Source organism: Quercus lobata, chromosome 2 (genome assembly GCF_001633185.2).
Source record: "Quercus lobata isolate SW786 chromosome 2, ValleyOak3.0 Primary Assembly, whole genome shotgun sequence".
NCBI lineage: Eukaryota > Viridiplantae > Streptophyta > Magnoliopsida > Fagales > Fagaceae > Quercus > Quercus lobata.
Genome location: NC_044905.1, coordinates 92475328 through 92532668, shown reverse-complemented (window position 1 = coordinate 92532668; position 57341 = coordinate 92475328). Strand labels below are relative to the sequence as shown.

General features: G+C 33.1%; 5 protein-coding genes across 8 annotated transcripts; 3 read left to right on the top strand and 2 right to left on the bottom strand.

Annotated features, from left to right (window-relative positions):
• Nucleotides 1-5619: 5619 nt before the first annotated feature.
• LOC115977222 (VAMP-like protein YKT61) lies at nt 5620-11355 on the top strand. The gene is made up of 6 exons (XM_031098951.1): nt 5620-5979; nt 6330-6427; nt 7239-7343; nt 7519-7584; nt 8656-8742; nt 10999-11355. Exons 1-6 carry the CDS (start codon nt 5787-5789, stop codon nt 11047-11049), a joined length of 600 nt encoding a protein of 199 aa, XP_030954811.1. The 5' UTR covers nt 5620-5786; the 3' UTR covers nt 11050-11355.
• A 2026-nt stretch (nt 11356-13381) lies between these two features.
• Nucleotides 13382-15305, bottom strand: LOC115977221 (temperature-induced lipocalin-1). The gene is made up of 2 exons (XM_031098950.1): nt 14678-15305; nt 13382-13953 (listed from the first exon to the last, which is right to left on the bottom strand). The coding sequence occupies exons 1-2, from the start codon at nt 15047-15049 to the stop codon at nt 13768-13770; spliced, it is 558 nt and encodes a 185-aa protein (XP_030954810.1). The 5' UTR covers nt 15050-15305; the 3' UTR covers nt 13382-13767.
• Nucleotides 15306-21345: 6040 nt separating this feature from the next.
• On the top strand, nt 21346-26684 carry LOC115977220. Its single transcript, XM_031098948.1, has 3 exons — nt 21346-21812; nt 25048-25071; nt 25958-26684. The coding sequence occupies exons 1-3, from the start codon at nt 21617-21619 to the stop codon at nt 26257-26259; spliced, it is 522 nt and encodes a 173-aa protein (XP_030954808.1). The 5' UTR covers nt 21346-21616; the 3' UTR covers nt 26260-26684.
• A 916-nt stretch (nt 26685-27600) lies between these two features.
• On the top strand, nt 27601-33662 carry LOC115977219 (calmodulin-binding protein 60 E-like). 3 transcript variants are annotated; one of them, XM_031098945.1, is made up of 7 exons: nt 27601-27946; nt 28690-28765; nt 29263-29321; nt 30298-30791; nt 31419-31579; nt 31700-31903; nt 32551-33662. In XM_031098945.1, exons 1-7 carry the CDS (start codon nt 27834-27836, stop codon nt 33259-33261), a joined length of 1818 nt encoding a protein of 605 aa, XP_030954805.1. In that variant the 5' UTR covers nt 27601-27833; the 3' UTR covers nt 33262-33662. The 3 variants fall into 3 exon arrangements, with proteins under 3 accessions (XP_030954805.1, XP_030954806.1, XP_030954807.1); XM_031098946.1 differs by having other exon boundaries at nt 27864-27946; nt 28674-28765; XM_031098947.1 differs by lacking the exon at nt 27601-27946 and having other exon boundaries at nt 28708-28791.
• A 1915-nt stretch (nt 33663-35577) lies between these two features.
• On the bottom strand, nt 35578-41278 carry LOC115977218 (two-component response regulator ARR12-like). 2 transcript variants are annotated; one of them, XM_031098943.1, is made up of 6 exons: nt 40585-41278; nt 39821-39973; nt 39181-39585; nt 39023-39099; nt 37089-38354; nt 35578-35834 (listed from the first exon to the last, which is right to left on the bottom strand). In XM_031098943.1, exons 1-6 carry the CDS (start codon nt 40733-40735, stop codon nt 35775-35777), a joined length of 2112 nt encoding a protein of 703 aa, XP_030954803.1. In that variant the 5' UTR covers nt 40736-41278; the 3' UTR covers nt 35578-35774. The 2 variants fall into 2 exon arrangements, with proteins under 2 accessions (XP_030954803.1, XP_030954802.1); XM_031098942.1 differs by having other exon boundaries at nt 35578-35846; nt 40585-41277.
• Between the last annotated feature and the right edge of the window lie 16063 nt (nt 41279-57341).

Below are 57341 nucleotides of genomic sequence, written 5' to 3'. Positions count from 1 at the left end.
GTCTAAATGAGTCTAATGTGTGGTAACTGGTTAGGGCCTTTGCCGCAATTTCCTCATGGTTAAATGTGGATTTGTTTCTGCTAGTTTTTGAGTAACCAAGTGAAAGATATATTCGATAAATGCTATAAATGTATGACAACAAACCTTAAGTAACAGGTTTTTGCTTGCTATTATTGGTGGGACAAAATATAAGTTTAGTAGTGGGTTCAAATTAAAACCAATAACAATTTATCTCCTAGGATTTGTTATGAAATGTCGAGTAACAAATCTATATTTTTGCAACAAATCCTAAGTAACAAATTGTTACTAATTGTTATTAGTGAGCGAAAAAGTAATTTAAATTATGGGTTCAAATCAAAACTATTAACAACTTACCACTAAAGATTTGATACTACTTTGTGAGGTTGATGTTCAGAGTTCAATTTTGTCCTAGTGATAGCTTGTCTATTTTTTTATAATAGATTAATTCCATGATTGTAAAAACAACTCCACAAAGAATAAAAAAAGGGAAGAGTTTTCAGGTTGATATAATTAAATAGAATAAATACATTGTTTTACATTTTATCTTGGGATGTCCTAACTCCTTAAATTTTTTACAAAGATCCTTAGAAGAAATTTATAAAACTTACCTCTTATTGATTATCATGTAAATTCTAAACGTGGGACATTTGTGATTTGTTAAAGACAATCTTAATATCGTTTTATTTTTTAAATATGGTGCTGGTTGTTTTGTGATAAAGATTTTATAAGTCGTACATTATAAAAAGGAAAGAGGATGTTGGACTACCTCCTCTTTGAATGTTAGACTCACTCCTTCAAGAATGTCAAGCATGAATGTACGGGTTAGCTTGTATATGTGCCTACCATTCTTTAGTTCAATATTGTATTTTGTGTTTGACTATTTATTTAGTTATTTATTTTAATGTTAGGCTAAGTGTACAAGTCTAAATCTATCATCACAACCTCTCACAAATCACATAAAAGGGCATGGCTTGTGTTTAGCGCATTAATGCACTAGATACGTTGAGATATGAATATATGTCTACATCTTAATGTGTCCAATGCAATTGATACACTAAACACAATCTCAACTCACATAAAAGTGAAAGCTTTGTAAGTTTGTACATTGGGTCTTATTTTTTATTTTTAAATTATGTTTAGGCTAGCTTTTGTGTGGGGCTACCATTTTTTTTTTTAAAAAAAAATTGGGTTTGGTCTTGGATAAGTTTATAAAAATTAGTAATTAAAAGTGGGCTAACTCCGGAATTAGAATTGGTTTTGGTGATTGAAATTGAATTGTCAGTTTGATCTATTTTGACTTAATTTAACTTCTTCTTCTTCTTCCTTCTTCTTTTTTTTTTTTTTTTTTTTTTTTTTTTTTTTTTTTTCCTAATGTGGGCTAGACTTGACTAGGTCTCAGTTTTGAATTAGCCAAACCGGTCGATCTAGTCAATTTGAACCCCTTAGTTTTTTAGGACGATCCTTGAGTCACAATTTACAAAACATGCACTACCTAAATCCAAATATGCCTTACTACACTCAGAAGAATACCGATCAAAAAAGCGAACTCTAGCTACCCTTAAAAAGTATAAAGCTGTCTCACAGATTTTCTCTACAAAAAAAAAGGGGGGGATTAAACTCTTCTTTTGTGCTTCTCATTTTTGTTTGTTTGTTTTTGTTTTCTCTTTTTCTAGTGATTTGTAAAATGTTTATTATTTTTAAATATGTGAATAAGCTAGGGTTTTCTTCTTAATTTTACTAGACTTTAGATTGAAAATGACCATGTGACAATAATAAAAATGATCTTTGGATCAAACAATGTGAGTGTCTAATACATTCTCTATCCTTATATCTCATCTCCAAACTTTTTCCAAAAAAATAAAAAAGAACCTCCGAACTTAGAAATGTTGGACTTTGACTTAGAAGTCAAAAGCCAATTATTGGATTGTAAAACCAAGTGGCGACTCTAATTTCTTTACTTTAGTCCATGAGACATGTAGCGTACTTTCAAGCTCACTTTTATATGGGGTTTACACATGTATTCAAAGTGCCACTTGCTTTACTTGGTAGTACCCGAATGGGTTAGAACACTCACATATATCAATGTGATTTATTATCCCAGAGAGAGAGAATATCAAATCATGGCAAAAAATCTGATAGTCTTAGAAATCCATAATACTATCATAAATTGGAAAGAATACGAGAGTGCTAAATTCCGATTGAGTTAGATGTTTTGACAACTCAAGTAGAATCTGATTCTTTGGAGATTGATAAAAGATGATTCATATTCCATAAATCAAAGGAGCATTTGAAATGAACGGAAAGGAGAGGAGTAGAAGGAAAGAAGACTCAAATATACTAAATTACTAATTCAGTTACCTTTCCCTCTACTCCCACTTCATCCAAATATGGGATAAGGAAAGATGAATATTTCACTTTGATTTGTGCCCATTTAATGAATTAAGCAGCCCCTACTCTTTGAAAAGTAAGAATATAAGTCCTAGAAGACGATGAAACTAGACTAAAACTTTAAGTTCCTCAACTTTTTAAGGGCAGTTTCATTTTGAAATTAAAGTTGTTTTGTGTTAATTAGCCTTATTCTTTATAAATAAATTTTAATGTGAATGGACATTTGAATCTTAAATGTTTCCATTGAAAACATCAAAAGATACCAATTGAACTACAAAACGATTTTTTCTTTTTTAATAAAACCTACAAGCCTCTTGGTGGCTAACAAATTGGTTACGTGTTACTTAATAACAATAACAATATTTAACGGTGTTAATAAAGGCACATAGCAGCTTAAGTGGCATTTTTGTTTTGTTTTATATTTTTTTTTCCTCTTTCTTCCACTTTTCCTTCCAATTTTTATTTTATGGGATTCCTTCCAAATTCTTGATAACTAAACAAAGAATTAAAAACACAAAACAAATTTCAAAGCCTACAATCAAATGGCAATCAATCTTCAAACTCAATCAAATGGCATAAACATCTTATATCTCACCGAATCGCTTAAAGCCCATCAAGCCAGCCAGTTATAACCGAATTGCCTCCCTCATTCAAATGGAAACGCACCTAACTCTTCAACTAGAGTGCTATACTAATAGCCTTTTGAGTGACTCTTTTTCTTTTTCTTTTTTAATAATTGTCTTTTGAGTGACACGTAAGTTATTTGTTCCTATTCACTAACATCAGCATTTTATATCAGTAATTTGAGCTAGATGACAGTAAGATTCACATTGAAATGTGTTTAAAAAGATTATGGACAAAAATGAAATGATTTTTTTTTTTTAGAGAACCAAAATGAAATTGCCATAACTTACAAACCAAAAGCATATATAAGCTGATATTTTTTTTCTAGGGGTCTTTTGTTTTTCAATTGATAGCTTTTAATTATGACACCTAAACAATCATCATAAAGAGGAATATTATAAGTAGAAATTATATCATATTTATCGGAAAAAAAATTATGACACCTATATTTGGAACACCAGCCAAATTGCTTGCCCAAAACGAGAGAGAGAGAATTAAAAATAAAGAAAATTTTCCTTTTGATAAGTTGTCTTTCTTTAAAAATGTTTTTTATTAAAAAAATACGTAGAATTTCAACCTATAGCATTCGCTTTATGATAATTGTTTTTTATCACCAAGCAAAGACACCAATTGGTTTTTGGTGTATGTAAAGTTTATACTTCAAATATATTATTCAATAATAAGAGACTTTACCAATTAAGGTAACTAAAACCATCCTTTAAAAATTTTTGTTTGAAGCTAAAAAATAGAACACTAATGTTAAAACTATGGTCGAAATCTATACTGTTTAGTGGGCTTTAATCAGTTCTAATTTAATTTTCTGAATACTTTGTTTGTTTTTTCTAAAAATATTTTTAATATGAAATTTTTAAAAACAAATTTTTTATTTTTATTTTTATGTGTTTCATTGTGACTCATGAATTAATGAAAAATTTTATATCATTTGGCTTGCACTGAAAATTATAAATATTTTATGTAGTTGCAATAATGGTGGCCCTAGACAAAGTGATGTGGTGATGAGGGTGGTGGCAAATGTGATGGCAATGGTGTTAGCGGTGTGCTAATGGTGCTCTATATTAGTTAGGGCACGTTTCGTAGATTGTAATAGACACTGTAATGTAATAGTTATTCTTATAGTTTAGCTATTCAATAGTTTGGTTATGTTTTTATTACTGGGAATAGTCATTCTTTATGAATAGTTATTCTTTAAAATGAGGAATAACTATAACTCTTTAAAAGAGTTGTAATAGCTATTCCTAGTAAATGTAATAATTTTTAACATTAATATATTTTCAAATAAATAAATTTTCCATATCCACCTAACAATTATGGAAATAAAAAATCATCAAAAAATAACTCATCTCTCTAAAATTTAAAATATATTATTTTCTAGGAAATATATTTGTATGAATGAGATATTTCCTAAAATAGATCATAAATTTTATTCTAATGTTACAACTCACAACCAAACTAATGAATAAGTTTAGTTATTCTATTACAACATCTTTTATTCCTGGTAATAAAGATTACCATTCCTATTATAATCCATATTTAGTGTACCAAACGTACCCTTAATTTTGTAGTGAGCTAATACAGAGCAAATCATCTTAAAGTAAAGTAAATTGCAGGAAATATAATCAATTCAACCCTTATTGATTACTCTGACACTAAATTGATTAAAAGCAGGAAAACTAACTGCTAAATATTGCATCAAATTTGATAAATTCTTGCTTGGAATAAGATCACAAGTACAAAAGAAATAAACTTACAAGCATAAAGTCTTCTACAAAACCTAAGGACCACTTGAGTGCCTAAGAATTACTAGATCTTCTAAGAATCTAAAGTACAATTGATCTCATAATTGCTCTATTTTCTTCTTATTTGTGTGTGGTGTCCTTTTCTTTTAGAATTATCCTTTATATATACTTGAGGCTTTGATATTTGTGTATGGTTCCTCTTGTCATATATTTGGCTTTAATCCCTAATTAAATTACTTATGACTTGGCAATTACACTAAAGCTCCCTGCATCACTTTCCCTTACTTTGCCAAGTGTCTTGTAAATAAATAAATTGGCCCAATAACCCAAAAATATAGTAATAATATACATAAAAATTGTCAAGATTAAAAAAAAAAAAAAAAAAAAAAGAAGAGTAAAATTAAGTATTAATTAAAGTTAAGCTCCCTTATTCCAGAAGCTGTCCTTCCAGAGTAACCTCACATTGTTTCCCTAAAATTGCCCCTTTTCCACTTTTTTTAGCGATGGGGAATATGGAATAATATTTCATTGGTTAAAATTTGAATATTTCATTACAATTAATTGGTTTCTCTTGGAGAGTGACACAACATTCACTTAAAATGTACTGTATTTATTTATTTATTTAGTTTTATTACTATCCAATGCAATGAATCAACTAAAATACATGCGCACAAATCACCATTGAGCACCCTTCCCCTAAAAAAAATGTTTTTTTTTTTGGGAGAAATTAAAAAATAAAAAGTTAAAACGAGGGGATGATGAGGGTGGGTGATGTCGGTAAGGCATATAGTAGATGGTATATAGTCTGAGTCGCAGCAGATCTAAACTTTAATAAAACTATTATTCTCCTTCCTTCCCACTTCGCTTTCTTTTTCCTCACCTTTTCCACTTTCAGCGATCCCATTCCCATTATCATTCTCAACCAGAGAGATATAGAGAGAGAAAGAGACTGTTACAAACAACTATACGCAATCACACAGAGAGAGAGAGAGAAAGATGAAGATCACGGCGCTATTGGTATTGAAGTGTAACCCGGAGGGCACAGATCCGGTGATATTAGCAAACGCCTTGGACGTCAGCCACTTCGGCTATTTCCAGAGGTCCAGCGTCAAAGAATTCATCCTCTTCGTCGCTCGCACCGTCGCCAGCCGTACCCCTCCCTCCCAACGCCAATCCGTCCAGCACGAAGGTCTCCCGATCTCCTCATTTCCTTTCTATTAGGTTTTTTCTTGGAATTGGAATTCCCGTGGGATTTTATATGATTACGATTTCGGATTTATTGGCATGCGGTGAAATTGGATTTCCAAGAATACCTTTCGATTTCCAATTTCTATTATACCAAACACACACACACACACACACCAGAAACCTGGTTCTTTTGAAATTGAATTATGGAAATGTTCTTATGCTTTGCGTGTTAGAAAGTAGCATGCATAAATTATCTTCATTTGTTTATCAAGATTTTTTGGGACATTACATTCCTTCTTGGTTTTTTGTATTGTTAATGACCATTTTTCTTTGTTTTTCTGTATTTAATAGAGTACAAGGTGCATGCTTACAACAGGAATGGCATTTGTTCTTTGGGTTTTATGGATGATCACTACCCGGTTCGGAGCGCCTTTTCTCTGCTCAACCAGGTACACACTATCTCATTTTTTCTTGTGTGTGTGTGTGTGTGTTTTTTTCTTCAGGAGCTAAAAATTTGGACCTTATAAGTTTTAGATGTTGATTTTTCGTTTGGGCTTTACATTTGTATGCATTTTGTAAGCCCTTTTTTACTTATAAAAAAAAGTGTATCAATGTGTTAGATAATTGTTCGCCATGCTAAAGTTTGTTTTTTGTTTTTTGTTTTTTGTTTTGGTATTAGTTTACAGACTGGTTGAATTTTAGAGCTTCGCTGCTAATTTGATTTAATGTTCTATGGGATACAAATATATTGGCTTAAATATTAAAATTATTTAATTGGGAACTTCAATCTTGTTTTAATTTTTTTGTAATGTGAAGAACTCATTAGTATTTCAGAACTCAATAAGTAGTTCAAGTAGGTTCAGTTTCGATTCTTACCGTTACAAACACTATCTATGTACGTGAACGTTGTAGAAGACTAGGTAGTACATTTGCTGTCAAATTTTTAGAAGTTTCATGGTTGTTTAAAGTGGTAACATTTTATGCTATGCTTTAATATTGTCCTTAAGGTGGAAGGGAAAAGATTTGGAGATGGTCAGAGAAGTAAAAAAACAGGCATACTAGGATCATTATTCTTGTTGCCCTTGATGGCCACCTTCATAACCATGGTTATTCTGAAGTGTCTGTTTGGATGTAAAGGCTTGACGATGTGTGTGCATGTGCCTGTGTGAGAGGGAGAGAGATTCATGTAGGGCTGGTGAAATATTGATACTTGATTTCTGCTTGAGTTAACAAATAGATGATGATTACAATGTTTTCCAGGTGCTAGATGAGTATCAGAAAAATTTTGGTGATACGTGGAAGACTGTGCAGGCAGATAGTACCCAACCATGGCCCTATCTGAATGAAGCTTTAATGAAATTCCAGGTATTATTATTTTCCATTTTTCCTTATTGTATAAGATTGGGCCATTAGGCAGAAAATAGATTGGGTTTTTCTTTTCTTTTTCATTTCTATTTTTGTTAATTGTTGAAGCTTCAAAAGTAATTAGTTACAACTAAAAGAACTTTTTTTTTCCACCAATTCTTATTCAACTCTTCAGGACCCTGCAGAGGCTGATAAGTTGTTGAAAATTCAGAGGGAGTTGGATGAAACTAAAATTATACTCGTAAGTATAGAGTTATTGCTACAGTTGTTAGTTTACAGCTATATCTATGAACAATTGAATTATGTTCCTTTTATCTTCATGATTGTTGATTTTGATAATCATTTTCTAGTTCGATATATCATTTTTTTTTGGCAACCTTTAATGTTATCTTTTTATTAGCTTGCTAATTCTTGGTTCAGTGGTTTATGCTTAAGTTTTGGCAGACATATGGTGGTTTTAAAATTTAACAGGGTTTGATTCAATGATTTCTTCTCCTTATGTATTTTATTCAAAGAAAAGTTGAGTTGTAGGAAGTGCTGATCGAATACAGACAGAAGCATGTCATTTAGTAAAAGAAGAATATATCAGACAAATTGTTGACTTATGGACCCATCCATGTTTGGTAGAAAAGTGGGTGGTTAGCTTGCCCATGTTTATCAACTTCTACACAGGAGATATCTGTTTAACTCTCCCCTTCCCCCTTTTTTTTTCCTTCGCATGGGTCATTTTCCTTTTATTGTAAAATTTTTAATAGGTATGGTTATGGGCCAGGGCAGGGCAGGTCGAATCAGGGGGATCCCATCCCTGCCCTGTCCCCGCTTGGGTGGGGAAAACCTGCTCAGGGTGGGTTGGAAGGATTTTGTCATCCCTAATAAGGTGGATTTGACATCAACGAGGTAGAGATGAAAAAGAAAGGAGAGAGGCAATTGTGATTGTATTAAAAAGAGAAAAAATAAGTATTTTGGGGTAGGGTAATAGATTATGTTAAAAAAAAAAAAAAACTATGTATTAAATGAAAACGTATATCAATAGACATTTGGGGCAGGGTGAGCGAAAATCGTCCTTGCCTTGTCACCACTTTGGGGAGGGGAAAGCCTGTGCAGGGCAGGGTGGGTCAAGCGGGGTGGGAATTTTTTTTATCCCGAACTTTCTGTTCATTTTTTTGCTACAAAGTTTCAACCAGAATATTTAGTGAAATTTTGAAGGAATATATCTTGTTTGACTTGGTTTTGGATTTCTAATAACATGTTTGCTATGTCAGAATCCTCTCTCTCTCTCTCTCTCTCACAAGTGCCTCTTTCTTTCATACAGCACAAGACTATTGACAGTGTACTTGCACGAGGTGAGAAACTGGACAGTTTAGTTGAGAAGAGTTCAGATCTCAGTGCAGCATCGCAGGTATGTAGAGAAGATTTATGTTACCATTATGCATTTGCCACGATACGTAAACACCCATGCGCTGACACTTTTGTACTTAGCCAATTAGTTTAACTATATCTGTTGCTTATACTTCTAATCACCTGGCTATCGAATGCTTTGTGGGAGTTTTGACCTCTTTTTTTGGTGGTATTTTTGGCTTACTTATACTGTTGCTAGTATTTAGTTTATCATCTAAGCCAAAGACTTAGCTTGTATGTTGAATGTCTGTGTTTGGACAAGAGCATTCTTAATTCTTACCTATGGAGGATTTTTGAAACAAAGCTTGAGTTGGCATTGTAGAAAAATAATGGAAGACTCATGCTTGTGTGCACAAGCAGGTCTGGAAGTCCTGAGGAGTTTATCTATGGTAATATAAAGGGATTTGGGTTGTAGGGGGGGTCTGTCAGGCTTCTTGGCTCTAGCATACACAAGGTAGTCAAAGGTGATAGGTGACCTTAAGGCGCCAAGGCCCTGTATCACCCAATTTGTGAGGCTACAAAAAGGGCTAGCCTGATCAAAGCAAGACACCAAATTCTAAATATAGCTACCATTCATATAGAACTTAAATAATATGTATCTAGTGTAGTGAAATATTATAATCAAGTGTGTTGCGTGAAGTATTAGGTCTATTAATTGATTTCAAAATTGGTTGAATACAATTTAGGATTTATTAATTGTTTTAACAAATTTTTTTACAGCAAGTTTATATAAATTAATTAATCTAAAGCGTCTAAAAAAAACAGAGAGAGGACTATCAAAGCCAAAGACTATATGATTGAAATTAATATATATATATATATATATATATATTTATATAAACAAAGAGGTGATATAGAGAAAGGAGAGGGGAGGTGGGGGTGGGGAAAAGATGAAATAGAGCTACCTGAGAGGTCAGAGGTATAGAGAGAATAGGGAAAAAAATTGTGGCTCTCGCCTTTGCACCTTCAACATGGTTTAAGGCACTTACATTGCTCGTCTAGCCTCTAAGGCAAGCGCCTCACTAAAGGCACCTAGGCAAGCACCCGGCTTGCCTTTGACCATCATTAACATACCATTTTCCTTTCTGTTTGCTCTTCTATTTATTTTGACCTATGAAGTATTAGAGTTTTTTCATTATGGAATCACAAATTATTATCATTTTAATCAGTGAGTTATATATGCACCTGATGAGTCTTGAATTCATGACCTCACCCTTCACATGGTGTTCATAATCATAAGGGAGGAGGTGCCAGATCATTGGTTATTGGGGAAACACAAATTATCCAATTGGAAAATCATATGACAACTGTATTAGAAGTCCATGTGCTTTTAATGGTCAATTCTATATATCTGAGTCATGAAAGTGGTTGTATTCTTTATCCTCCTTTCCTTCTTCCTTCCCTTTCAAGCAAGATGCTTTTCATTAAATGTACCCATGCATCTATTTGGCAGTGGAATTGGTTGTATATGATGGCAATGATGATATGGTGACTTCACATCTTAGTGATACACATTTCATCAAAGAGCATAATAAACTCTCTCTCTCTCTCTCTCTCTTATTACTATAGCTCTAATTTGGTTACATCTAATTCATCTTCCAACATGTATCAATATTTTGATCTTAATTGAGTTTGACAATTATTGGAAACTTAATATGATAATAAATTTATTATTATTATTATTTTAAGGCTTGAAGCCAAAATCTTTATAGCTCAACTAGTACCTTTTGGTATTTCTGATGGAGACATCCAAAGTTCAAATCTCCTCTCCCTCATTTTAACTATTGAATTATCAAAAAATTGTTTTAAAGCTTGAAATTAAGTCTTCGGTTTGTTTCTAGTGTTTATGCCCCTATTCCCTTCCAGGACTTGGTTTTTGGGTTTTCCTTAAAAGCATCTATATCATGATCTACTTTGAATATGGTTTATTTGGAAGTTTGGAACTGCATCATGGACTTCCTTTTTCCTCTCGTTCAATGGTTAATGGATGATCTACTCATCTTTTGTCTGTTTTAGTTTTGATATTTTAAACAAATTGGTTCTGTGAGACCCAAACATTGTTCCAACAATATTTAAATGTTTGTATGCATGTTAATAAATTATAAATCATGGCATAATTTGATTAAGGTCCTATTTACTTGCACAAACCAGTATGTTTTGTTAAGAGTTCAAAAGAGATCCATTTTATCCTTTTGAAATTAACCATGGACTTAAACTTGTTGCTAATATGAGAACCTGTTGATGACGGTTGAAACAGATGTTTTACAAGCAAGCAAAAAAGACAAATCAGTGTTGTACCATACTCTAAAGCTTCTGAGGCAAGTGGCTATCCTGTAATGGGCTTGACATTTTCAAATGTCGGAAGCTGATGAATGGCAAAATGGTGATTGTAATATGTTTATATCGTTCATCAATTGTTTGCTTGGCAAAACTCTCTGGATTTTTCTCCATATTTTCTAGACGGAAGAAAGAAAGGAAATTGTGGATTGGCAGCAGATCTTTCTATTATAGTATTAATATGCCTATTGACATGCTTAATTCATATGTTGTATTATGATTTATCCATTGTGATTACATATTTATATATACACGTTGGTTTGTTCCTTGAAAGCAATTCCATTCTCTGAAATTGGAGGTATATTCATACTATAACGCGCGGTATTGAATTATTGATATGCTTGGACTTGGAGAATGGGTGTTTTTACAAGTTAAGCATAGTATCATAGTGTAGCAGTGAACCCTCTTTCGTTTCTTCCTGAGTGTGTTTTGGCCATAAAATAAAAAGTCTCTTCTGAGTTGCTATTTTAGGAACAGATGCCATATTGAATTCCCACAATTTTCGCAAAAAAAAAAAGGGTACTTACTGCGTTCAAACACAAATGAATTGCAGATTCGCGTATCAATAAAACGGATTTACCGAAATTCTGTGTTGAGAAGTGCACAAGATAAAGGAGGACCTACGATTTTATTTTTGGGTAGTGCTATTTAATAGCATTAAAAGCACTAGAATATTCCTACATGTTCTCAAATTTATCGTATCTTAAAAAAGAAAAAGAATGTTCTAAAATTAATTGAAGACTGTTGAAGGCTTTGAGAAACTGGACCTTGTCATTAATACAGGAATGGTAGAAGTGTCTGGTTAGAGCTAAAATTATGTAATCTCTACTCTCCTAGTAAAATATCTCAACTCATGAGATGAGAGACAAAAAGGGTCCAACAGTAACAGAGAAATCACAATCAATTGAAAACGCCACCTACCGGATAAGTTCCAAGGATTCCAATGGTCAAACGCCTCGGATTCTCTCGTAGGAAGTATCTTTATAATAGTTCAAAATATGAGTTATAAATATAGTGACTCTAGCGGCACATAAAATTTTGACAAGTTGAGGGGTTAGTTATAAATCAAAATAAAATAAGATTATGTTGTGACTCATCATTTTTTTTTAATAATTTGATAGTTGATAGATGGGAGACTTGAACTTTTAAAATTCTTGACAAAATGTATCACAATTTAGAACAAGGATGTTGAAAAAATGTTATAAGATTTTAGGTTAAAATGTAAATTTGCCTTCTAAGATTTACTATTTTTTATTTCAGTCTTATAAGTTGGGGTTTTGTCATTTCAATCTTCTGAGTTTCATTCCTTTCCAATTAAGTCCCGTTAATATGTTGTTAGTTTCTTTACTATTAACTTTATTTATTTTTATTTAATTTTTAATTTTAGAAAAAATGTAGTAACCATGAAGAACCACAATTACTCTGCACTAGAAATGATTGGTTCTACTGTCAAAAAAAAAAAAGAAATGATTGGTTCTGAGGCTGCGTTCCAACCGATTCCTCTTTTTTCTTTTTCTTTTTTAAATTTCAATTAACGTTTTTTATAAAATTAAGAAATAAAAAATAAAAAAAATAAAAGTTAACGGTAAAAACTAACAACAGATTAACGAAAAACTTAATTGAAAATAAATGAAACTTAAAGGACTGAAATGACAAAACCTAAACTTATAGAACTAAAATGAAAAATGGTGAAACTTAGAAAGTGAGTTTTAAATTTTAGCCAATATTTTATTATACTCAATAGATTAGTTATAATTGACCACATTTATTGGTTTTCTTATTAGTTTACTTTTTCTATTATTACTTTTTGTTTAAATTTGAATACAACTAATAATTTTAGAGTTTAACTTATTTTTAGTCCTTTTTTAGAAGGATAAATCCTTTTGTTTTAAATATACAATAACAAATGATAGTAAGTTTTAATTTTTATATTTATTTTATTTAGTTAGTGAATATGTGACAATTTTTCTTTAAAATAAAAAGATATTCCGATTAAAAAAAAAAAAGTACCGAAAGAAAACCAAATCCATAATTTTGAACATCTTTATTGAATATAAAATTTCCTCCTCAAATAAATCTCTCTACTAATCATAACCTGCTGCATATCTATTTTGTTTTCCTTAATCAAAGTCTAAATAAAAGATTTCTATATTATTTTATTCTTTTCCTTTTCTTCTTTATTACCTTTGCTCATATTTCTATAAGTCACAGCGTGTCTAGTGACAATAACTTTGCAATCCCTACCAAAAAATAAAATAAAATAAAAAAATAAAATTGAGACAGTAAAAAATTAAAATGTAAGCTGTAAAAAGTAGTGGAATCATCATTGAAAATTTTTATCGAACTTTCACATTAAAGCAAACTCAAAACGGCCCCAGTGAAATATAAGGACATTTTTCAGAACTTCAACTTCATAGTTTAGGCTTAACAGTACCACTAAAAAAAATAAAATAAAATAAAATTCAAAGTCTAGGGCCTAGGCACCCAACATATTACATATACCTGTTTAGCAACAAAAAAAAAAATATTACATATACCCATTCTTGCTTTACAAAAACTAAAATAGCCAGCAAAAAATAACACAAATATATCCCTAATCTGGATGCTGCAATCCGGGGTGGTTTTGATCTTTATTTATGTATATATTGGACACAGTCAAACCACGGTATATAAACAACCACTATTCTCCCTATTTTCCAAAAAGGGATTTAAAATACCAAAAGCCTTTGGTGTCCTTAGGGCCTTCCTCTCCCGAAGGTGGAGGATCACTCTGTGGTGTCTTGTGGAGCTTGCTAACATCATAGCCCTCATCTGTGGCCTTCTGAAGTAGCTGATTGTAAATCTCTTCATCTAGGTGGGTTTGCCTGCATAATATCTAAGGAAAAACCACCAAAAAGAGAAATAGAATTAATTGATTCTGATTTGTGATACCATTTATGCCTAGAAAATATCTGAAGAAAACACAAAATTTTAGAATATTTATGGAAAATTTTGACAATTGGGTATCTTTTAAACTTGAGAAAATTTTCATATGCAAGGATAAACTTGTAAGTTACAACAAGCCAACTATTGTAAGGAAAGATATATAAGCCATTATTTTATTATCAAGGAATCATCCAACTAAGTTATTAACTCTTTCTCCAAAAAAAAAAAAAAAAGTTTACTAACCCTGAACTCCCCTTATAAACAAGCATTCTTTTTCCTTTTTATGAATAAAATAATTAACAATGAAGAGAGAACGGAATTCATAGGCCTAATAGTAAGCCAACCTCAAAAAACAAATACACAAAAATTAGAAACAAATACCGAACAAATTTCACTACTAGCGAATTATGATTAGTGTAACATCATTTTCGCATTGAACCATGACCTAACTCATTTTTATTATACCACCTCCACATATAGTTTGTAATCGTAAAATATGTTGTGAAATTTATTGTAGCATCATACTATCAAGGAACAAGTAATTGAAATTGTGCAAAACCAAATAAAACCAAGCATATAAAAAAAAAATAAAAAATCAAGAACAATATCAATAATGAATCTAAAAGATCACAAATTGACATTAAAAAAATAGATGAAAAGGTTGAAAGGCATACCCAAAGAGACTTCCTGGTAGGCTGGCCAATCAAGGCATACTGATAATCATCATCAAGGTACAAAACCCAATAGTCCCCAACCACAGGGATGATGGGCAGGAATGGAGGGACATAGAATCTAACTTTGAGCTTAGCCTCATCACTTTTGGGATCAGCCTTGTATGCACTGCCCTCTATGTACCCTCTTTTCCCATCAGTCCAGGTCTCATTCAGCACATTCACAGTCCCATCCTCTCTCAGAGTGTATGTAGCCCTTGTGTTCACACCATTCTTGGGCTGAAACCTTGATGGGAATGAAGCTATCTCATACCACCGTCCCATGTACCTGTTTAGGTCCACACCCTTCACCACTTCCATCTCTTTGTTGGCCATAATTGCTTGTGTTGCGTGTCACAGTTGTTGCAGAAGAGAGACACAAAGAGAGTTTTAATTTGAGCTCTTTTGCTTTCTGGGATTTTGAGGGTTTGTCCTGGTGTAGGCTGGTCACCTTTTGATAAGGTCGAAGTGATCGATACGTGGAGGCCTATGAACCTTACGTCTGTGGCGTATACTAATATGGGAGTTTCTAGTACATTTAGGGTCTTTTTCTTTCTTTCTTTCTTTTTTCTTTTTTTTGGGTAATTTGAGAGAGTCCTAACGTGGTGAGTAAGCTTTTGTTTGGCTAAGAAACAACAAACGAAAGACTTGGTGATGAAGAAAAAAACATGGGGCCGAATGTGTCAATATCCAGATCAAGAGTTTGAAGGTATTGAGTAAACTTGGGATTGGGCGTATAAAGGTCCCACAGGGAACAGAACGGGAAAAGAGCGAAAATTTTGATAGTAACTTATTTTTTTGTTTTGAGAATTTGATAGTAACTTATTAAATGAGATTTTTGATCCTATAAAAAGAGGATGATTAATATTTTCCTATTCTAGACTATTCTTTGAGCATTAATCAGGTTTGTCGGCAATAATAAATATGATGTCTATTATTAATATCACTTTTTTCATTTATCAATAATCATTCACTACATTAGTACTTTATAAATTTTTTTGTAAAATCATTTGTATCACTAGCATTATTCGATGAAAACCAATAAAAAATTAGTTACATCAATATCTATAAAAATGTTGTAAAATAGTTTATGATCATAACATTACTCAACCAATGCAAGGAGATTATGGTTACCCGTTTAATTTGCATTAACGTCAAGTTCTTTATTTCGGAAAATTATTGTGTACTCCCGAAATACCATAAATGTATACTTCCTCTTCTCACATGAATTGTGAGTTCCACTAATTAAATTCATGAGGGGACCCACCATTTATGTGATGTGAGAGGAAAAAATACACATTTATGATACTATGGGAGTACCTAATAATTTTCCCTTTATTTCTTTCTTTTTGCCCAAGTTTCATTAAAATAACCAGACCACATCCCTATCCCCAAACATAAAATATCATAACCTTATCCACCATATTGAGGGATAAGATTTACACACACAACAAATTCGGTGGACCTTGTAACTAGCAAGGTGCCAACTACTAGACAAAACATGCACAATAGATGAAGATGTTCACTAATTATTGACTGTTGTAGATAGCCATGAAATTATAAATAAACATGTACTATAAGGACACTTTTTTTTTTTTATATATATATATATAAGAGACGTCATTCTTTGTAAAGAAGATCTACTTTTTTTTTTTCAAAGAAAATAAGAAATACTTACCCCCATTGTTTTTTAGTTTTATGCTTAAAGCCTTAATCAACTCTTTTTATTAAAGGGAAAACATAATGCATTTCTTTTATAAAAAAAACTCTTTTTTATTTATATGGACTATGTTCATGCCCCATTCAAATTCTAAGCCTTGCATCGTTGGGCTTAGCAATGAATAATGCCTAGTCAACTTATGTTTTTGTTGATGCTTAGGCCCAAATAAATTGATTATATGGTTTTTTTTTTCCAAGGCCTACTATTATTTAAGCCCAATTTTTTTTTTTTTTTTTAAATTTCATTTTCCCTTGGTATTTCCACTTATTGAAGCCCATTTATCATGTTTGCTCCCTTCCCTCATATGGACTTTGACCCTAGTTTCATTATTTTTAAGCTTAGTTCATTTACATAGCCCTCATCCTGCTCACTTGTGACAGGCTTAAGAAAAAAGGTTTTTGGACTCAAAATTTTTCTTTACATATTTATTTACTTCATTGGGCTTCCTTAGTGGGCTTGCCCATATTCTTGGGAGTGTTAGGATTTCAAAAGTTCCTGAAGGTATGGGTAAGGTTTATTTTCACATACCTATATCATATACTCATGGTTTGACCCTTCCTTTAAAAGAGATTTTGGATATGCCTGAACTTATAGCATGACATGAACTTGTCGTTTGGTTTCTTATTGTCTTTTGCTTCTTGTTTGTTTGTTTTTTCCCTTTATATTATGTTTACATCTATCATATGCATGATAAACTTGTAAAACAAGTGATACACAATATGGGCTTTTCTACAGCTCCTATGTAAGTGTAGTACTGATAGTCCTATCAGCACTCAGCAGTTAAATACCAGACAGCTGCTAGCTGAGCGTAGCAGTAGGCGATGCAAGAATTTCCATAATAAAGCAGAGAGAGAGAGAGAGAGAGAGAGAGAGAGAGATGTAATTTGCAATCGAACCAATACAAATGCTCCTTCGTCTCGGATTGGATACAACCATGAACCGCAACTTTTTATCTTATCGTGGTGTGCTTTATTCTGGCATTTTCTGGCATTGCTTCGCCTACTACTACTTTCAGCTGGCAACCCATAACCATTATGGTACAAAAGTTCTGAACTATATGACTATATCACAAGTCTAAAAGATGAGCAACGCAATGGCAATCTCTCCTTTCAGAAAGAGGAGAGATCGAGAAAGAGCAGAAACTAGAAAGTGGAAAAAAAGAAAAAAGAAAAAAAAAAGCTGCTACTCTTTCTCTTCTATTTTTTCCACTCTTCACCATACTTGTAACATCAACAAGTTCAATGCATACTTTCTTCCCAAGGGCAGCGTATCATTTTACTTCACTAAGCCAAGCCAATTCCCCAAAGCCAAAGATCTCGTACAAGACCCAATACTTCCCTCAGCTACTAGCTAGAACACTTCACCTTCCAAGTTCCAACCAAATAGCTACAAAATCTTCTATTAAACGTACCTCGATCATCAACAACCACTACTGGCAACATGGAGCTCCCATCGTTTTGCCTATACTGGCTGGAACATTGCCCCCAAATTCCAAGCTCTCAGTTTTCATCGAAGTACTGTTTCTAAAAACACAAAAAGAACTTTCTGGGTGATTCTCACATATAATCTGGTTGTCAAATACGCGATCTTGGTTTTCTTTAAAGCAGAAATTAAACAACAGTCCTAGTACTTCTTAGTAATTAAAAAAACATGAAATTATTAGTGTTAATAATGAAATACAAAAAGCACTCTTCTAGGTGTTACTCAAATTAAGCACAAGATCACTATCTGGGTGTTCATCAAAATACCAAAAAAAAAATCTTAAAATTGTGATGTTATGATTCTAGCTGTAATGAGTTTGTTTCAATGTATTTTTTTAACATAGATATTATATATGAGAATCAATGCCATTAATTTGGAAAGGACTCTTACAAGTCTGCAGAGACATTGGGGTACTACTTAAATTCACAAGCAGCATTGGCTGATTTTGCAATTTTGATTAGGAGCTTGAAGCAAAATCTACCATATGAAGCATCCCCAATTGTGGGCTTTGGTGGGCCTTATATATATATGGAGGAAGTAATAAGTTCAAACTTCCCCAGTTAGCAACCAAAAAAAAAGTTCAGACTTCCCCACTTGGCTTTGGATGATTTTGTTTATAACTAATTTTATTTTAATCAAAGTGAAATGATGTGAAGTAGTGGGAGTTGCTTTCTTGATTTTGAAACATAGTATTCAGGAACATAGTATTTTAATCAAAGTGAAAAAAAAATTATATATATAATAATTTAAATTTTTTTATTTGTTTACCCTTAAAAAAAATTAGGAACACCCTTAAGCAAAATCAGGAACACCCTCAAATGAAAAAAAAAAATTATATATATATATATATTATTTGTTCTACTTTCAAGCAAAAAAAAATTTTGAACTAAAATCTGGAAAAAGAAAAAATGTAACAGAGCAAGCCCACTGCCCACCCAGGGAAAAAAAACCCAACATCAATCCTAAACAACAAATGGAAAAGCAAACCCAATCTAAAGAAAAAAAAAACAACATATGGCAAACCCAACAGATGGTAGCAAACCCACGAATTCTCCAAAAAAAAACAAACAAACCAAAACCCAATATACGTGTCCGCCAATTGGGATATTTGAATTAGGGGAAGTAAAGGCATGAGAGGCAATTAGCCTAACTTACCAATAAAAGACAAAATTAAATTATGTTAGGACTTAGGCACTAGGTAGGCAGTGGGTTGGCTGTGGATAATGCATATGGGGTGTGTGCTAGTGCACAGTGGAGTGTGTGCTAATAGTTAGCAAAGAAAAATAATGAAGCAATTAATAAATAATAATTAATAATTTAATTAACCAATACATTATAAAAGACAAACAAATGAAATTATGTTACGCTAAATAACAATTAATAATTTTATAATTAATAAAACACCTTGAGAAATTATGCTTATTAAGGAATACTTTAAGAAAAATTCTTTGAGTCACATCACTGTTTGAGAACTCTGTAAAGAGTTTGCTTTGAACTTAGTGATGGTGAAAGAAAAAGCGCTAGTGTGCAACATGAACTGTCGAGGAGATCGATTGACAATGGTAAGAAAAATAATGCGGCTTTGAGGCATGTTGAAAACATATTTAACATGAGCTGCACTGCTACTGCTAGTCCTATAATTTGATTCATATAAAAGTATTTGGACCTCTTTCATTCAATCTCATGCATCATTTTGGTCATGGAGCTACAAAAGTTAAGAGAAGAGAACGCAAAACTTGAATAACTTTGTTTTTCTGAAGGAGTAGTCATTTTCTGTCAGGAACGCTATGTCATTTACAACCCCGGCGTATTTCGGATCCAGCAACGGTTGTGGGGAGTAAGGATTTGTTGGCATAGTTGTTTACCTAAGCTAGTTTCTACTTGTGGGAATTTTTTTTATGTGTGTTATGTTGCAATTTCTCACGCTTACTTGATTTCATTTTCACTCGATATACTCAGCTTGGGACTAGTTACTGTCAGCTTTCATTTATACGGCCATGGTGAATTACCCAACGGAAGCCAATTTTCTGAGGCCACTACCTAACGATCCTGGGACTAGTATGCATACAACTCAAATTTCAAAATTTTAAAATTCAAGGATCTATCTATTGATGATTTTATTTTCCTTTCTTTTTTCTTTTGGCCATGAAGATGAGCAATATTCCTGTGCCTTGGTCAAAAGCATTAGCCCAATAATATATATAACTAGCATGTAGATACACATGATCTAGTGTTTTGACAAAAAAAAATTATGATGAAAAAATGAAAAATATTAAAATAATGATACATAGTCTTTTATTAAATTAGGAATTTTTTTAAATCTTTGTGAATGGGTTGAAGTCTTGAAGGAATCATTGAATTATTGAAAGGTTTTTTTATTTTTTGTTTTTGAAAGGCTAAAAAAATGGCATTTTTATTAATTATTTTTTTGTGGTTCAACTTAATCTTGTTGGTGTTTAGAATATTTTTACTATTATTTGGACAAATTTTTGTTGTTGTTATTTGAGGTTTTTACTTTTATTTAAAGGGTTAGAGATTATCTATGAGGGCCAAGCGGGCATCTTAAGTCAAGAAGTGTTCAATATTTTATATGAGGATATATGAGGGCCAAGATGTGTTCAATATTTTATTTGAGGATATATAAGTGGGCATCTTAAGTCAAGAAGTGTTCAATATATGAGGGCCAAACAGTTTAAAAAGAATTATTTATACTGTATTTTAAGAAATCGTTCAATGTTATGAACACCCCAGCAAACAAGCAGTGGCATTGCCACTAATTTAGGTCCCACTTTGGTTTCGGGAAAGTTTTCCATCATTAACAGTAAAAAAATAATAATAATAATAATAATAATAATAATAATTTGAATAAACATAATTAAAAAAAGTGTCCATAATCAAATAAACTAGAAAAAATAAAAAAAAATTATATCAAACTAAAACATAATCTTATTTTTTCTTAAAACTAAAAAAAAAAAATGTTATTTTTACAACATTTTTACACTAAATTTTAGTTGTAAGTTGTTACTTACAGTTATTAGTAGACTAAAAGGTAATTTCAATAACAAATCCAAATTAGAATCATTAATAACTTGTTATTTATAATTTATTGTAAAATTATTATAAAATAAATTTTGTGAATAACCGAATATTGCTTAAATTTTTTTTTTTTTTAAATTGTCAAACACATAGCTCAAATCTCTTACCCAAGAAGCTTCTCAACAAAAACGAAGGGTAAGTCCAATGGTCAAAAAGAATACACAGAAAAATTAACAAATATTTTAAGGAAATTTTTTATGTGAAAATAAAAAATAAAAAAAATTTATAAAAATAGTATAAAAACTTTCTTAAAATAGTATATAAACAAAAACTTAAATAACTGTTACATGTACCCAAGAATATATATATTGGAATCCGTTGACGTAAATAAATTGGGATCCAACAAATAACCCAATAGCGAAATCTACTTCACATTTTAGATCAGAATATCAGCAGAAAAACTGGTATGCTAAAATTTTACAGCTTCTCGATGTGAAGACACCGACTTCTTCAAATTTCAAGAAAAAAAAAGAGTACATATTAAAAACATGAAAACGAGTATGCATTCATAGAACTTAAACAGTACTTCATTGGATCTCACTTTCTCACAAACACACAGACACACAGAGACAGAGACAGAGACACACAAGTCACACAGGAGAGAAATGTCAAGGCGATCTACCACGTGCTTGCGGTGTTGTCTGGTTGTGTTTGCAGTAGTATCAGCTTTAGCAGTGTGTGGTCCGGCTCTGTATTGGAGATTGAAGGAGAGTTTAAAGCTTGGTGGCTCTTCCAAACCTTCTTGTCCTCTTTGCACGTGTGAATGCCCTCCTCCTCTCTCCCTTCTCAAGATTGCTCCTGGTATAACACCCTTCTCTTCTCTTTCTATCTGGGTTTTCTTTTTTGATTGATTTGGGTGCTTGGATGCTGTAAATTTCTGATTTTGATTGATTGTATGTTGATTCGAGTGAAATTAAGCAATACCCAGATCATAAATTTGTGTTTTTGATTCGATGTGGTGGCTGATTTAGTGAATTACTTTGAGAAACTGAAACCCAATTCAGGTTTGGATTTGTTTTACTACTCTGTTTTGATTATGAGCTGAATTGTATGAGATTAAGGGGGTGCCCAATTCGTCGATTTGGAATCTGATCTTTCCTGCTTGGCCTTTTAGAACAGTTAAATTTCAGTTCAGGCTTAGATTTATAGTGAAACTAAGAGTTACTTTATATTTGCCATTTCGAGATTTTTTATTTGGAGTAATTTCTAGTTTTGGATTCTAATTTGTGAACTTTTTATTTCTATTTGGGTTTAACTAACTTATTGAAATAAAAGGAAACCCATTTCAGTTTCTGGGTGTTATATGTATATTGAATGGAACTAAACGGAGCCCACTTTGTGTTTGAGAGATCTCCACTTGATGGTTTTAAATTTCTTCTTTGATCCCATAGATGTTCCCATGCATCTGTAGGAAAGTCATGAAGATCTGACCTTGTATTATTTTACATCCTCTATTCACATGACAGACCTTTTTCCCCCCTTGATTTTTTCCATAAAACTACTGCTATTTAGCATATCTTAAGAGGAACTGCAAGTCTGCAACCAAGCTTTATTTGGGCTCTATGAAGTCCTTTCTAGATCTGAGTTCACACATGATCATGCACTCAGTTTTGTGGCAGAAAGATTTATTATTGCCTTTATTAAGAAGCCTCTGGCCTTTAACTAGTGGTGACTTAAATAACCATCTTTTTAACTCCATGGGTGCTCAGAAATGTCTGAATATGGAATAGTTAATTGACCAACCATGAGATGGCTAGTCAAACACCATACCAATATTGATGTTCACCCACCCCCAAGCCTAGAAAAGAGAAAAGAGAAAAGAGAAAAGGTAAATGGAAATCTGCATGAAACTGTTTCTCTTAAACAATCCAAGTAGAATTTTGATGCAGGACAAGACCAAAACTGATGCAACACCACAATTGAAGAATAGAAAATAAAATAATGTTGGAATCAACACGTAGGCTTGAATGGAATCGGCACCAAGTAAGAGAGAAAAAAACCTAGGAATCTGCACCTAGGGTTGCTTGGAATCAGTACCAAGCTATTGAAGGAAAAACTCCAACAATAACTTTCATTACTCAAGCAAACTGTAAAACAATACCTAACCCTGTTCTTTAAAATATAGTAAGAAAATGAATTAAATTCCTAAACCAAGTTAGAAAATTAACTAATTCTACGAACATATTTTAAGAAAAGGAATTAAATTCTTAAACCAAGTAAGAAAAGAAAATACTTTAAATTCCCAAACCAAGTACTTAGAAAGATAGAATTTCACCGCATGAACATAAGTTATGAATGTAACTCCTGTGCTCCTATGAACAACAGTTCTCTGCCTTACTATATTTAGAATTGTGGTTGATAAAATAAATACTAGAAATTAATTGATTAGGCCCTAGGCCCAACTGAAAGCAAGCTCCATCCTTAAGGCCACTGGTTAGGCTATCTTCTTCCTACGTCTACATCTATAATTTTGAGTGATTGGAGACTTGTACCTTGCATCCACCCCAGAAGTTTTGCAAGTTGCATTATTTCGTTATATTTGTTTACACTGGTAGTATGAATATGATACCTTCACAGATATTTGTCACGCTGTACTTAAGTATGGTGGTAAGTTGGTGTCATTAATGAGGTACAGATTTCTATAGACTTGTCGTTTGACATGGTGATTCAACCACTGTTGCAATTGATCCTAAAAACTCAGAATGAATTTGAGAACGTAGGAAGCATTTCAAGTTAGAATGAAAATAGAACAGAGATCTTATGTGTTTGTTATATCAGTTAGCAAAACTCTTATTTTATCATGAATAATTTGGGACTTGGTCAAATTAGGGCACATATGTGGCTTCACAATACTTGACAAATCTCGTTCTGGAGATCTACAATAAGTTGAGAAATGCTGTCCAGTGCTGTTGTACCAATGATCTTTCCTTTTGTTTGGTTCAAATTATGGCACCACAGCTGGAGTATACAAGAACACCATTATAATGAGAGAGGAACCCAAAAACCCCATTCATGCTATACATATGAACCCTACTTTTCCACTGATATGGCTGCCATGCCCATCCTGTGACCTTGACCTTAATGGTTGTGAGTCAGGGGGATACATTTTTTATATAAGGATTTACTGTACATATGTGTTTTGAAAAGTTTTGTTGACTGATTTGTTTCAACCAGTTTTTTTTTGAACTATTTATATCATTCAGTAATAAAAACAATGTCAATGGTTATTTGGTTTGATTCAGACTGTCCCATCCTTTCCTTCAAATTTTGGTATTTTCATGCTTTCATTTGTAAATAGTGGAATAGGGTTATTACCCAGATCTGGTCCCACCTAAGTGGATCCTATCTAGGTGCTTTCATAGTGAATAAATATAAAATTGGAAATGATCTGCCCGAAATACTTCTTGTTTCAGCTGAGCCCATATGTGATCTCATGATTTTGATGTCTCTTTTGACACATGACTGTGACTTGTAGTTAGGCCTCTTTGTGCTTGGTGATGCTTCTTCATTGTTGTCAATCTCTGATGTTAAACTTAAAAAGAATTAACTGGCTATTTTTCTGGATGTTAAGGAAATGTCATTGGCCAATCTGTCTATTACCATCCAGCTATTATGATGATGAAAGCACAAGGGTGGGCTGAAAGAATAAAATAAAATCCAAATGTTTGCTATTAGAAGATATGAAGATAACCATTTGTTTACCTACTTATCAAAAAAGATTTGTGGTTTACCTATAGTTTATCTGGAAGGTTTTCTACATGCTTCTATATGCCTTCTCGTACATCTGTTTTCATGCATTATTTTGGATTTATTCGTATGCAGCCTTTTTATTCCTGGTTTTGCACAAATGAATTTGGCTATTGAAATTATATGTAGATTTGGAATGTCCATTATTGATATCCTAATCTTTTCTACTTTATTTCTTGTTACACAGACTCTTTTGAATTTCAAAATTCCAATTTTGCTCTAATCTGAAATAAATTATTGTATATATACTAATATTGGCCATCTCTGGGCTTTTTCAATTCTCTTGCAGGGCTAGCCAATCTCTCTGTCACAGGTTAGAGTTCATCCTCCTGACTTAATTTGGTGAAGAAATTACCATGTTAACATAATTTACATTCATCTATGTTCTGTTAATTTAGTAAAGAAATTCCTATGCTACTCAATATTCATCACATTCATCTTTATTCTGTTGAAAATGAAGAATTTATACTGAAGAATCAAAGTCCATCTTTTATATTTCTTTCTGTGCTTCTTTCCTTTAAAAGGAATTGTGGCTTGTCAATTTTCTATGGTTTTATAAACTTTTTGTGCATATGTTTGGACCACGCATACTATGTCTTTTCCAGTGTCCATCCACAGATTAGATTGAATTTTTATTTTCTAGGTTGAAAATGTGGATATAACATAAGAACCATTTTCTTTCTAAGTTTTGTCAACAATGAGTTGGCTTGTATTGATAAAAGATTTTAACTAATATGTTCTTGTAAATTTGCATTTCTAGTACATTTAATTTTTGTTAGGAACTAGTGTTGCCATAAAGTTGATTTTGCCAACTATGGAGCTCCAACCTTTCCATGTCCATTTATCTCTTTGCCAAATGGCCCTTTTGTCTTGGCTCTTGCTCAATCGTTCCCTTTCATCTGTTGATTCTTCACGCTATTTCTTTAAAAAGTATAAAATCTAAAGTACCTTTTTATAACATACCTTAAATTATGCCACAATCAGAATAAAAATTTTAGGGAATTCTTCTGGTTGTTGGCCCGTTGGGGCCTAATTTATAACCTTTGCATGAGGATCAATTTAGGTTTTGTCATGACATTCTTAGCCACCAAATGCTTCCTGCTTCTACCATCTGGAAAGCCTTAACTCTTGCTTTGCCCTATGGTTCATCTTTCTAGTTATTTGCTCATTTATGTGATGTTCATTGTGCTGATGAACAGATTGTGGAGGTAATGACCCAGATCTCAAGCAGGAGATGGAGAAGCAATTTGTGGACCTTCTAACAGAGGAGTTGAAACTGCAAGAGGCTGTTTCTGAGGAGCGTGTTCGCCATATGAACATTACCTTTGCTGAAGCTAAAAGGGCGGCTTCCCAGTACCAGAGGGAGGCAGAAAAATGCAATGCTGCCACTGAAACCTGTGAGGAGGCCAGAGAGCGGTCTGAGGCACTGCTGATCAAGGAGAGAAAGGTGACTTCATTGTGGGAGCTTAGAGCCCGTCAAATGGGTTGGGAAGGGGAATAGGACTGTAAAATTTGGTATAATCTTTTCAGATGTAGTGAATCGTTCTATCCGTGGTTATTATACAAGCAGGCAAGCCAAGTGCTAGTTGACACCTTGTTGAGGCAGATACTCTCTCTCAGATGACATGTATGCCAATCATTAAATTATAAATGATGTTGTAATGGATCTCTCAGCTCTACCATTTACTACTACATGCAGATATGATGTATCTGGAAATGCATTACTTGTTACAAGCATTTCCTTGCTGGTTAGGAACACAATTTCAGACTGTTTGTCATGTGTATGTAATTTCAGCTGATATTTAACCAGTTCAACCAAATTGGCTTCCACTTGGAGAACTTGATGTTTAAATATCAGATGCATACAGAATTATGAATCTTTTTATTACGCAGAAGAATGATGACTTCCATCATCAATTAGGTAAATTATTTTTCTTCAAAATCCTTTATATTGAATATGTGTGACACATTCATCACATCCGTCATCCTGTCCTTACCCATTCGAAACTCTCACAGTAAGTCTCATGAATATTTAAGTCTGAGAAGCCTTTAAATATTATTATCATTATACTTACTCAATGAGGCTCTAAGAGTGACATTGATCAAATTTCTAGCACCATATGTTTAGTGTCTGTTTGGTATTGCTATTAGAAGTAGAGCTTTAATAGTAGAGATTTTGCAATATGGAGCTTTAACCGAAAGGCTCTTATTAGCGTTAATTATAGTGAACAATGTTTTTAAAATTCAGAATTTATAAAACATGAATATTGAATTGTAGAGTTTTTTCACATAAAGTTCTTAACTTCAGCTTTAGTAATCAGTATTAAAGTTGTTTTTAGTTTGAACGACCACTTCAAAACTCTTTAGCTTTTTGGAAATTATCAAATGTTTGGCAATTCAAATTGTACTAAAAACAGAACAGTTTGAGGCTCTTAAAGCACTTTTGTGATCGGACCCAGACTAACATCCAAGGCCAATGGTACATTTTCATACTATCCAAACAGGAACTGAACTATGATATCCTTTTTTTGAGAAGCAAACTATGATATCCTAAGCCGAACACTAACGTCAAGAAATCAGATACGTGGGGTCGTTACTGTCGGTTGGAACTCAACTAAACTGTCAGCCATTTGACTTTCTTTATAGGAAAAAGACAGTCAAAATATATCAAAGCAAATAGGTTCTTACATGACTCTCATGAGTCCCATAAAAAGAAACCAAAAAACGCGCTTTCAACTTTCAACGTAACATGCACTCACGCGATGCAATACACACTAATACAGCTGTGATCTTCAATTATATACCCTCCATACACGCACATATATAATTTAAATATATATACTTCAATTTTTTTATAATAAAATAATGAGAAAAACCTTTATTTAGATCCGTCTTAATGGACTCAACCAATAGATCTTTCATTCACTACCCAGATCCAGAAATTTCCATAAAAAGCAGCTTTTTGTTTTTTGGGTTTGATATTTGAGGCTTAGAGTTGGTGTTGTTGCTTCTTCTGTGAAGCTTCTTGGTAACAAACTAACAAACAATCTTATTGGGTTTCTAAATTTGGAATATATGGAAAGTTCAAGAAGCAATAGAGTGGACAAGAGAGGGTATGAGCAGGTTGTAGAGGATGATGCAGAGCACGAGCCTGGATCGAAGAAGCCAAAGTTGCCTGCTTTAGCGAGGTTTGTTTCGTATAATTTCTTCATTGAGTAATGAATATATTGGGTTTTTGTTGATGGGTGCTTTTGTTTTATTTTTAAAAATGGTTAAAGTTTTCTGCTTTTGCTTTTGGATAGTCTTTGTGCACATAAGCTCTGGAATAGTTTTATGGATTTGAATCAGTTTCTCCATTAATACTAGTTTATAATCTGATGCCATTTTCACATTAGAAAGTTTGTTGTGCACATAGTGTTACTTTAGAATGTCTTTTCCCGGAATAAAAATCCTTTATCCCAATCTATTATTCCACTTTATACTCCACCAATCAATCATGATCAGTCTCTTGCCATTGCAATTTGAAATTACTCAAATATGAACTCAATCACATGATAGTATGTAGGAAACATTGGATAGTTCTTCAAAAATATATACTACTTTTTTTTTTTGAGAAACATATACTAAATACTTGATAAGCAAGAAAAGGATGCTTAAATTTACTACTGACCCTTGTTTCTTAGATAGTATGGAATTAATAGATGGCTATTAATGAGAGGTGAGGCAAAGGGGGTAAAGGTTTTGATTTTACATTTTGATTTCCTTAAACTTCTCCAGAAATTTGATCAACAGTATAGTTCAATATCACATGGTATTTCTTTTTTTTTTTTTCTTTTTTTTTTTACATTTTTGCTTAACGTTCTCTATGCAAGTTTTAAGTTTCAGTTTTGTGAGTCCACTTCAATGATTGTACAGTTCAATCTATGTGCAGTGTAATTGTGGAAGCTTTGAAGGTGGATAGTCTGCAAAGACTTTGCTCATCTTTGGAGCCTCTTCTTCGCAGAATTGTAAGTCGTACAGTTACTTTTCCCAAGTGAGTTACTGCAAAATTGGAGAATCATTCTTTTATTCTGGCCAGCCCTCTTTCAGCTGATAACAATTGCTGAGTTTTGGATAATTTTCCTTGCTCAACAATAGAATTTGCATATTGGTTCAGTTTGTGGAAATGATTAAACTTCATTTTGTTATCTTAAAATGTTCATATCTTGAAAATTACTTTACTTTTAAGTTTTGCAAATGACAATTCATAACAATAGATAACTAATGTGGCTCTTTTACTACTTTTTGAAGTCCACCTACAAAATAGTGAAAGGAATGAATCATATTACTTTATTACTATCATCGATTATGCATTCACATGTACAGAACATATTGCATCTTTTCCATAGGCTTTTGAAAGAGATATATATGTGTATATATATATATATATATATATTAATCAGTAGCAAAGCATAAATTCATTGAGGTCTTCTATTGTTAATTCTGCCATTTTCATTAATAACAGGTCAGTGAAGAAGTGGAGCGTGCCTTGTCAAAGTTAGGCCAATCTGATCTGCCTGGAAGGTGAGTTCCAACATTAATATTAGATGCTGGCAATCAGCATCCCTTTTTCATTTTCAGCCAGAGATCTTTATGATGCTGACAAAAGATTAAAGACAAATGACAATATTTTTGCAGCATTAAGTAATCCTTTTTGGTATGGGGCATACTGACTTGATTAGAGAGTCTGCTACTTCTAGTGAGTCTCCTTAGGAATACATCATTAAGAAACATTAAACATCAGAGTTAACATAATTCCCAAGCTGTTGTAGACTTGTAGTTCATAGAATGTTTATCTATAAGGTTAAATGAAGTGGCAAAGTGAGATTCTAGATATGCCTTTCCAGGGAATGATTGATGAAGAACGTTATATTACATAAAAAAGGAGGATGTTGTACACCCCTGGGGAAATGTAATTTCAAAGGCAATAAAATTTTCTTGGTGCTTCTGTGGTTTAGCATATAAAGTAGTTATGCAAATAAAGCATGGAACATGCTTTAATCATTTTTTTTCCTATAGTTATATCCTAGAAGATGATGTAAGTGGTCATGGTTGAGTTTCTATGCAAGAATGGTAACATATGAAGAAAATTATTATTCTGTCATACAAACAGACTTGTAGAGATGGAGGATGTCAATGGATAAAAGAGTGTCTCATTCTTTTATTTCCTGTATGTGGACTTAATTGACCTTATTGTGGTCTTCATGAGTCTGGACACAGGTTTATGAAATACTAGTTCTTGTATGAACTTCTAAATGCATTCTAGCTAACCCCTAGTAGGCAATGAGACAGAATTAATGCTTCCTTGATAATTGCATGTGGCTTAATTAAAGCAGACATAATTAGGACTCAAAAATGGAGTTTGAGTTTCTTCATTGCATATACGAACCACCAGATTAAGAATAAATAGTAAAGTTGTAACAGATTGCTGCCTAGTTTCTGTCTTAATTATCATGATCAACAGATTATAGACTAACAATTAAATTTTCATCTTTAATAGGTCTCCACCTCCAAGAATACAAGGCCCAGATGGAAAATGTCTGCAACTTCATTTCAAAACAAGAATGCCGCCTCACCTATTCACAGGTGGAAAGGTTGCGGGAGAGCAAGGAGCAGCAATCCATGTTGTGTTGCTAGATCTAAGTACAGGCAGTGTTGTGCAAACTGGACTAGAATCAGCAGCCAAATTGAATGTTGTGGTGCTTGAAGGAGACTTCAATGAGGAAGCTGATGAAGATTGGACAAAAGAGCACTTTGAAAACCATGAGGTTAAGGAACGTGAGGGGAAAAGACCACTTTTGACTGGGGATCTACAGGTGATCCTCAAGGAAGGAGTTGGAACTCTTGGAGATCTCACTTTCACTGACAACTCTAGCTGGATAAGGAGCAGGAAGTTCAGGCTTGGTGTTAAGGTTGCCCCTGGATATTGTGAGGAGATTCACGTTCGTGAGGCTAAAACAGAAGCTTTTGCTGTAAAAGATCATAGGGGTGAATGTGAGTTTTCAGAATTTTGCTACTGTTTCTTATGATAGAACAATTTGCATTATAGTAGCTAGTAAGAATATTCAAGCAAAAAGAAAAAGTTGCTAGTAAGAATAGAGGGTAAGCCTTTTTTTTTTTTTTTTTTCCTTCCTTTTCTTGAATAGGCATAGAAGTTTTTCCAATTGCATGAATGAGTGTAACTTTATATGAGTTGTTCTTCGATACTTTTTTCTACAATTATTACTATAATAGGTGCCATGAAGCAATTCAGTCAAATTGCTCATGACCCTCACTCTGGTGAAAAAAGGCATTCTTTTCTGATATAATCTGGCAACGTGGCTGGTAAAGGCTTTTTATTATAGAAGCTTGAGATTCAAACATCACCTTATATTGTCATTTTCAATGCAAATTACTATAGGATGACTTTGAGCGCATGCAGTTAAGAGTACAGAATTTCTGCAGATTGTTTGGTTAAGATACCAACCATCAGAATTTCTTGGATACAGCATCCTTTTTTTTTGGGTGTCTATTCAGCTCATTTTCTGTGAGTTGGATGGTGTTAGTCCTAGGTCAATTCATATGTATAAGTTCTTTAGATATAAAATTTTGTGAAATTCAAATTATTTTCTGTAATTGCAGTATACAAAAAACATTACCCTCCAGTGTTGCATGATGAAGTTTGGAGATTGGATAGAATAGCAAAGGATGGAGCACTGCACAAAAAGTTGATTAAGGCTGACATTGTGACTGTTGAAGATTTCCTCCGCATTCTTGTTAAGGATGCACAAAGATTAAGAAGTGTAAGGATTTCTTCTGTTTTAATTCATTCACAAACACCTTTCTCTTTTCTATTTATTCATTCTTTCCTTGAGTTCAATTTTTGATTATTTTCTGCTCTTAATTTGTTGTTCATGATATAGATCCTTGGGAGTGGGATGTCCAACAGGATGTGGGAGAACACAGTGGAGCATGCAAAGACATGTGTCTTGGGTGGGAAGCTTTATGTTTACTATACCGATGAGACTCATGGCACTGGTGTTGTTTTCAACCATATTTATGAGCTCAGTGGCCTTATTGCTGAAGGACAGTTCCTCTCTCTCGAATCACTTTCCCATAGCCAAAAGGTTAGATACTCTTTATTACTTGGGAACGTTGTTCACCAAGACTAATCTATTAATCTAGCCAGATTTACTTTATGTTTCTAAAATTATCTGCACGCATAGTTTTTTGAAAGGCAGTACTAAAATTATAGAACTAGATAATTACAAAACTACATTAAAATACTACTTGGACGTTTATGGACATCCTTTTAGTGCAACTTGACATCAAACCCTCACGAAAAAGGAAGGCATCAAATAGTTAAGAACAATTAAGGCACAGAATCTGCTAAGGTCACAGGAAGTGGCAAACAGCTGTAAATTTTTATTATAGATTGAGATTAATAATATATATATATATATATATTGATAAGTAAGATTAATAATATAATGAATTATAATGATTATTGATTTTCTCCACACTTGGTGTTCTGCGAACAGGACTAATTGTGCAGTCATAAATCATAGCTACTCCTCTGGCTTAAGGGATTGCACAAACTGAATAAGAGCAGCTTGGCTGTTCTGCGTCTGTGCTTGATTTTTTGAAATATTTCTTTTGGTGGTTGAACTATTGCAGCCTTTGATGACAAAAAATCTTTTTTTCTAGTTTGATAAGCATTCATTTGATACTGTCTCTTTAGTAAATATGCTCATTCATTTGAAACTTCATACAGGTTTCAGTGGATACCTTAGTGAAGAGAGCTTATGATAATTGGCATCATGTTATAGAATATGATAGCAAAGTCCTAGACCCCCTTGCAAGTGCTAAGAAGGGGATGAGAGCCTCAGCTGCACCTATAGCTGACCACAACTATGCCACAGATCACATTATAACAAATGTTCAAAACAGGCAGCAGTATATCTCTGAACTGGGCACACAATGCCAATATAACCACCAATCAGTCCCTCAATTAATTCAATTTCCATTTGTGAGGTCTGATCAAATGGCATCTATGACATTAAATAACCCACAAGCAGCATTATCAGCCAGCACAGATTACATGTCAGTTGGGACTCCTGCAGATATTTCAGGAGATTGGTCTCAACAAAGAATTGGGCAGGGATCAGGAGACCCTTTTGCTGAGGAAATCCGGCTGAGGAGTTCGGAGATGTTGGAGACTGATGATATGCAAAGACTGCTAAAGACATTTAGTATGGGAGTTGGTGTTGGAATGGGGGCTGGTTTTACTCATCCTGATGAGGCTTGTTTCTCTTACAGTGTTCAATATGAGCCTCAGATGGATAGGAAATTTGGACCTGAGCGTGGTCGAAGCTCAGGTAAAGCAGTTGTTGGATGGCTTAAACTTAAAGCTGCTTTAAGGTGGGGTATATTTATAAGGAAGAGAGCTGCAGAAAGGAGAGCTCAGCTTACTGAGTTAGATTGACTTAATTGCTTGGATCTATTTTAGTCTCAGGTTTTAGTGAGATCATATAAATTGATGCCTTGAAATTGAACCATATGATTGGCCAGAAGATGGAGATAATGAAATGAAAAACTGGAATTTAATGCATTAGGATTGCAGGGATATGCATGCTTTCAGTTTTCCTTGTGACTTCCTTGACCCTCAAGAGTGTACATGAAAAGAGATGAGAATGAATAGTCATGTATCAAGTTTGCTAATATTTTTCACCTCAATTTACTTGTTCCAAACATCTTTCTTTTCTTTTCCTTCCCCGATGAATTTCCACATATGTCCTTTATTTCGTGTGTATGTAATATTACTATTTCTTTTTTTCCATTGTCATTCACGATGTAGATTTATTCAATCAGAATCTTTTTTGTGTGTGCGCGTGCATAGATCTTAGATGAACTTTTCTATTACAAGTCTCAAATTAAAAATTCAACATTAAAGCTCCATTTGGGTAAGGCCTTTTGTGTTTGCATTTAGAGTAAGTTGCCTTTTTGGCCTTTTTTTTACTTTTTTATTTTTTCTTTTTCTTTTTCTTTTTTTTCCAGAGTGCAGCGCCTCTTGCACTATTTATGTACAGTGATTTCATTAATGAACAGTAATTGAAATATTTTTTTATTATTATTTTCAGTTTTTAGCAAAATAAGTGGTATCCAAACGCAAACTAAATTATTATGTGGCTTCTAGTTTAAATTAATTGGTAAAGTCTATTGTCCTTAAATAAGATAATTTGTGTCCAAATCATGCTTACACCAAAAAGAATTATAAGTCTCAAGTTATTTATTTATTTTTTTTTTATTCTTAACCATTTAACTTCTAAATATTTGTGGTAAACAATTATGTTCTCTCTAACTAAACAAAATGGGCACACAAAATTTATTAGTATGAATCTTACAATGTAAGGATATTTTTTTATTTATGTTAATTAAAAAGTTTTTGTAGGTTTTAGTCAAATCAAATAGTAAGTCCCACTCCTTTGTCATCAAATAAAGGACATAAAATCAACTCCCGCTACACTAAAAGGAAAATTTTCAGTGTCCTGTTTTGATGGGAAAAGTAATTATTATAGAACAAATGTCATTCATAGGTTCAAACTATAATGTATTTATCTAACTTTAATCATATTGAATTGTATTTATTTATTTTTTTTTTTAAAAAAAAAGGTAATTAGCATTTTCTCAAAAAAATTATTAGGTGTAAAACTGTTTACCAATTACCTCTCTTACACTCTGCAATATAAGTTTTGTGCAAGAATAGTATCGTGTAGTAGTTGTAAATAAAATTAAATAAATAGAAATGCTTTCTGACACAACATCAATAAAATGAGGAGCTATTTTAGTCATTTATTATCACACATTAGTTGTGGCTTTTAGTATTATCAAAAAATAAGCTATAGCTTTCATAATTGTTTTTAGGTTTTAGGGTGAAAGATGCCACTTTTAAAAGTCCAGTAATTGCCTTGACTGATAATTTCGTATCTTTTGGTTGTGCATTGGCGTTAAGAGTAGCTTTTGGACCAAAAGATCCATAGCTTAGAAACCACCATTGTGACTTCGAAAACCTAATTAAGCTTGCTCTAACTTTCCCACCACCCAATGGATGAGAAATTATATAGTCTTTTGGTGGACCACGTCACTTGTTTACCATTCCACTAAAAGACTCCCATTTGTTTAAAATTGCTGAGTCAGTAATCAATTTCTATTAAAAAAAAAAAAAATAACTCCACAAATTTAAATAGATAGAAATTTTTTAGTGAAATAGTGGAATACGTCACTTGTCCACCATGAGAACCTTATAATTTCTCCTAATGGACTCTCATTGTATGAGATCAGTTGACAATTAGCCACTGCCAAAGTTTCCAACATTTCTATGACCAAATGTAGCGAACTACAACAACATATGATTTCCAAGGTACTTGTTTACTCTTCTTCATATTACTTGAAAATTAAGAATAAAGGGTGGGCCTTTCTTCAACTTTAGAACTAACCAACCTGAATGTATATGAGACTTGAACTTTAGACAACACAGACAAAAGAACATGTCATGTTGCCAACAGGTTTTACAACCTCTCTAAGTAACAAAATCCTCAAAAGCTGGAAAATCCTACCAAATTACCAAGAATTTCAGTTGCAGTTGTAATAGAAAAAAAGCCAAGGCCTTATGGCTCATAGATCTGGATAAAATTAAGAAATTTCTATACATCTTACACACTTTTTATTTATCATATAAAAAAGAGAGTCGTTTTGAAAGCCAAGAACTTCTCATGCCAATTATTCCATCGACAAAGAAAAGAAGATGAGTCAAAGGAATTAAATAAGAAAAAAGTCTCATGTTAACAATTCCATACAGGGAATAAAATTTTGTAGCAAAGAGGAAAAAAAAAGAAGTAAATACATAAAAGATGAAGAAAACAGATAATGATACAAGCTCCTCTAGGTAGAGTAAATTTGCCACTTCAGTGCCCTTCAATTCTCTAGGAATGACAAGTCTCATATACATGATCCAAGAGAGTAAGCATTTATTCCAAATTCCCCATCACTCAACAGTGTCTGATTTTGTTCCTGCATCAGGATCCCATCATAAAAAGCTCACGAGGTATAGAAACATAAGTTATCTTTATAAAAGACCATGAATACAACAGAGATTCATATTGCAATGAACAAAGGTTATCTTATAAGAAATAAATAGACACCAGATTACTTAGCAGATACAAATGGTATGTATCAGTATTAGTGGTTCGTATGACAACTTAAAATCTTCCTTTCAACTTCCACTTGTATTAAAATAATTGTAAAACTACACTGGAATTCATTGTTTATCTGGTATTCAAATGACTATTATGTCTCAGCAATAAAAGTAATATAATAATGGTATATCATGCCATAATCAGCCTATTTAAGGTTTTTTAATTCATACATTTATTTTCTTTAATGTTTTTTTAGTTCTATATCATACAAATATTTAACTCATTTGAATTCAGCCCTAGTCTTAGCTGATAAGAATCAGGTACACAAATTCTTCATTACAAGCCAATTAGGGCTACACTACATGGATTGTTTTTTCACCATTCAACCCTATCAACGACCACATTCCCTGCTAAATCTTCAATGAGCATATCTTCAATAACAACTGTGAATGATCATTTTCATCTCTGCTACATATTTATATACAAATATACCTACCAAAAAAATAAAAGAATTCCCTACAACTAAACTAAAAAGGTTTTGCTTCATTTGAGTGATCTTTAAGATAAATTATCCCAACTAATTACGTTACATTTAAGTACTTATATTACACATGTAATGCATATGGTCATCATTAATTTTCAAATACACAGCATGGGAGCTAGAACTTGAGTTGATTTTACGCATGTAATCTATATATCAAGTATTTATGTGCAAGATTATTGTGAATCAATTTCCAGTAGCATGGCATGATCAGTTCATATTTCAAGAGAACAATTCTTTCCACACAAATAAAATCCAACAATAACTGAACAGAGGGCAGAAAAACATAACAATTAAAATTCCTTTGAAAGAACTTTGCTTGTGAAGTCAGAATTTTTTGTGAAGCAAGGAAACAGAAGACTTCCTTTTTTTTTCTTTTTTTTCTTTTTTTTTTTTTTGTCTTGGAATAACAAACCAGAATTATAACTAATTAGAATTTTACCCATACAATTCACTGAATCTGACAATTATCTTTAGAGAAAGACCTATTTAAAATCAAATTTTGGACAGAAAATGCACTAATATGACATATCAAGAATTAAAAAGCCACAGAAAAAGCAGGACGTTTAATCATACCCGTTTCATCATTGCATTCATTATATCATCCAAAGACTCATAACCATTTTGAATGAAACCATCCTGTGACTTTGTTTGCCCCAAGAGACAGTCCTCATTGGACTTTATTTTTGCGTCCACAGCAGAATTTTCAAACTCACTGTGATGAGCATTTGACAGAGCACCACCATTTAATTGGCCAATCAAAGACACATCAAAGCTTCTGCCGCAGATTGCACTATTTTGGTCCAAACTCCGGCCTAAGGGACTCACTATTCCATTGTTAGAAACCATAGAATTTATGTCACTGAAACTATGATTCATGTTTGGATTGTAATCTTGTTTATATTCTTCCCATCTCTGCTTTGATGTGTAAGTCATATTATGAACAACATTACCAATCAAGCCTTCTTGACATACGTCTCCTGAATCCTCAAGACGACCTGAAACTACATTTGTTGAAGGAAATTCAATAGGGCTGTTCCCAATATGAGGGCTGGTAGAAGATATACCCAAGTTATTAGAAGCCATTTGGTCATGATTAAAAGGCTCACTCAATGGCAAAGCATTTGATGAAAATCTGGATAACTGAACCGCACCCTGCCAGCTTTCATCACTTCGATTATGATTCACAAAATTAGATGAACCACCAATGCCTAGGTCAAAAGATTCTGGATTCAGTGGAGCCACTCCAAGAGAAGATTGATTTCCAAATGGTCCCCTATTATGTGTTTGTTGTGAGTTCCCTTGTAACATCAAAGGATTGCTTGAGGCCCTGGATAATAAACTACTTGAGCTACCAACAGTCACTCTATTGTCAGGGAAACTACCAGAGACGGTAAAACCTGTTGAATCCTTAATGGGATCAAAATCTCCAATGCCCGTAGCGCACTTGCTCTGTTGCAACTGGTTAAGCTCTAATGATGTTGGAATCCCTTGATATAAACCTGCACTTTGGTTTGAAGGCAATAAAGTTGGCTGGAGCTTCCCAAAAGTATTGATGGAGCTGGACAAGTTTTGACCGCTCGGTTGTATAAGTCCAGAAGAAGTAATTCCTCGAAGGTTCAAACCAGCAGGGGAGTTGAGTCTACCAAACATCCCACTTGGTGCATATGATGATAGAGTTGAGCTAGAGAGCCTTCCAGATCCAGCCAAGTTGCGAAACTCTCCGAATCCATCTAGTGAGGCCATGCGCAGGTAAGAAGAATCTTTACCCCCCAATGCAGCAACCATATTAGCTTGCTGACTTGCCACACTACTGATTCTTTTCAGGTAGAGCCTATATTTCTGCAACATCAGATAAGACAGTAAGATTAAAAGATGCCACTGCAATGTAAATCATTATATTTTCTTAGATGTCCAAAATAAAGTGAGTTGTTTCTATTAGGGTATACGTAAACCAATTTTTTCATGTAAGCTGAGCACCTCCCCAGCTATTTGGGACAGCCAATCAATTACTAAATTCACAAATTGCACAGACTACAGCTGATATGAAATTAATCACTCTTATCTTTGATAAAGTAAGGAATTCCCTCAGTTACAAACTCAAACATCAAAATTCTCCTAATTCACCCATGTTTTGTACCACGCAAAAAAATCTAAACTGACTCTCCGACTCTTCAGTTAAAAAGGAGGGTTTTATTTTATCATAGCAGGGTTTAGGGGTTCCAAACAGCTGCTTATTGAAGATATTACAAATAATTTGAATAAGAATCAGTATAGCTTAACAGGAAAGGTGTTCCTTTTTCAGATTCATTTTTGAAAGGTTTCCAAATGGTCAAATCTTTGACAATAGTAACAGCCTTCAAGTTAAACACAATACTAATTTATCTAACCAAAATCCAATGTCGCTCCTAAGCTCAAAAAGCTTTCTAAGTCAAGAATTTCTCAATGAAAAGGCACAATGATATTAGATTTGTTCTTAAACATGAGGAAGAAAAGAGAAAGATCTGTGCCTGCAGATGGCTTGCCACATTTTCCCTTGTAAGTCCTTCAACATCCATCAGGTCAAGAATTTTCTTAGGAACAGCCTCTGCATTAGAATTAAAAGACATCAGGCATGATTCGTTAGTCAGGAAATTTAAACTATTACTTTCTTGTAGCAGAGACTCACTTTCAAGTCCCAATTGATTTACAGCTGCCACAAACTTTCTGTGCAGCTCTACAGACCAAACTACCCGTGGCTTCTTCTGGCTCGATGGGTCTTCACTGTCATTTCCATTTTCATCACCTTCTTCTTCCTCGTCTTCATTTTGGTCCTTCCGCTTCCTACTGTTTTTCCCATTCTGATCTGCATTACCCAATGATGAGGCCCCTTGTCCACTCTCGCTGTTACCATGACAAGCCTTGTCTTCATTGGGGGACTTGTTTTGGTCCTTGGGGTCAATTTTTTTTCTCCGGATTACATGTTGCCATATGTTTTTGAGCTCTTCAATCCGAACAGGTTTCAACAAATAGTCAACAGCACCATGAGTAATTCCCTTCATCACAAGCTTGGTATCACTATGAGCTGACAACACTGGAACCAAATGGAAAGGCAAAATTAAGCCAATTAACCAAAATTCTGAAACAACAAGTATCTATTTCTCACATTGAGTACTAAATGATAACCAGGTCACAAGAAAAATCCTTCCACTTCAACTAGAAGCCTTTGACCTTACATCTATTACAAAATTCAACACAGGTTTTGGGGACACAAAACCAATTTACTCTAGAGTTATATCTCAAAGAACAAATAAGAAGATGATGCTTACTGATGACAGGAAGGTCCATTTCAAGGCCCACTAGCTCAAGGAGCTTGAAACCATCCATGTCTGGCATATTCACATCACTGATAACCAGGTCAAACTTGTCTCTATTCACCCTCAACATTTCCAGTGCTATGACCGCTTGATTGGCCGTCGTAACTGCGAAAAACAAGATATCAGATATAAAAGAAAGCACCCAAAAAAAAGAGGTGAAACCCAGATTCTATAATCAAACAAGACACATTGATATGCATCCTACAAGCAAAAACATAATCTGCATAACAGGAACAGTATACAACAGTAAATAACCGCCCAATAAAAACAAAGAGACACCAGAATTATATTTAAATACTCAAACTTCAAATAGGGAATTAAAATCGAGTAAATATTCAATACTTTGGAGCAATACTTCCTCCTCTCACGTAATAGTAGGTCCAAAGGGTTAAAAGCAATATGGGATCTACACTTTATGTTAGGTTCTACAACAATCCCATTAAACATAATCTCTAAAATATTCCTCCCCATAATGCAAAAATGGATTGTAACATAGTAGCAGAAAATTGATACACACGGCACCTATATAGATTACTGGTCAACATAATTACATCCAGTTTCCCCTAAAAAAAAAAGAAGAAGAAGCAAACACACAAGTTTTGCAAAATTTCAAAAACAGCAAACGACTCCAGCAAGAGCCGCATGTTACAAAAAACTCAAAATTCAAACCCAACATCATAAAAATTGAAAACAATTAAAAGAGAATGGAAACAGACCCTGATATTGGCATTTTCGAAGCAGAGTCTCCAACAATTTGAGGCAAATAGGGTCGTCATCCACAGCCAAAACACGCATACCCACTGGAAACTTGTCATAATGACTCACATCTTTACTCACCACGCCACCCCTTTGGTCCTCCACAGTCATTGTGAACCAACAACTCTACGAAAAGATCCAGATGAGAAACAAAGCACCCAAAACAGAGATCACAGAACAAATTTTCAATTTTGAATGTTGAGACTCGGTTTTCCAAGTCCTTTTCACCAAACCCAGTTCACAAAATACATAAGCAAGAGACTTTGAGAGAAGGAGAGAGAGAGAGAGAAATCAAAAAGAGGCACTGAGAAAGTGGCTAGAGAGAGAGAGAGAGAGATATAGAATGTGGAGGAGTAAGTAAAGGCTGTACAAAATGGACAATGATGGTGATGGCCAGAACAGAGTGAAACGATTCAACCCAACAAAACAGAAATCTTTTTAGTATTTTAGTGAAAGACTTTCTCTCTTTCTCTCTCTCTCTCTTCTCTGTTGAATTGTTCTCTCTCTACTGTATATTTTGTCTTTAGCTTTTTTTCTTCCCAACTGAACAGAAAAGCCTTTTCTTTTTTAAATTATTTTGATTGATGGATGGGTATTATTATTATAATACACCCCTCTCTCTCTCTCTCTCTCTCTCTCTCTCTCTCAAACCCTTTTTCAGTGTTTCTTTTTGGGTAAACTCTCTCTCTGTCTTTCTTTCTCTGGTCTCTATATGGAAGTAAAACAATGCAAGCCCTTTTGGTTGGATAATATACATCTCATGTCCACAACAACTTGATAGACCCTCAATCCCTTAACTTAAAAAAACAAAAACACTAATAATAGTGCTTTGTAGGTCAATGTACTTTCTGAGTCTATTAAATAATAGTCAGCGAAAATCAATGGTTGGCCTCCATATAGCTAAAATTTTATAGCTCCAATGATTTAATCATGTCTATCATAAGTATGCTTTTCATGTAGAAATTATATGGTGATAAGGGTTATAAGGTTATTAAAGTTTATAAATATTACTAATAATTCCAACTAATGACTCATTTTTCAAAAAAAAAAAAGATATTAATGACTCCTTAATTTTTATTTTATTTTTATTTATTTCTTAATATTACCAGATTTGAAAAGAATTTTATATGTGTAAAAAATGTCACGGTCAACCATGCAACATTCTGCTAAGTTATTACTTGGCTGAAATGGTCATTATTTAGGCCTTAAATGCTAAAGATCTTCGAATATCCCCATTCTGGAAATATACTTACTGCTCCTAACAAAAAAATTCTTTTATTGATTGTGAGGGACCCGTGACTTGAGGCCATCCTTAAATAATTTCGTCCCATTTCAACTAGTAACATTGGAAGATTAAGAAAATAATAATAATAATAATAATAATTTGAAATTTGGAAGACAATTTACTTTTATAAGGTGCATTATGGTCTTTTTATCTGTTTCTTTGCTGACATTGCTGTAAGCTTGATGTTTTTAGTTTTCACCAAAGAAGGAAAAAAAATCCATGATTAAAGAAAAAAAATCTTTTTAAAAAAAAAATTTATAACTCTTGAAAAAATTGTTATTAATGGTCTAAGCTTGTAGTCAAATTATATTTAGCTCATCTTTAAGAAGGTGGTCTAGTGTTGAATCATTCTGGAATATGAAACTGAAGGGAATTGATTAGATTAGAATTTTTTAAAAACCATTGCTTGTCCTCAGCTGGTTTTGGTGTTGTCATTCGCAATCATTTGGGATTGGTATTAGCTTCTATGACAAACATGGATACTCTACCTCCCTCAATTGACATGGCGGAACATATGGCGGCTGCCAGAGTTTTTCGTTTTGCTAGTGATTGTGGCTTCTCCTCTGTGATCTTGGAGGGAGATTCTAAGATCGTGTTTAAAACCCTCAGTTGTGACAATGTATTGCTCTCCTTGTTTAGTAATTTGGTAGATGAAATTAAGGGTGCGTTTGAATCGACTTCAAACCAATTCCGGAAATCAATTTCCGGAAAATTCTGTGTTTGGCTGTCACGGAAAATATTATTTTCCGGAAATTGATTTCCTGTTGACCGAAATTTTCAGCCTTGACCACGGAAAATGATTTCTGTCTTCATTTTCACTTCAATTGACTTTCGGAAAAAGAGAGAGAGAGAGAGAGAGAGAAGAGAGAGCCCAGATCAGAGAGAGAGAGGGACGATCGCGCCGCTCGTCCGACGATCGCACCGCGCCGACAAGCGGCGCGGTGCACAATCGCGATCGTCGATCAAGCGACGCGATCGACGATCGCGATCGACAAGCACAGACGAGCGCGTTCGTCAATCGCGATCGTTCGTCGATTGCGATCGTCGATCGACGAGCGCCGCTGGTCGGACGAGCGTTTCGCCGAATTTGATGTATTTTCTGGTAAACTGATTAAACGAACCAAACACCAAAATTAATTTTCCGTAAAATGAATTTTGTGACAGCCAAACACATGAAAACGTTTTCCTTTCCGGAAAATAGCATATTTTCCGAAAATGATTTTACGTGAACCAAACACAGCCTAAGTCTCTTGCAAAGACCCTTAGGATTGTCACTTTTTCCCATACACGTACACAAAGTAACTCTATAACTCACAACCTAACTAAGCGTATTAGACATGTTAGCGGTTTACAACTATAGATAGAAAATGTTTCTCCACACTTAATCTTTGTAATTTTAGCCGATTTTGGTTGAGTCTATTTTCTTTTAATGGATGCAGTTTTCTTCTAAGAAAAAGAATTTTTTATTAAAAAAAAAAAAAAAACTCAATTACATGGAATAATACCTAGCAAATTCTATAATATATATATATATATAATACTTAGCAAAATAATTATGATGGTATTACTTTTCCTTATAATTAAAATTATATTTTAAAAATGTTAAGAGCCTGGTAACTTAATGATATTAATTGCTCTCATTAATTAGGATAATTAGTGTTTGAATCCTCCCTTTTCAAAGTATCAAATTATTAAGAAAATAAATGAATTATTTAATGTTGTTGTATAGTGATATTAAGCTAAATTATGTAATTTCTTAAAAAAAAGACAATTAACAAATGAATTCTTTTTTTTTTCAAGGAAAAAGAAATGAAATACCATAAATGTGCATAAACCATGGCAAGTTCACCCATCGTTCAATGGGGTGCATGTAAGTAATGTTTGGAACTCCATCATTCCAAATTTCAATCAATTTTCAAAATTGTGAGGTGTAACACACAATGCTTCCTCTTATGCCAAAAAAAAAAAAAAAAACCATGCTTGCTTTGGTTAAAAAATAAATATTAGAGGAAAGGGAACACAAAAAAAGAAAAAAATAATCTAATAGAAATTATTCTATATACACCACGCTTTACTACATTTTCCTCTTATATAAATGATTCTTACATGCATATGTTTTAATTTTATTTTTTAGCTCAAGTTTCTCTTTCTCTTTTCTCTTGTATGTGTCTAAATTTCTTTCTCACCATAATCTTAATGCTAGATATAGTACACAGCGTGAAGCTGTGTACAGTGGCATAGATGGTAGGTTACAGCCAGAAAGAGTACGTTATGCTAGAAATATGGCTAATTGGCCATGCCAGCCAAAAATTCAACAAAACAGAAGTGTTTACAGAGAGATGAAATAGCATGTGTAGTTGTCCTTCATTACATTTAAAGCAATCTCTAAACTGCAAGCAATGTCATCCAAACTGATATAAATTCTTTCTCTCTTTTATTTTTTGTCTTCTACGTTGTCTATTTTTCCAAATTGTCACATTCTTGCCTTTTGAGTAATGGATGAGCTTTTACTTCAAAAAAAAAAAAAAAAAAAAAAAGAGATGAGCTTCGTGTTAACTATTTTCCCAAATTGGGTACACTACCCCTAAATTTGTCCCATTACGGGAAAGTAGTAACTACAATGTCTTTTGTCATTTCATAACACCTCAATTTCTTAGTGTGTGTCTTACTTAAAGTACAATCATGACAATTTTCTTTACAAAGTATAATTTTTATTTTTGATAATTGGATACTTACTATAAAGGAGAGGGATAATTATCTTGGTTTTATAATAAAGGAGAGCAAGTTATACCACTCAATTTCAAACTCTTGGCAAGGGTTGCATTGTTTGACATGACCTATAAACACGACACAAACTTGACACAGTCTTTTACGAGAAGTATTTAGTTCAAATGAATTCAAGTCTAAGCGGATTGACATGCTTTAAATGAGTCAATTTTATGTTCACTTGCTTAACCTTCAATCAACTTGAAATGACTCCATTCATACTAATAAGTGTCATTTTTATATAACATAAATTTGAATTCTAAATATAATTTAGTAAGTAAAAAGATTATAATGGTTAATTGATAAAATCTTAATTGAAACTCTATAGTCCCTAACCCTTTTAATCAAAATAAATAAGGGGAGAAAAAACTCTATTTTTGCTTTATTTTTCTTGGATTATGTATTAAACGCATTGAAATGGGTTATGTCATGTTAACCCAGTTGCGTTAAGGTGAGCTATGTATTTAAATACTTTTGACATGACATGACATGACACATCACAAATACAACTTGCTAACATGAATTGTCATCACTACTTGATATTTACAAGGCATAATTTTGAGTCTAAGGGGAAATAAACCCTTTATAATTACTTCTAGTTTTATATATAATAGCATTTACAACAGTGGAGACAAATCTTTAGTTTTTTAGCATTACAAAAAGTCACTTTATCTATTTTAACTTATCATTTCACAACACACTCAACATCAATAGATCTATTTTTTTAACTACTTCATTTAAATATGTATTTTTTCTTTTACCTCCTTTTCTCTTCCTTCTTTTTCTCCACTTTCTCTGTTTCTCTCCTCCTTTTTTCCTTCTTTTTCTCCATGCCTTCTCCATTTCTCTCTTTCAACTTCTCTGTTTCTCGTTTTTTTTTTCCCCTCTCCTCTCTTCTTCGTGGGTTATGTGGCTTTTATGGGTCAGTTTTTTGCTGGTGGGTTGCTTATTGCAAGCGGCGGTGGTGGTGATGGTGGACGTTCTGTCATTGGTGGCAATGGTGGGTCGTTGGGATGGGTTTAATGATTTGTGGGTTTGGTGGATCGGCGTTGCTTTGGTGGCAGTGGTCTGATCTGGTATTGTTTTTGGAGGCTGGGTGTCTGATTCGCTAGGTTTTTATATGGATTTTATGAGCACCACCACGGTCCGCGAACTGTCTGGCAAAGTAGAGAGGAGATAAGGGAGGTACTAGAGAGATAAAAAAAATAAGAAGGAAAAAAGAAAAAAAAAAAGAATAGAAGCCGGAGAGAGAGAGAGAGAGAGAGAGAGAAAATATTTTTTTAATGATAGAAGAGAGAGAAGTTTAATATATATATATATATATATATATATTAGCTTCTTGCTACAATACACAATCATTTATGGTTGTGCACTGTAGCAAGAAGCTAAAAAATTTTAGCTATGACACCACTACTGCAGCATGCTTTTTAAGTATTATTGGTGCTAAAAATAGCAATATTACTATTTAGCACCACTATTATGGATGCTTTAAGGAAGTGGTGTCCTAACCTTTATCTAAAATATTCCACTCCCTACCATTGAGACATCTTGAAAACTCCCATGAACCAATAATGTGACAGATTGAACATGAAACCTCTAAGCTTATATCACGACATAGACCAGTGAATCCACCACTAGGTATCCTTGTGAGGTTTGATTTAGGTCAATTGTGATTATTTGTTAGAGTACTACCGCTAGGACAAAAATTTACGAAAATTTTACAATATGCTCAAATTAACCATCTCACACATAAACCATTAAAAAAAATTAAGTTGATAATTATGGTGAGCTCATGTGTGAGTTGATAGGCCAATATGAAAATGTTGTAAATTTTTATGGTGCCCCTAACTTTATTGTATTTGCAAAGTAATAATAAATGAAAGTTACGGTGATTGCTGACTAGTTTAATCTAACTATTCATCTATAAAAAAAAAAAAAAAGTTTAATCTAACTAATGAGGGAAAACCCATTTGTGATTAATAGCATAAGAAAGAAGGAAGGGGGGGGGGCGGGGGGCAGTTGAACCATTATTAATTAGCCAAAAGAAAAAAGAAAATTTCTCTTTCAAAATTGGGGAGGCTTTTGGAAAATACTTAAAACGATTTTGGCATCATTCATCAAATATGCAGGCCTTGGCATATTGTTTCATCAAATTAAAATTGTTTGCTAATTCATTTTTGCCTCTTTATTCATAGTTTGTGACAAAATAAATGAACCATTCGTCTAGATTCAAAAATTTACCGCAAATCCCAACACATAAAAAGCAAATATGTCATATCATTCCCAATAGTATTGTACTGCAAAGTCTGCAATTATAAGATATTATTCTTCTTAATATGTATAGCTTCCTTTTCTATCTTTTTTCATTGTGTATCTGACATTATTCCAAGTTCCAACTCACTAATCACTATATCATGTTCTGTCCAAAACTTGTGCTTCTATTATATCCACACACAAAAAAAAGAAAGAAAGACCTGTTGTTGATAACACAAATTATTATAGGAGGACTGTGTTTGTCACGCTCCTAAAAAAAGAGGTGGACGATTGTTATAAGAATTAGGTCAGCTTGGCCATAACTATAAAAGTACCAAAAAAGTACAATTCTTCATGTGAACTGCTTTCCCACGAGCCCACGTATCGACCTCTCATTGGCTGCTCACTATTCCCAACGTATGCGGAAAGAGTTGCAGCCTTTTCACTAATGACGCGTCTGTACTATGATACCACTGAAATGAGGATCTCTTCCATGTTTGGATGCAAGGAAAAAAAAAAAAAGGAGGGGGGGAGGGGGAAGAAAATAAAAGGAATCTCCCTTGTATGTCCGGGTCCACTATTTTTTTTTTTCTAGCATTGTGAGAAAAAATAAAAAGAAAAGGAGAAAGGTTAAGGTTATATTTGATAACAGTTTTTTATTTTTATTTTCAAAATTTTGTTTTTGTGGAATATAAAGAAAAAACATTTTTTTTATATTTTTGAAATCAAAAACATGTTTGGTTAGTTGAAATTAAAAAAATGAGGTTTTGAAGAAAAAAATAGAAAATACTAAAATATGTTGTTCTTAAGATTTGAACTCTAATTGCTAACTCATTAAATGAGACAAATTCATTAAATTAAATGCGTGATTTCATTGACTTTTGAAAATTAGAAACTAAAAACAACATTTTACATGTTTTTAGTTTCCTTCACAAATTAAGTTTTGAGAACAGTTTTTGCTTTCTGTTTATTTTAGGTTGCCAAACAAGTTTTCTAGTCTTAAAAATAGAACATTATTTTTGGAAACATAAAATAAGGAAAAAAAAACAGTTATCAAACATACCCTAAGAGGGTATAACTATAATATTTAATTATTTGGATTACACTCTTTTTTTTTTTTTCTCCAAAGAATAAAATATTTCCTTTCTTTTTTCTTTTTCTTTTTGATAAGTATTTCATTTCTTTTTTATTAATTCTATATTCTTTCAAGAAAATTAGAGAAGAAACACATGAATTTAATCATATAATCAATATTTTTATAAAAGAACCATTTAATATTTTCTAATTGTCCTCCTTCGTATGTGATTCTATTTAAATCTTTAAAAAATAAAAAATGTGAACCTATTTAATAGCTCAACACTTGAGATTTTTATTTTATATATATTTTTTTTCAAATGGGGAGGTTGGATGGAAACAATGTTCAATTTTATTATGCTAAGATAACACTTTATTTTTTTGGTACACAAAATGACATGATAAATATTTATTTTCTTTCCATTATCTCTCATTCATTTCCCCTACATTTTACCAAACATAGTAGTAGGGATAGTAGTAGGGAAGGCCTTGAAACTGGAGTGAAGGACATAGATGATAGAACGTGTGTGAGTTGCATCAAAAAGATAGTTATTCTACCTCTTTTCTTTCTTTCTTTTTTAGGAAAATCATATTATACAATAATCACAAATATATCAACATTTATTTAGCTAGCTAGTTGGGTTGTTTCTAAAAAAAAAAAAAAAAGAAAAAAAAAAAAAAAAGCTAGCTAGCTGGGTTCATTAGTACATATTTAAACACATGTTTTTAGTTTTTAAATAACATTACACGTATTTCTACACACTTTTTCATTCATACATATTTCCAAAAAATACAAACAACGTTAATAAAAACGTTACCAAATAGCCCCTAAGTATTTTAACACACACACTTACACATTCGAGAAGATGAGAAAATGTTTTAAAGAAACTGACAGTATATATATCTAAAATGACCTAACTCTTAGATATACGGTACAAATTTGTGTATATATTATTTATTAGCATGTAAGTTTTACTTAATTTTATCTTGTTCACAAAATCACAAAAGTAAATTATTTGTGGAATAATTCCCACAAAATTTTTCCAATGGTATCTGTTCCTGTAAGCTTGCCAAAGATTTGTTACAAAATCAAGTACAAGGAATTTCATTTGGAAATTTAATTTCCTCAAACAATATGACTTCCTATATATTTGGCCTGCTTTTCATGATAGATTTGCCACGAATTCTGACAGATTTGCTAGAAAAATTTGTCATTCAGATACTTGGCAAAGATGCGGATTTTTGAAAGAGGATGCTTTTTCTATCACATGTACTCTTGAGACTGTTTCAAATCTAAACAAATCTGGAATAGTCTTGGGCTCAATCTTGATCATACTAGCCGCCCCCCCTTGACACTTGGGTTTAGAGCTAATAGTCAAGATACCACTGACATATTTCTTTTCTCCATCACTCCTTTGGTGCCATATTTCAAAGCTATAAATACAATTCATCCATTAGGAAAACTAAGAATAAAGGGGCTTTGATTGTATATCCTTCCAACCATATGAAACATTAAATGTGGCTACTATAAATTTAGTAATGTACAGACTACAGTGAAGTTCTGTTTCATACTTCACATGCAACCTTGATACTTACTCGGTTACTCCATTACTAGGTCCAAAATATGATTCTCAAAAAATAAGAAAAAAAATGGGTATCCCCGTTTACAAAGAAATTATCATTGATTCAGACTTATTGACAATTCTCTCTCATCAAAGATATTGGTTGATCTTATAAGGTTTCATCTGAATAGTATCCTCGTAAAAAATTGTAAAATACTCTTTGAGTTTTTACTGGATATGATTCCTGATTATTCCCAAAGTTTAATGTTATTGTTACTAATTCTTTAGAAATGAAGGGTCCGTTTGGTATATGTGTTTAAATAACAATTTTCAATTTTTTTTAAAATTCATGTGTGTGAAAAAGTGTGTGAAAATACATGTAATGTTATTTAAAAACTAAAAATATGTGTTTTTATTTAACAAATGGGCCCGTAAATTCTGGGCAATTCTTACTTAGTCTTGGAACACATAATACTCTGGGCTCTCACAAAGTGCTCTGGCACTATCTAAGTATTTTCCTTAAACTCCTGGGTTGCGGCCCTTTGTTTGGGCATCCATTTGAACCCAAAAAAGAAAAAGAAGAAAAGAGAGATTTTTGTTTGTGTTTTTGGGTCTTTCTCTTTACCTCCTGAAGTCTCACCAAATCTACCCATGTTCGGCTTGTAAATCTAATTGACATGCATGTAACATTAAAAAAATTACATTTTCGTCTTAATCGGTTGTCTAACATGGCATAATTGTCACCATCATTGAAGAACTTTCGCCAATAGGGTCTCAATGTAATGAAAGATTTAACATAGTGAATAGTCTTTTTGTTTTTGGATAGTGGTGAATCATGAATGAGTCCCTAGTTACAAGCAATGGATGAAAATCCTGTTTGTTGACTTCTTGCACAAGCAATTACATTATCTTGATTATACTATTTTTATTTAATTTTTGCCTCATGATTTTCAAGACAATAATGACCTCTTTTGTTCGCACAGAAAAAAGAATAATGATCTTTTTCAGAAAGTTTGAATGAGAAGAGTTCTTCCCCACAGTGTTTGCCTATGCCATATATTCCCTAATATGGGGGGTATCCAAAAAGCTATTGTAAAAAGTGACATTGTTTGTACCATGCAGGTGACCACAACGTTGGAAATGTGCAATGCTATTAATACTTATACATGCAATATATTGTTGCTTAGTTCTTTGGACTTTGGATAGAGTTTCTCATCCATGTGACTATACATGAATTTTGTTAAAATGTTGGGCATAGAGAAATGAAAGTCCAGAGTGGATATCACATGCAAAAAATTTCTTTAAAAAATAAGAGGGACACAACTAAAATGACTTGGACAAATTTGGGATTTATTTATAGATACTTTGTACCCCTTTCATGTAGAGTTGCACCCTCTTTGAAGGATTGTAACTCTAAGAATGAATTCAACTCCTTGCAACTTGCAAGAGTCACATACATTCTCTATTAGAAATAATCATCACTTTTCTAGGAGACAAAATAGGATATCTTGTGTGAGTGGGTCCACCATTATTACGGTGTGATCACCTCCTACAATATTAACATCTTCCACTCTTTAAGAAGATGATAAATTATACACACATGCACAAAAATATTGGTAGCAATTAGCAGGTCACATCCTAACTCCTACCTATGACTTTTTTTTTTTTGGTAAATGGTACTTCTATTAGAGAGAAACAGGAATACAAACTAAGGACAAACAACCTCTAACTGCCGCGCCCCGCGCGCGCGAGGGGTGTGGGGATTTCCTTTATTAAAGCAATACTCTAAATTGGAGTTAAGTGCAAACTTGGCAGCTTCATGAGTTGCTGAGTTGCATGTTCTCCGACGACATGATAATTTTCCTATCACTCATTTTATTTAAGAAACACAGACATATGTACGAGAAGGTATAATACGGAGACACGATAATTTAAATATAATCAAATTAAGAGTAACGATTAATAAAAAAGTAAATCTATGACCATTAAAGAATTTTTAAAAATTAGAATACAAACCAAAATAAAGATATTTGTTGATTTTCAATTGCACTATTACTATTCAAAGCATGAATGCTCTTTTTTATTTTGTGAAAAGGTTTTCGATTCTTCTTGTTCTCGTGTCCCAGTTGTGTCGCTCATTTTTTTTTTTTAAAGGACATGATTAGGACACGCATGCAAGTATTCCAGACATATCAAGTATCCGACGCAAATACGGCACCCAAATAAAATGTCCTAGCCTCTAGCTCATTATATATTAACATCAATCAGTGATAGAGGCCATATATATGTGCTCACACTTCTATGTTCCATCACTTCAGCTTGCGCCCTTTCTAATTTACTATCTTTTCCAATAACATTCCTTGAATGCCTTACGATTCACTATCAATTGCTCGACATCAGCTGTACTCACCAAACTATTTGTTAACCTGCACTGAAATTTTGTCAAGTACTTCCTCTAAGGCTTGGTCCTGAAGGTTTTCCTTGATCACCTTATTAGTGACTTTGGCACAGTTCAATCATAGATATAACCCAGTTTCATTGTAATGCTAGTAGCGGACTTCACATCCATGTGATCGGTGGCCTCTGTATGTCTTCAATGTGATTTTCCTCCGAACTAATGTAGAGAGAGAAAAAAAAAAAAAAAAACTATTCATTTGTATTGTCACATTGAGCTTGTCGAATTGGATTGCACCCATTGTACAAAATATGAAATACAAGGATATATAAACTCATTATGCATCACTTTTTTTTTTTTTTTTGAGAATCCATTATGCATCACTTGATGTCAAACATATATCACTTCAAAAAAAAAAAAAAATTGTCAAACATATATCATAGGAGAAAAATGTAGGGTGGAAATTAATGCTAAAGAAATTAATGGTAGTTGGCAAATGACAACTTTGTCAGCGACAAAACGTACGAAATTAGAAATATATTAACATGATATATTAAGTTTAATAGTAATCAATTAATACATTTAAGTTAATTAAGATGCAAGACAGTGGCCAGCTCAGTTCATTCCCAATGCGTTGAACATTTGGGACAATGTTGTCTGGAAAGATGTCCTATATTCAATATCACATGTCATTCTAGTCTAGGAAAATTGATAAATACAAAACGCGTCTAAATGAGGGAATATGGTAATATTGAGAGACAAACGCAAGCTGAAATCAATATTCAAGGCATTGCGTGGGAGAGTATAAGATTTTGCTATGTGCTTTATTCCTCAAAGATTTTTTGTATTTAGGATTCCATTTTAACAAAGTTTGCATTTATATCAAAGTAAAGTATTAATTCATTGAATTAGCAAAGTAAATATATTAATTATATATAGTTGTACATTAATTATATATATATTAAAGGAATTTATATGATTATTTCTAAAAAAAAATTATATAAGAAACTATTTTATTTGGAATAATAATAATAATATTATTTTTTGACCAATAATAATAATATTATTAATAGATTTAGAATACGACATTCTTTCTCATGTTTAGTTTTTTAATTTTAAAAAATTTTGACAACAATTGACATGAAAGCCATAAAAAATTAAATATTTGTGAATTCAATAAATTAATCATAACCATTTAGATTTCCTAACTCTTTTAAGTGACATGTAAAATTAATATATATATATAACCAATATTGTAATATTTATTCTATGTAATTAAAAAGATTACTAATACGATAAATACATTTATTTTGTTATATTAATTATTTAAGTAGTGCATTAATTATTTAAGTACACTAAAATTTTGATGTCATTTTTCTAAAATTTATATGAGAAATAACTTATTTGAAATATGATATTCTTGCTCAAATTTAGTTGTTTTTGCAACAATTGAAACAAAGTCTAAGAAAAGAAAAAATATATATATATATATAATGCACAATCAAGAATGTTAAAAAATAATTGAAGAATATTTTCATTTTTGTTTTATCAAAACGATATTTGCATTCTTAAAAATGCATGAAACATGCCTATCTATATTAGTCACTATATCATATTATTTTCAAATTTGTAAATACATATAGTATGATCAAATTACTACATGTCTTTTTGTTGATAAAATAAAACACTAAAGACCAAAAAAATTTGCAAGAAAAATTATTAAAATATTGGAGGAAACTAAAAACAAGTTAGTGATATTTTTGTTAGTAACACGAAAAGTCTTTCATAATGTTAAATATTAGCAACGCGATATGTTATACCATGTTGTGTATGCTAGAGTAGATGCGGAAGAGGAAGCATAAAATAGGAACATCGAGAACACGAGAGTTACGTGGTTCAGCCTTGACGGCCTACATCCACGAAGGAATCCCTTAAGGGCTACATCTTTATTGTATGAGAGTGTAATACAATAACCTCCTATGTTACAATGAACCCTAACATGAGTATATATAGGCAACTAAACCCTAGACTACTAGTACAAGCAGGAATGGGCTTGGGCCTATTACATTGGGCTAATATGTCTAATATATATCTCTAACACCATCCCTCAAACTTAAGGCGGAAACTCGATGAAGACTTAAGGTTGGATAAGCATGAGAAGATCACTTGGAGATGCCTTGAAGAATGCCTTTGAAGAAACCACAATGAAGAATGTGCCAATTGTCCAATTTCGGAGCTTCAAATGAAGAAACGGAGGCCAAAATCGGAATCTACGTGAAAACTCAAAACTGAGCAAGATAGGCCCTTTTGGAAATTTTGACTTTTGGTCAAAGGTCAACGCAAAAAGTCAAAGTCAACTGGTCCAGAGTCAAAGTCAACAGTCAAAGTTCTCATGGGTCAGATCCGGGTGGTTCGGGTTGGGTCGGTCCGGGTCAACGATCAGCTAGGTGACGTGGTGCTGACGAGACAACACTACTGACGTGGCTGATGACGTGTCGCTGATGTGTACTAGGGCTTGCGTGTCTGATGACGTGTCATGCTGACATGGAGTGATGACGTCATCAGGTGACAGCAACATCAGTTTATGCGCGTGGCTGTTCCATCGGCGCGTGGAGGAGAAGCCAAAAACTAGGGAGGCGCGTGGAGACGCGTGTAATGTCGGATGAGGGCCGGAATCTCAGGTTCTGTAGATCGGTGGACGAGGAGGCCATCATGGTAGCGCGTGTACCAAGAACATGATCTGGAAGTCAGGAATCTGAGGTGGCGCGTGTGAGTGTTCCAGGTAGCCGTTGTCGGTGCGTGGGGGCGCATGCGGCTGCCGTTGGAGGTCGGGTTTTTGGGTTTTGGTCGCGATATACCGTGGAGCACGTATGTCTTGTTGGTTTCATCAGGCGAAGGCTTGATGTGCATATATCTGATAAGTTAAGTCCCGGCTTTGCTTGAGTTTGTGGATCTTGGACACAGCACTGCGCCACGATGGCTGCGAGATGCCATGGATTCTAGATCCAGCAGAGAAACATGTGTGACTTCAGATGGTGGTATGCACGTGAGAATCTTCTTTGCTTGCTAGAGATGTTTTGTTTGATGCCAAGAACGAAGTTTGGCTCTGATACCATGTTAAATATTATAAAGTGTGAGAAAGACTATATCATGCGATGTGTTATACCATGTTGTGTATGCTAGAGTAGATGCGGAAGAGGAAGCATAGAATAGGAACATCGAGAATACGAGAGTTACGTGGTTCAGCTTTGACGGCCTACATCCACGGAGGAATCCATTAAGGGCTACATCTTTATTGTATGAAAGTGTAGTACAATAACCTCCTATGTTACAATGAACCCTAATATGAGTATATATAGGCGACTAAACCCTAGACTAGTAGTACAAGCAGGAATGGGCATGGGCCTATTACATTGGACTAATATGTCTAATATATATCTCTAACACATAAAATGTTGCAGATCTTGCATTAGCACAATTAGTTATTATTAAAAGGGCAACAAGAGAATACATATTTTGAAAGCTTCTAAGCTTTTGTTTCCTTCTAAGGGGAAAAAAGTCTCATATCGATACGCATATTATTTTGTTTTCTAAGAGTTTAACAAAATGTTATTGGCTTTGTATCTAGAAATAGAGCCATCTGAGCTAAGTTAAGTTTGAGTTTGTAAACCCATTTACAACCCACCAAGTTCTTATTAGGAACCAAGGAACCATGTGCTTTCTCATTGAAGAGTTTCAAATTCAAAATCCTGGGCAGTACACCATTGAGGGCATTGAGAGCCAATGTGGGAGGTTCTGTAAATGTATAGTTTAGAGTGGTCTTATTACAAAGTTTGGGTTTGTGTATACCACTTTTGGCTCTTGTTCGCATAAAATGGTGATTAGCAGGTAATATAGTAGTTGAAGACATAGGATGGGGATGATGACACTAATGGTGGAACGTGAGACTAATAGTGTGGATTTCGATTTTGCAATAGCTCCCATCATTGGTGATGACTCCAACGGCCTTTAGTTTGTCTCTAACATCCTTAATCCTTTGAAAATATATATCAACTGATTCGGATCATTTCTTGAGATTTCACCATTTAAGTTCATAATATGAGAGTAAGAGTAGAACTAATGAAGGTTAACAGAGTTTTCTCAGTGGACTTCCATGTCTGCAATTCTTGGAATTGGGCCGAACACTTCATGAATTTTATTATACTGGCATTAGAGTTTTGATTAAATTTACAGCACAATTGTTAGTATAAAAAATAAATAAATAAATTAAAGTGTTTTGAAATGAAAAATGCTAAAAAGGTAATACCAATATCATTACAAACACTTAATAGATACAACAAATTTTATTACACTAACTTTAAATGAATGTGTCTAATTTTCAATCACAAGAAAATAAATTAGTTAGTAAATTTATATATTATGTTGTTGATATGATACCAATTATAATTTTCAAACACAATATAATGTAGTGTCTATTTAGGAACAACTTATTTATTTGAAATTGAATTTTTTTTGCTGAAAGTACTATAAATAAAATTAAAAGGTAGTTGGAATAGTATAATGAGAGTCATGAATAATACCAAAAAGTGTAATGAAGCCCATGAATAGTAGCAAAAATAAGTTAAATAATAAAAAAAAAAGTTGGCTTTTAAGCAATTCCAAATGCACACTTAGTATGCGTTTGGGTATTGATGTTGCGTCCAACGTTTCACTTTTTTTATTTATTTATTTATTTTAGCGCCTCTCCCATGAATAGTGAATTTAGGCTTATGAACAATAACCCGCGCATAAACAATAGCTTTTTTTATTTTATTTTTATTGTTTTCAAATTTCAGCAAAATAAGTGGTATCCAAATGAACCCTTAGGTAGCGTTTGGATCCGGCTAAAAACTCACGTGTCTGGCTTTTTTTTTTTTTTCTTTTTTTTTCACGTTTCAACTTTAGGGGACAACTAGCACTGTTTATCACTGTTCACGGGACTCACAACCACTTTATTCAAAAAAAAAATTAAAAATGGGTTCCACGACACTATTCACACATTTAAAAATTATTTTGTTATAGTATTTTCAATTTTTAGCAAAATAAGCTGTATCCAAATAGACCCTTAGTGTGTGTTTGGCAAAAATTAAAAAGTTAGCTTATTTTATTATTCAGCTTATTTTTTCTACTATTTATGTGCCCCATTGCACTATTTGGTACTATTTATGAGTCACACTATACTATTTTAGCTAACTTTTACCTTTATCTACAATATTTTTAGTAAAAAGTTTTCAGTTTCAGTAAAATAAGTAGATCCCAAATAGACCCTTAGTTAATCATTTTTTTTTTTATAAACTTTCAACTTATGATATCTCTTCCTATTGATTTAGGCGGGATTGAACC

What these genes read in the sequence shown, in the direction of transcription:
- LOC115977220 (XM_031098948.1), top strand. Translation starts at nt 21,617, where the DNA reads ATGTCAAGGCGATCTACCACGTGCTTGCGGTGTTGTCTGGTTGTGTTT. An exon ending in CCTTCTCAAGATTGCTCCTG is followed by an intron (nt 21,813 to 25,047) that starts GTATAACACCCT and finishes ATTCTCTTGCAG; the next exon opens with GGCTAGCCAATCTCTCTGTC. An exon ending in AGCCAATCTCTCTGTCACAG is followed by an intron (nt 25,072 to 25,957) that starts GTTAGAGTTCAT and finishes GCTGATGAACAG; the next exon opens with ATTGTGGAGGTAATGACCCA.
- LOC115977222 (XM_031098951.1), top strand. Translation starts at nt 5,787, where the DNA reads ATGAAGATCACGGCGCTATTGGTATTGAAGTGTAACCCGGAGGGCACA. An exon ending in CCTTTTCTCTGCTCAACCAG is followed by an intron (nt 6,428 to 7,238) that starts GTACACACTATC and finishes AATGTTTTCCAG; the next exon opens with GTGCTAGATGAGTATCAGAA. An exon ending in ATCTCAGTGCAGCATCGCAG is followed by an intron (nt 8,743 to 10,998) that starts GTATGTAGAGAA and finishes CGGTTGAAACAG; the next exon opens with ATGTTTTACAAGCAAGCAAA.
- LOC115977221 (XM_031098950.1), bottom strand. Translation starts at nt 15,049, where the DNA reads ATGGCCAACAAAGAGATGGAAGTGGTGAAGGGTGTGGACCTAAACAGG. An exon ending in CTACCAGGAAGTCTCTTTGG is followed by an intron (nt 13,954 to 14,677) that starts GTATGCCTTTCA and finishes GTTTTTCCTTAG; the next exon opens with ATATTATGCAGGCAAACCCA.
- LOC115977218 (XM_031098942.1), bottom strand. Translation starts at nt 40,735, where the DNA reads ATGACTGTGGAGGACCAAAGGGGTGGCGTGGTGAGTAAAGATGTGAGT. An exon ending in AAATCAATTGGGACTTGAAA is followed by an intron (nt 39,100 to 39,180) that starts GTGAGTCTCTGC and finishes ATTCTAATGCAG; the next exon opens with AGGCTGTTCCTAAGAAAATT. An exon ending in TGAATGCAATGATGAAACGG is followed by an intron (nt 35,847 to 37,088) that starts GTATGATTAAAC and finishes ATCCTGATGCAG; the next exon opens with GAACAAAATCAGACACTGTT.
- LOC115977219 (XM_031098945.1), top strand. Translation starts at nt 27,834, where the DNA reads ATGGAAAGTTCAAGAAGCAATAGAGTGGACAAGAGAGGGTATGAGCAG. An exon ending in CAATCTGATCTGCCTGGAAG is followed by an intron (nt 29,322 to 30,297) that starts GTGAGTTCCAAC and finishes CATCTTTAATAG; the next exon opens with GTCTCCACCTCCAAGAATAC. An exon ending in ATGCACAAAGATTAAGAAGT is followed by an intron (nt 31,580 to 31,699) that starts GTAAGGATTTCT and finishes TTCATGATATAG; the next exon opens with ATCCTTGGGAGTGGGATGTC.